The sequence below is a fragment of the Ceratotherium simum genome, chromosome 23 (genome assembly GCF_057802395.1).
Source record: "Ceratotherium simum simum isolate JZ-2026a chromosome 23, ASM5780239v1, whole genome shotgun sequence".
Classification (NCBI taxonomy): domain Eukaryota; kingdom Metazoa; phylum Chordata; class Mammalia; order Perissodactyla; family Rhinocerotidae; genus Ceratotherium; species Ceratotherium simum.
The window spans coordinates 47,995,838-48,067,926 of NC_141922.1; positions in this window are offsets into that span (position 1 = coordinate 47,995,838).

Below are 72,089 nucleotides of genomic sequence, written 5' to 3' on the forward strand. Positions count from 1 at the left end.
TCATAATTAAATGTCATTTATTTAGTATATCAGAGCACAGAACTAAAGGCTACCTTGGTGGCTTCAAATAAATAATGTCACATAGTATAAACTATAATCTAAGATGGTCACTTAGACGCAAAGGAGAGTAGAATGTGTTAAATGTTTTGGGCTGTTTTAGTGGGGGGTCATGAATATTTTGAAATTGTTTTCAATAAAGGGTACCTGTTGTTATAGCCCTGTATAAGTGTGCATAAACAAATAGTATATTTCTGTAGTCTGTATTTGAATGTCTGACTAATTGGAGAAGCCAGACGTGTATAACCAGTTTAGTCTTAACAATCAAGTTCAGAAAATAATATGTAGACTTCCACCCAGTTCCTTTTCTACGTAAGGCATCTCGTGATCTCAGTAATGCTGCAGACTTGAAGCTGGTAGGAGTCCAAAATTCTCTGGATACCTTTGTGAATCACTTTGCCTGATTCATATATGTACCTTCATATAATGGCATTTATTTATTTATTTATTTATTTATTTTAATTTTCCCCCAAAGCCCCAGTAGATAGTTGTACGTCATAGTTGCACATCCTTCTAGTTGCTGTATGTGGGACGCGGCCTCAGCATGGCCGGAGAAGCGGTGCGTTGGTGCACTCCCGGGATCCGAACCCGGGCCGCCAGTAGTGGAGCGTGCGCACTTAAGCACTAAGCCACCGGGCCGGCCATATAATGGCTTTTAATAATGAGGATATTTGGAGGTGAAAAGATTAGAGTAACTGAGCCCATTAAACTGTAGGTTGCTATCTTTTATGAGGATTTACTTTCCTGGTACAACATGTTTTCATCACTGTTTTTCGTATTATTTTTGGCTTAGATTTTGAGCCCTCTATTCCTGAGAAATCAAATGAAGTTCTTTAGCTATGCTGCTTTGTAATTAGGGAGCACAATGTGAATGCTTATTATTATTCTCCAGCCACATCCCTACTAGTGAGTAAACAATAGAATTCAGACCACAATTCAGGGAATCCAGGCTTTATTCAGTCAAGAGACCGAAAGGTTATAGTTTTGAATAATTAGGGAAACGCTCTGCTCTTTTTGAAAGGAGAATTGTTTCCCATGGAAAACACAGACGGTGTTAAAAATGCAGAGTTTGCATCAACCTAAGAAATTTTGTAAAGAAACAGAACTATGATGATCATTATGAGGAAACCTATGAGCCTCCTTACTCACTAATACTTTGATTCTCCATGGTCGCCAGTGGAGTGAGGATCTGTGGGGAAAGGGGTGACTGGACCTGCCACCAAAGGTTTCTGTCCTCCGCCCCTTGAGGATCTCACTAATCACTGTTGCCACCACCACCTTTGCCCCCAGGGAAGATGTCAACATCGCCATCTTTAGCACCCAGGCCTAGCTAAGGGCGCACAACCCTACTTGAGTTTTCCACAGCGCAGCTGAAACCACTCTGTAGCCCCTAATGATGTTTACCAGAGGTTCAGGGATGACAATAGAGAATTACAATATAATGAGACACAAATAACTGCTCACTAGATGTGGCCTGCTCTTCAGAGCATACAGAACCCATCCTCACTTCACAGGGGTACCAGGAAGAAGAGAGCAATTTGGCAAGGTCTCTGTTTTAGTCTTCCCAGGCTACTGGCTCTTCTGTCTGTCTTGGGCTTGTTCCCCTCCTCTCACTTAGTCTCCTAAGTGACTGAACAATCACTTCTTCACAGCCATGAACTTGAGGCTTATCTGATATGAGGGGAGGAGCTTAACAAAGATTATATCATGTGAAATGTTGGAATAAAATGCCCTGGGAGTTTAGAGTCTCCTGTCTCTGCCATTCTTAAAGGGAAAACTTAGTAGGCTACAGATATTTTAAAAAGCAAGCAACCAACCAACCAAACAACAAACATCTAAAAAAAGGAATTCCAGCATAATCTGTAAACCAATGCTTTCACATCCTACAATTTCATAATGAAAGAGATTTCTCAGAACCTGTGTGTTATCTCATGCGGTTAGTGGTGGGGGTGGTGATGGTAGTTGTGGTGTATGCAGCCTTTCTCCTGTTCGTTTTCTCAAACTTTCATTGTCTTTTTGTGCTGTTTCCATTGGAAACTAAAGGCACATATGTTGGATAATATAACTCTAATTCATATGAGTATATTTGGCTATATATTTTTGGAATTAGGTGTCATGCATGCCACCTTCTGGCCATTATTTAGAAAGCACCTAAGATGAAGCTGGGAAACAGGAGGATCAGAGACAGTGACTTCAGCTTGGAGCAGTGCTTTCCGAAGCCCCATTCTCCAAGCACACCATAGGAACTGCCTGTGGTGCTCGTGAAATGCAAATCCCTGGACACAGCCTGCACTCACACGATCAGAATCTCTGCAGGTGGAGAGGGAATCTGGCTTTGTAGCAAGAACTAGTGATTCCTTTGCCCACTAAAGTTGGAGAACCATTACTTAGAGACATGGTATAGACTTTGAAACCAGAATTTTCCTGCCCCTAATTAGTTATATAATGTAGCTGCCTTCTCTTCCCCCCATATGCCATGTCTCCATCACTGCCAGTGCCCTCGACTGTGGGGAAAGCTGACGCAGTCTGTGTGTCCCCTCAGCGGCACCAAGCCTCGTACTGTCCTGAAGCCACAGGCACCATGGTAAACCCAGCTCCCTGACTTACTTTTAGTATCATAATAAAAATGTAAAGAAAGTATATTTTTATATCTTTTTAACTTAATTTCTTTTAAAGTTCACAATGCACTTTCACATATATTTCATTGGTCCTCACAGTTTACTTTATCTATAGATTTCCTTCAGAGACCATGGGGCAGAGTATTCTTCAATTTTAATAGGCATCTCTGCCATCTCATATGTATATGAGAGATGCATATTAAAACTGAAGAAAATTCAATTATATCGTATATATTGAATTACATTGAATTGAATATGTAATTCAATATATATGAATGTATATATTTGACCTCCTCCTCTAAATGATCAAATGTCCTAACACATACTTTTTCTAGAGGTTCCTAGATTGTATAATTCCTGTTTGTACAAGTTTTAAATTTACAGTAAGTTCCTCAAAGATATTCTTCCCTACTAATTAAAAACTCTTAAGATTTTTTTTGAGTGCTCCCCTGGGATTCCTGAACTTCTTCATCAATCTAGATATGGTCTCTGGGATTCAAAGGACAGGTGCAGATTGAAAAGCAGACTTGTGCTCATAGGGTGGCTGGCTCTCCATGTTGAGAGAATTTATTTATAATAGTGGAGCATCTTTGTTTGTGCTAGCTTATTGTTAATTCATTCCATAAATATTTGAGTGCCTATTATGTACAAGATACTATTCCAGGGGATTCAGAAGGGAATAAAATGTACAAAAATTGTCTACCCCCCTGGAGTTCACATTTTAGTGGGAGGGGACAGACAATTAACAAAACAAAGTATAATAAGTGCTATGGAGAAGATGGCTAGGGAGTATTGAAGGGTTTGAAATGATAAATAGGGCACTCTGGGAAGATTCACTAAGAAAGTTACTTTTGAGCAAAGATCTGAAAGGGGCAAGAGACGTCTGGGGAATAATGTTTCAGATAGAGGGCATTGTAAGTGCAAAGACCCCAAGAAAGGAATTTACAGGTTAGCAAGGAAGCCTGTGTTACTGGGACTGAGAGAGTGAGGAGGCAATAGTACAAAGTGAAATCAGAGAGGTGACTGGGTGCTGGATTGATTAAGGTATTCCAGGCCATTGTAGGGACTCTGAGTGAAATGGGTAGCTATTGATGGGTTTTTAGTAGAAGAGGCTCCTGGCATGTTTTAAAAGGATCATTCTGAGTGCTATGTTGAGAACAGACTGAAAATGGCAAGAGAAAGAACAGGAGGACCAATTAGGAGGCTGGGGTAGATTATTATTCAGTAAATATTCACCCTCCTGTCCTCCTCTCCATTAGGCAGAGTAAATTTTCCCCACCACTAACACGAATTGGCCATTTAATTTGCTTTAGCCAATGGAATGTGAGTGAAAAGTAACTGTGTGCCAGTCCAGAGGTAGGACTTTAAAAGATACAACTAGTTTCTTTTCAGGACTCTTGTGTTTTTATCAAAAAAATATCCCAAGTAGCCAGTGCTCCTTTAGCCTGGGTGCCAGAATGAGAGACATGGAGCAGACCTGAACCTGACTGGCAGCCTAGAGCCAAGCCAAGATGACTCAGCTAAACTCGGCTGAGCATAGCAAAGGCACAGCAGACTTGCAGATCTATGAGAAAAAAGTAAATTGTGTTGAAAGCCACAGAGATTTGAGAAGATATTTTTCATGCAGGATTATTGCAATGAATCCTGATTAATACAGGAGCTATTGCAATATCCAGGCAAAAAGTGATGGTGAACTAGAGCGAGATAGGATGGTTATGGTAGGATTAGATTCTGGATATGTTTTTGAAAACATAGGGAAGATTGAAAGAGGGACAAGTTTACTGATGCGGGATGTGCAGAGGAGATCAGAGTTAAACTTTGTAGATGTTAAGTTTGATATACCTATTATACTTGTAAGTAGAGGTGTCCAGTAGGCAGTTTGATATTTAAATAAAGACTTAAGGACAACACTCTGCTTCTGGTCATGATGGAAAACAAGGAATGAATTTACTTTTCCACCTTAAACAACCAGAAAATTGGACAAAACAATGTTTTCAAGGCATTGGATAATAGGCACGGGGAATCCTGACAGAAGGCAAACAAACAAGGTGAACCTTCTTATTGCTCTTTTTGTGTGTGTGTGTGAGAGGAAGATTAGCCCTGAGCTAACATCTGTTGCCAATCTTCCTTTCTTTGCTGAGGAAGATTGGCCCTGTGCTAACATCCATGCCCATCTTCCTCTACTTTACATGTGGGACACCTGCCACAGTATGGTTGGATAAGTGGTGCATAGGTCCACACTCGAGATCCAAACACGCAAACCCTGGGCCACTGAAGTGGAGTGAGCAAACATAACCACTGTGCCACCAGGCCAGCCCCATTATTGCTCTATTTTGTCTTGCCATCTGAAGACAGTTTTCAGGCTTCAGTGATGGAGGGAAAATTTAAACAAAGCCTAATGGTCTAGGTGAGTGGAGGAAATAGAGATAGGAGTTCAGGGAGGCTAAGGTGGCTAGCTAGAGTCTTTGGGGCAGAGTAAGACAGAGAGAGACAGACAGAAAGAGAGAGAGAGACAGAGAGAGAGAGAGAGCAGGCCAGAGATTTGCAGAGGCCCCTTGAGCCTTTCTCTGAGTATTGATGTGTACTCCAAGCAGCGGAAAGAACCACTGGAAAGCAATAAGCCACATACTATCTGAAGCTCACATGAAGCTGGGATGAATTTGTGTTTCCACCCGTCAGAGAGGAGGAAAGACCTTGTATTATACGGGACATTGGATAGAATCCTCAGAAGGGTACCTCAGTAGTGAGGCTAAATTAGCCCAGACTAAAGAATGCTCTAGATTTCCTTAACAAAGTTTAAAAATAAGCCTCAAAAGGCTTAGGCTGATTCTAAGCAACTTATCTGTGTGCCAGAAGAAAGCCCAACACTGTGAAAAGGAACACAAAAAAATCTACCACCCAATTATTTAAAGTCTACATATCCAATATCCAATAAAAAATTATGAGGAATTCAAAAGCAGAAGAAGCATGACCCATAATCAGAAGAAAAATGTCAATCAATAGAAACAAAACCAGAAATGACAGGTGATAGAATAACTGAAATTGGTTTTTATAAATATGCTTCATGTAAATAAGAAGGTTGAGGGAAACATGAATGTGATTGAGAGAAATAGATAGTATAAAAAGACCCAAATCAAACTTCAAGAGATGAAACATACAATATCCAAAATGAAGAATAGACTGGATGGGATCAACAGCTGATTAGACACCACAGAAGAAAAGGACAGAGCAATAGCAACTATCAAAAATGAAGAACAGAGAGATAAAAGACTGAAAGAAATGTGGACAGAACATTCATGACCTGAGGTACAATACCAGGAGGTCTTACATACTTAGGATTGAAATCCTAGAAGCAAGTTGGGAAGAGAGCAGAAAATATTTAAAGGATAATGGCCAAATTTTTGTCCAAATCTGATGAAAACCATGAACTCACAGATCCAAGAAACTCAAGAAATCCCACGAAGGAAATACATAAAGAAAGCCAGACCAAAACACAATATAATCAAATTTTAGAATACAAGTATAAAGAGAAAATTCTTATAGTAGCCAAAGGGAAAAAAGACACATTCTCTCAGAAACTTCTTATCAGAAACTATGCAAAGCAGAAGCCAATCCTCAGTGTTGAGAGAAAAACAAACTGTCAATCTAGAATCCTATACCCAGCTTTTTGATTTTTCAAAAATGAAGGTGAAATAAATAAGTTTTTAGACAAACAAAAGCAGATATAATTCAGTGTCAGCAGACCTACACTATAAGAAATGTTAGAGGAAGTTATTCGGCAGAAGGAAAGTGATACCAGATGGAAATTTGGACATCCATTAAGGAAGGGTAATTGTCGAAATGGTAAATATGTAGTAAATATACGGAAAATTTTCGGAAATGGTAAATATAAAATACTTTATTTTCTTAGTTTTTAAATCTCTATAAAAGATAATTGACTGCTTGAAACAAAATAGAAATAATGTATTGTTTGGTTTATAACATATGCAGAAGTAAAGTGTATGATAAAAATAATGCAAAGGGCAGGAAGGTGAAATAGAAGTGTAGTGTCAAAAGTTCCCTATGCTATATATGAAATGATTTATTATCTGAAGGTAGACTGTTGTATTAGTTATCTATTTCTGGATAAAAACAACAGTAAACATTTATTATTTCACACTTTATGTGCTTCAGGATGGACTTTGCTGGGTGGCTCTAGCTCAGGGTCTCATGAGGTTGCACTCAAGATGTTGAAAGGGGTTGCTGTCATCTGAACACTTTACTGGGGCTGGAGAATTTGCTTCCAAGATGGCTCAGTCATGTCACTGGAAAATTGGTGCTGGACCTTGGCCAGAGACCTCAGTTCCTCTCCATGTTAACTCTTCATAAGGCTATTGAAGTCCTCAGGGCATGGAAGCTGGCTTTCCTCAGACCGAGTGATGCAAAAAAGAACAAGTTGGAAGCTGTGATATATTTCTGACCTAGCCTAAGAAGTCACACACCATCAGTTTTACATGTACTATTGTTTACACAGGTCAATCCTACTCAGTGTGGGAGTAAACTGTATTAGGGCTTGAACACTAGAATGCAGAGATTATTGGGGAACATCTTGGAAGCTGATTAACACAATTGTTAATTGTGTAAGTTAAAGTAACACATTGTAGGGGCTGGCCCGGTGGCACAAGCAGTTAAGTGCACGTGCTCTGCTGCAGTGGCCTGGGGTTCGCCGGTTCGGATCCCGGGCGCGCACTGACGCACCACTTGTCAAGCCATGCTTGACAAGCCATGCTGTGGCGGTGTCTCATATAAAGTAGAGGAAGATGGGCATGGATGTTAGCCCAGGGCCAGTCTTCCTCAGCAAAAAAAAAAGAGGAGGATTGGCAGATGTTAGCTCAGGGCCAATCTTCCTCACACACACACAAAATAATAATAAAGTGATATGTAAACTGAAGAGCACCACCAAAAAATTCCTCAAGCAAAACATCAGCAAATCTAATCCAACCATATATAAAAAAGGATAATACATCTTAACTAATTCGAGTTTATTTCAGGAATTCAAGGTTGGTTTAGCATTCATGAATAAATAAATACAATTCAGCAATTAACAGAGTAAAGAAGACAAAACTTAAAATCATCACAATAGATGTAGAAAAGCATTTCCACAAAATTCAACACCCATTCATAATAAAAACTCTGCAAACTATAAACAGAAGATAACTTCCTCAATCTGATAAAGGGCATCTACAAAAAAACCTTATAGCTAATATCATACCAAATACTTTCCCCTTAAGATTGGGAATAAGGCAAGGATGTTCACTCTCATTGCTTCTTTTCTGTTTCATTGTGGTTCTTAGCTAGTGCGATATGGCAAGAAAAAGAAACAAAAGACATTGAGATTGGAAAGGAAACAGTGTTTATTTTTAGATGACATGATCATCTATATTAAAAAACAGCAACAACTAAGAAATTGACGAAGAAGCTACTGGGAAAAAAAGCTACTAGAACTAATACATAAACTTAGTAATGTTGCAGGATACAAGGTCAATATTCAAAATTAATTGTATTTCTATATATTCACAACCTACAATTGGGATTTGAAATTAATAGTACCTTTTTAATGGCATTTAGAAACTTTTAATAGTATTCAAATGTGAAATATTTAGGATAAATTTCATAAAATATGTGCAGAATTTGTATACTCGAAAATACAAAATTTACTAAAAGAAATTAAAAACCTTAATAAATGGAGACATATACCATGTATACAGATTGAAAGACTAATTATTGTTAAAATTTCAAGTCTCCCCAAATTGATCTATAGATTCAATGCAATCTCTATTAAAAAGTGCAACAGCTTTTTTTTCCTTTGGTAAAAATTGACAAGTCGATTCAAGAATCTATATGCAGGGGCCGGCCCGTGGCTTAGCGGTTAAGTGAGCGCACTCTGCTACTGGTGGCCCAGGTTCGGATCCTGGGCGTGCACGGATTCACTGCTTGTCCCGCCATGCTGAGGCCGCATCCCACACACAGCAACTAGAAGGATGTGCAGCTATGACATGCAACTATCTACTGGGGCTTTGGGGGAACAAATGGAGGAGGATTGGCAATAGATGTTAGCTCAGAGCAGGTCTTCCTCAGCAAAAAGAGGAGGATTAGCATGGATGTTAGCTCAGGGCTGATCTTCCTCACAAAAATAAATAAATAAATAAAATAAAACATTAAAAAAAAAAAAAGAATCTATATGCAAATCAAAAGTCCTAAAGCAGCCAAAACAATTTTTGTAAAAGAACAAAATTGAAGAATTTACACTATCTGATTTCTAGTCTTACTCTGAAGCTGCAGTAACAGATAGCATGGTATTGGTATAAGGATAGACATAGAGAAAAATGGAAATAAATAAACAGTCCCAAAATAGATACATATACATGTAGTCAATTTATTTTTGACAAAGGTTTCAAGGTAATTCAATGGGAAATGATAGTCTTTGCAATAAATTGTGTCAGAACAACTGGATAGCCACATGAATCCTGAACCTTACCACACAACCTATAAAAAATTAGCTTTCAATATATTGTACACCTAAATGTAAGTGATAAAACTATAAAACTTATGGAAGAAAACATAGGCAAATATCTTTGTAATCTTAATTTAGGCAAATACTTCTTAGCTAGGACACAAAATGCATGAACCATATGTAAAAAAAAAAAGATGGTAGGAAAAAATTATTCGAAATTAAAAATGTTGCTCTTTAAAATAAACTGTTAAGAAAAGGAAAAGGCAAGCTACAGATGGGAAGTAATTATTGGCAAAGCTTATATCTAATGAAGAACTTATATCCATAATATAAAAAATACACTTACAACTCAATAATAAGGAGATAAACATCTAATAACAAAAATGGGTGAAAGATTTGAAGACACTTTACCAAATAACTTATATGAATACAAAATAAGCATATGAAAGATGCTCAGGATCATTAGTTAGTAAGGCAATGCAAATTAAAACCACAACGAAATGTCCACCTGTGAATATTTATAGTACCTTTATTTGTAATAGAAAAAAATCAGAAAGAATTCAACTGATCCTCAACTGGAAATCAAGAAACGAATTGTTGTGTATCCATGCATGGAATTCTACTCAGCAATAAAAAGGGAAGAACTACTGATAGATGCAATAATGTGGATGAATCTCAAAAGCATTACACTAAGCGAAAGAAGCCATTCTTAAAATACCACATCACATATGATTCCATTGACATGAAGTTTTAGAGAAGACAAAAGCGTAATGACAGAAAGAAGATTGGTGGTTGCCAGAGGCTGAGGGCAGGGGACAAGGACTGACTGCAAAGGCGCAGGAGAGAACTTTTTGGATGATGGAGATGTTCTATATCTTGACTTTGGTGGTGGTTATGTGACTGTATTCATTTGTCAAAACTCAAATTGTATACTTCAGATTGGTGAAGTTTATTAAATGTAAATTATACTTCACTAAAGCTAATTTAAAAATTCAGAGGAGAAGTCTGGTATAGAGATATAAATTTGTGACTCATGAGCATGAAAATGGTATTTAAAGCTATGAAACTAGATGATATGTATGAAGTCCAAAGATTGAGCACTGAGGAACTCCCAATGTTTAGAAACCAGGAAGATGAGTAGGAAGTAGCAAATATGACTCAGAAGGAGTAGCCAGTGAGTGGCTATGTGCAGTGTCCTGGAAACCAAGTGATAAAAATATTTCAAGAAGGAGTGAATGACAATCTGTGCTACATGCTGTTGATGTGTCAAAAAATATGAGGAATGAATATTTTCTGTTGCATTTAGCAATCAAATATGCAGGGAATTCATATTTCCCCTTGACAAGAGCAGTTTGGCTGGGACTGCTTTGAGTTGATTTAAAAGAGAATGGGTGCAGATAAATTAGAGACGTTGAATAAAGACAATTGCAAATTAGTTTTGTTGTACAAGGAAGGAGTTCAATGAAGTGTAGGCTGGAGAGGTAGTCAGGTAATGAGGAAGTTTATTATTATTGTTTAAAATGGTAGCAATGTTAGCATGTTTTTATGCTTATGGGAAAGATTCAGCAGAGAGAGAAACATTTATGATACAGGAAAAAGAGGGAATATTTGCTGGAGCCATGTCCTTGAGCAAGAAAAAGTTAATGGGATCTAGTAGACAACCTGAAGCATTAACTTTGGATAGGAGTATGGACAGTTCATCTGTATTAACCAGAGAAGAATTTGGAGTGTATGGGCACATAGATAATGAGATGGGTGGATATTGTGGAGGGAGCTTGTAGGAATTCAAGACAAGTCACAGTAGTCCCCTCTCATCCATGGGGGTTACATTCCATGACCCCTAGTAGATGCCTGAAACTGTGGATAGTACCAAACTGTATATATACTATGTTTTTCTATACCTACATACCTATGAGAAAGTTTAATTTATAAATTAGGCACAGTAAGAGATTAATAACAATAAATAATAATAAAGTAGAACAATTGTAACAATATACTGTAATGAAAGTTATTATAGATCTTCACAACCTCAGCGCGTGATTTTTTTTCTTTCCTTGTGAAGTCAAGATCTTTCAGCTTTTCACTTAAAGGAAACACTTTACGGCTTCTCTTTGCCATATCCGAATTGCCAGCATCACTATTCTTGTGCTTTGGGACCATTATTAAGTGAAATAAGGGCAACTTGAATACAAGCACTGTGATATTGGTGACAGTAGATCTGATAAGCAGGAGGGCTACTAAGTGACTGACAGGCAGGTAGCTTATACAGCGTGGATACACTGGACAAAGGGATGATTCACCTCCCGGTTAGGATGGAGCAGGATGGTGTGAGATTTCATCATGGTACTCAAAACGGTGTGCGCTTGAAGCCTTACGAATTGTTTACAGGCACACCTTGGAGATATTGCAGGTTCAGTTCCAGACCACTGCAATAAAGAGAATATCACAATAAAGAGAGTCACATGAATTTTTTGGTTTCCTGGTGCATATAAAAGTTTTATGTTTAGTATAATGTAGTCTATTAAGTGTGCAATAGCATGTGTCTAAAAAGACAATGTACATACTGTAATTAAAAAAGACTTCATTGCTAAAAAATTCTAACCATCATATGAGCCTTCAGAGAGTTGTAATCTTTTTGCTGGTGGAGGGTCTTGCCTCCATGTTGATGGCTGCTGACTGATCAGGGTGGTCATTGCTGAAGGTTGGGGTGACTGTGGCAATTTCTTAAAATAAAACAACAATAGGGCCAGCCCCGTGGCTTAGCGGTTAAGGGCGCGCACTCTGCTCCTGGTGGCCCAGGTTCGGTCCCGGGCGGGCACCGACGCACCGCTTCTCCGGCCACGCTGAGGCCGCGTCCCACATACAGCAACTAGAAGGATGTGCAATTATGACATACAACTATCTACTGGGGCTTTGGGGGAGGTGGGGAAGAGGGAGGATGGGCAATAGCTGTTAGCGCAGAGCCGGTCTTCCTCAGCAAAAAGAGGAGGATTAGCACGGATGTTAGCTCAGGGCTGATCTTCCTCACACACACAAAAAATAATAAGAAAATAAAACAACAATAAAGTTTGACACATTGATTGACTCTTCCTTTCATGAACGATTTCTCTGTAACATGTGATGCTGTTGAATAGCATTTTACCCACAGAAGAATTTTTTTCATAATTGGAGTCAATCTTTTCACTCAAACCCTCCCGCTGCTTTAGCAACTAAATTTATGTAATATTCTAAATACTTTATTGTCATTTCAATAATCTCACAGCGTCTTCACCACGAGTAGATTCCATCTCAAGAAGCCACTTTCTTTGCTCATCCATAAGAAGCAACTACTCATCCATTAAAGTTTAATCATGAGATTGCAGCAATTCAGTCACATCCTCCGGCTCCACTTCTGATTCTAGTTCTCTTGCTATTTCCACCACACCTGCAGTTACTTTCTCCACTGAAGTATTGAACCCTCAAAGTCATCCGTAAGGGTTTGAATCAATTTCTTCCAAACTCCTGTTAATGTTGATATTTTGACCTCTTCCCACGAATCACAAATGTTCTTAATGGCATCTAGAATGGTAAATTCTTTCCAAAATGTTTTCAATTTACTTTGCCCAGGTCCATTAGAGGAATCACTATCTATGGCAGCTATAGCCTTACGAAATGTATTTCTTAAATAATGAGATGTGGAAGTCAAAATTATTCCTTGATTCACGGGCTGAAGAATGGATGTTGTGTTAATAGGCAAGAAAACAACGTTAATCTCATTGTATATCTCCATCAGAGCTCTTGGGTGACCAGATACATTGTCAATGAACAGCAATATTTTGAAAGGAATCTTTTTTTCTGAGCAGTAGGTCTCGACAGTGGGTTTAAAATATTCAGTAAACCATGTTGTAAACAGATGTGCTGTCATCCAGGCTTTGTTGTTCCATTTCTAGAGCACAAGCAGAGTAGATTTAGCATAACTCTTTTTTTTTTTTTTTGTGAGGAAGATCAGCCCTGAGCTAACATCCATGCTAATCCTCCTCTTTTTTTTGCTGAGGAAGACTGGCCCTGGGCTAACATCTGTGCCTATCTTCTTCCACTTCATATGGGACGCCACCACAGCATGGCCTGACAAGCGGTGCCTCTGTACCTGCCCGGTACGCACCCGGGATCCAAACCCTGAGCCGCCAGCAGCAGAGCGCACGAACTTAACCGCTACGTCACGGGGCCGGCCCGATTTAGCATAATTCTTAAGGGCCCTAGGATTTTCAGAATCGTAAATAAGCATTGGCTTCAACTTAAAGTCACCAGCTGCATTAGCCCCTAACAAGAGAGTCAGCCTGTCCTTTGAAGCTTTGAAGCCAGGCATTGACTTCTCTCTAGCTATGGAAGTCCTAGATGGCATCTTCTTCCGATATAGGACTGTTTTACCTACATTGAAAATCTGTTTAGTGTAGCCACTTTTATTGATTATCTTAGCCTGATCTTCTGGAGAACTTGCAGCTTCTACATCAGCACTGGCTGCTTCACCTTGTACTTTTATGTTATGGAGACGGCTTCTTTCCAAAACTCGTGAACCAACCTCTGCTAGCTTCAGACTTTTCTTCTGCAGCTTCCTCACCTCTCTCAGCCTTCATAGAATTGAAGAAAGTCAGGGTCTTTCTCTGGATTACGCTTTGGCTTAAGGAATGTTGTGGCTGGTTTGTTCTTCCATCCAGACCACTAAAACTTTCTCCATATCAGCGATAAGGCTGTTTCGCTTTCTTATCATTTGTGTGCTCACTGGAGTAGCACTTTTAATTTCCTTTAAGAACTTTTCCTTTGCTTTCATAACTTGGCTCACTGTTTAGAGCAAGAGGCCTAACTCTTGGCCTCTTTCAACTTTCGACATGCCTTCCTCACTAAGCTTAATCATTTCTAGCTTTTGATTTAAAGTGAAAGATGTGCGACTCTTCCTTTCACTTGAACACTTAGAGGCCATTGTAGGGTTGTTAATTGGCCTAATTTCAATATTGTTGTGTCTCTGGGAATAGAGAGGCTCAGGGAGAGGGAGAGAGATGGGGGAATGGCAGGTCAGTGGTGCAGTCAGCACACACATAGCATTTATCAATTAAGTTTTCTGTCTTATATGGGGGCCGTTCATGGCTCCCCAAAACAATTACAATAGTAACATCAAAGATCACTGAGCACAGATCACCATAACAAATATAATAATAATGAAAAAGTTTGAAATAGTGCGAGAGTTGCTAACGTGTGACACAGAGACACGAAGTGAGCAAATGCTGTTGGAAAAATGGCACTGATGGATTTGCTTGATGCAGGGTTGCTACAAACCTTCAATTTTAAAAAATGCAATATCTGTGAAGCACAATAAAGCAAAGTGCAATAAAACAAGGTATGTCTGTATTTCTGGAATTTTCCATTTAATATTTTTGGACCGTGGTTGAACACAGGTAACTGAAACCACAGAAAGTGAAGCCGCAGATAAGTGGGGACTACTTTAATTCTGTTTTCACTTCTATTTTCTCAGATATATGGGAAGCAAGATTAGCTGAGAATGAAAGTAAAAGAGAAGTTGGGGGACTGAAGTGAGAATTGAAGCTATGAAACAGTCATATATGGTGGGAGTGTGAACGAACTAGGGAAATATGGTTTGATTGTTGGGAAGAATTAAGAACACATTTGTTTAGAGTGACCATCACTTTGAAGTGAGCCCATCAGCATGGTAGTGTGTTTTTCTCCAAATTCATTCTGCTATAAGGATGCAGGCAGAGAGTAGATGGAGAGATGAACTTATCTAGTATTAGAGTTTTGCTGCAAGACAATGAGAAGGTGAGAGAAAGGCAAGAGAGTGGAGAATATGTGCAGGGGAACGGTTATAGAGATGGACTGTGTATTTAAGCTGTGAAAGGAAGTGAGGACACTAGGGGAGTGGTGGCCAGTGGAGAGGTGGTAGGATTAATGGATTGTAGGATCCAATCAGGTGTAAGAATTGTTTAAGTTAGAGTACTAGAGACAGTAAGTTTGAAAGATGGGAAGAAATGGTTGATGAAGGGATTTCTTAAAATTGCAAGTTGGGAAGGGGTAACGACAAGGCTAGGATTTGACTATCCCTTCAGAAGTGACTATCACTTCAGAGAGTGAATATCTGAAATAGGGAGAGAACAAGATCACTGGGAAACAAGATGTTGCAGCTGGCAGTTTTCATGCCCTGGGTCACATCCCTTTGGTCTACCTCTGATTTCATCAGCTGTGGTGAACAGTTCCTGTACTTGCTTTTGCCCTCCCACATTGAGCACCTACTTAGTCCCTGCTTTTCTGCCTCAGGGCTTTCTCTGAAGCCTTGAGAGTACCCTCAATGCAGGCAAGGCAGTCTAGACGTGTGGAGAAGTTTGCACTTCTGGCCACAAATCTAAACCAGTTGGGAATAGGAGTCGATGGATAAATGCCCCAGCTTCCCTTCCTTTGGAAGGGCAGTTCAGTTCAACATGTTTCCTCAGTGGGTCTTCAGAGGGAGTGAATAGCTACTCTATACACTAGCAATGAATACAATAGCATACACCCCATCTCACTTTTCCTGCTCCCTCACCGAACTTCTGGGGATCATCTTTCAGATAAACTACTTGCAGCCAAGTACTTATTTCAAGATCTGCTTTGGCAAAACCAAATTAAGGAGCTGAGAAGCCAGCTTGCTCAAAAGATCGTTCAAGTGGATATTTAAAAGATAATAGTAATGTGGGAACAAATAAAGTAATCTAGGAATTACAATCTACAAAGAACAGGGGGAGCATTACTTAGCCTAGTGCCTGGCACTTAGTAATGATCTGGTAAATATTGGTTAAATGAATAACACATGGATCACACTGATCCTTCACAATGGCATACTTATGAATGTCAGTTTCCTAACCTAGGAAATCCTGGAAGAATCATTCTGATGCCCATTGTGTGACATCCATACCACAATGACCTGATAAGTAAGAATGGTGAGACAGGTCTAAAGGCAGGTCGAGGCTAGAAACTACCACTAAGTAGGAAAATCAGTCATGTTGCTTTGAATTTTCTTTGGAAGGAAATAATGTTGATATTTACTGAAAATTATCAAACTGGAACTATCAAACCACCATTCTGTGTAACTTGGGAAACTGCAGTGAAATCCCCAAGCCCACTTAAGGTGATCTTCCTTACCTTCCTCTTCAAACTGTGTACTCAGAAAACCTCTTTCTGGGTGCAATTACTTTCACAGGGCACTTTAATAGAACGTAGGGCTCTTTCTATTGCTGCACTTCTTTTGTATGAAAGGTCTTTAAATCAATGAAACGTTACTGTAAATTTATTAAGAAATATATTTACAGCTTTAATACTTGTCTTCCCCTAATACATACCTAAATGGGTTGTGAAAGTGAAACTATGTAGGCAGTTGATTAACTTTAAACATTATCTCTAAATGAAACATAGCATATTTAGAGGGAAAGAGTTGGTTAATGTTGAACAGGAAAATGAGAGGAACTGATGGAAATATTCACTGGGGTGTTATACCTGAGATGCTGAGTTTTTAAACGGAATGCCTTTTCTTATCTCTATAATGAAAATTGTCATTAGGAAGATGGCAGAAGTAGGTTGTTACTGCTGGTAATAAAATAAATGATGAAACACTTGAGAGTATATTCACAAAATGGTGTTTATTGTTGGAAAGGAAAATGATCTCATTTATGCTTTAGAGAAAGACACGAATGTACACGTTAAAGACAGCAGATTTTGCTGTATTATTCCAATACCTTTAAGCATATACACAGCATAAACCATTTGTTTTTAAATATCTGAATACCATGAAAGGATACTTTATAGTTAAAAATTTGGTTTTATAGTTTTATAACTGAAAAAGTTAAGGACCCATAAATACATAATTTGGTATACCTATTTTTGTATCGGTATTTCTTCTATCTGTTTAGAGAAATGCTCCTGAATATCCTGTGTATCTCAACTGGTTTGTTATAGAAAACACTGAAAAACGGATAAATAATAAAAAGGAAATTTAAATCACCTATAATTCCACTTCAGAGATCATTATTATTATCACAATACCATGTACCACATTTTGGGAAGGCAATTTAATAATTTGTATCAAAAGATATCTAGTTCTTAACTCAGAAAGGGATCTACCTTAAGAAAATAGTTATTGGATGGATGTCTAGCGTGCTTATTTCAGTGTTGCAAATAATAGTTTTAAATTTGAAATACCATATATAAAGCTATTTGTTAAATTCATCATGCTCTAGCTATACAATCAAACACTAAATAGCCAATACTCATGATACTGTAGAAGAGTATTCAATGACATTGAAAGATCTTCACTATATATAGTTAACTGAAAACCGCAGTATCTAAAATAATAAATATTTTATATACACACACATGTCCCTTTGTGCATGTGTCTGTGTGGAGAAAAGAGTACAAGTATACTGCTCACTTGAGCAGAGACATTTCATGTCTCTGAGTGATGGGTTTTCAGTTTTCTTTTTTTTATTTGTATTTTTAAAATGATCTAAAATAAGCAAGGTCCTTTTACAAAATGTAAATAATTATGAGTAAGAAAAAGCACACACATAAACCTCTAAATGGAACTCTTAAGGTATGGAATCTTGAGAGAAGGCACATTTGTTGAAGATTTGATAACTTTATTGTATAAAAATGTAAATATGAAAGGTACAATATCTAAATATCCCTACAACAGCTTTACTCATAAACTAGAGGAATATACCTGGAGGTAGGAGAAAGCCTCAGAAAAGGAGGTATGGAGATAAATGAACCAAATTTAATTTAAAATACCACTTAAGGCCGGACCTAGTCTCATCTTTTTCAGAGAATTGATAGAAAGTGACTCCCTTTCAGAAATGAGTCCCAGAAATTTGGGTGGTTCTGGCTGGCTGTCTACTCTATTATTATTCTCTGGAGAGTTTGTAATGGAAGCTGAGAAGACAGGAATATAGCTGGTGGTTCTTCAGATGTTATTCCAATAAGAATTCTTTAACAAGTGACAAGCTCCTCTTTTAAAAGTAGGAGGACTGAATCTAATAGACACTCAAAACTTACTATAAATACTTTTATAGTCTATTTTCTCAATTTTTAGTTAAAGTAGATGAAAATGAACGTTTTATGGGTAAAAAGGAGGTCAGAGAAACAATGGAGGGGGTTGGTTGTCGCTGGGAGCAGCAGGAGCTTTGATCAGCCAGAGGGATATGTTGATAGGTAAGGCCAAAGAGAGAAGGTGCCAGAAATTGAGAGAGAGTACAGAATGGGTTGGCAAACTTTTTCTGTAAAGGGCCAGAGAGTAAATATTTTAGGCTTTGCGGACAATGCAGTCTCTGTCCCAGCTGCCTGACTCAGCCAGGGACAATCCTTGAATAATGAGCATGGCTTTGTTCCAATAAAACTCTGCTCACATCACCTGCAGGCTGTAATTTGATGACCCCTGGTCTAGACTTAAGAAAATGATGGAGAAAATGTTAATAATGCAGATTAAACTGAAGAGTGTATTATGTCTATATATAGTATTATGTCTATGTATATATATATGTCTATATATAGTATTACGTCTCAATTTGCATTGAGTAGCACACAAAATTGAGAAAATATTCTTTTAGTGTTTGAAAACTATTATCTTAGCAAAAGAGTTGCTCACTTCATTGACAAATGAGTGAAGTTCCACCATTCATCTCCATTGTTTCAGTTTTGTCTTACTCATTAATAGAAATGACAAGTTCAACCAACGTTTATGTGCAAACCCAGAGATCTGGTTGCTAAACTTTACCAGCACACCACTGATTCCTTCCCAAGCGCCCCTTGTCTCTTATGCTTTCTTTTTTTTTTTTTTTTTTTTTTGTGAGGAAGATCAGCCCTGAGCTAACATCCATGCTAATCCTCCTCTTTTTGCTGAGGAAGACCGGCTCTGAGCTAACATCCATAGCCAATCCTCCTCCCCCACCCCCACCCCCCACCCCCGCAAAGCCCCAGTAGATAGTTGTATGTCATAGCTGCACATCCTTTTAGTTGCTGTATGTGGGACGCAGCCTCAGCATGGCTGGAGAAGCTGTGCGTCGGTGCGCGCCTGGGATCCAAACCCGGGCCTCCAGTAGCGGAGCGTGCGCACTTAACCGCTAAGCCACGGGGCTGGCCCTGGAGATTCTTATTTGGGTTGTTTTTAGTATATCATTATTCATCCATCTTCCTAAGTATTTAGGTTACAAAACTTAAATACTGTCTTTTTTGATTTGTATTATATGTATTTTTAAGACCTTCTCAGTATATTTTTTTCCTACTCTTCTGTCTCTGTGCCTCTATAGGTTTGCTAAACCTGCTAAAGATCACCCAGGAATTGATTTTTTCCACCTGTTGGTATATTTTATGAGTCTTGTATTTTTCAAAAATCACCTCCTCAATAAGTTGATCTAACTAAAAGACTGGTCGAGTCCTCTGGGAGCAAGATAACAGTCATTTATCTTTTTCAGCCACCTGCAGGCTAGAGACTGGGCAATCATAAACCGTTAGTGGGAGATTTCTTTGCCAGTTTATGTGGCCGAAGGAAGAATGTGGCGCTTTCACTGTCTCAGCTGACACCTTCCTGCTCATCCTCAGTAGCTCTTTAAATAGCACTGGTTCCCCCTCATGACAGGTATCTCGTGCACCCTCCTGAGGCATGGTGGTGGCCTGTGACTCCTTATTCCTCTAAACTGTGCATTCAGAGACATCTCAAGCAGTATCCTATGGTCTTTAAGAGCTTGGTCTTGGGGGTAAGACAGTTCTGCATTCTTATCTTGGATTTGCTACTTGATGTGACCTTGGCGTTTTACTTAATCTCTCTGACCTTTGGTTTCCCCATTTGTGAAGTGGGTATAATCATTCACATTTGGAAGATTTTTTGTGAAGATAAATAAGATAAAATGTATAAAGTGCTTAGCGCTGGATCTGGTATCTTTTAATTTTTACTGTAAAGAGAATACTGTTAACATCACTTGAAACATGCAAAGACTGCAGTTGTTTCAGCAGTCTTGAGGCGGAATTAAAGAGTGAGCATGGAACAGCTTCTTTCCCCCTCTGTGCTCAGAGAATATACATAGCAGGTGTATCAGGAATAACTGTAGACAGGTTTTTTGGTAAATAAATATTTTTTAAAATTCCTATAATTTTTATCAAGAAACTTGCTTTTTTTACATCTGTGCTGGATTTGATGTTCAGAGGGTAAACATACATACAATTCATGACTTGTGGGTCTATATGATCCACTGTAGACAAAGCATTTTGACAAATATAAAAGAAATACATTCAGTTGACAATTCTACAAACAAATTTACCTAAAGTATTGTATCTCCTAGCAGCACCTGAAACATGCTGGGCACTCAATAACTATTAGTAGGTGCAATTAAAGCAATAAATTTAGAAGTAAAGAAATATCATATATAAATAATTCATCAGATGCTTATTGTATCTATCCATATATCTTTAGGGTAAACTGCTTATGTTGTTTCAGTGGAATCTGTTGTGATGTTGTGTGGGGAGTTGTGAAGAGGTACAGAATTGGGTAGTGTAGGTAACCTCTGTTTTCTCATATTGGAAGACCATGCTATTTTGAGTACATGATTTTGATTGGCAGATATGTGCATAGCTTATCAACAAAATGCTGGTGTTAATCAGATTTCATATTGAACATAAAGTGAAAATATTATCCTGCTCTTGTTCAAATGATGTGTATTTGCAAATATAGAATCCTAAATGCAATTCTTGTCAATGCGCCTAAAGGAAGAAATATGTAACTTGTTCATCAATCATTTGGGTAAAATATGAAATTGTTTTCTTTTTCTTGAGCCACTTCTCTCAACTGTGTTCTTTCCAATCTCCTTTCCTATCCATTAGTAACATCTCAGGCAGATCCCATAACTTTCAGATCACTTATAGTTATTAAAACTCATTTCAATACAGATTAAAATTTCTGTACACAGCCAAGCTCTACACTGGTGGTTCTCAAACTTGAGCATGTATCAGAATCACCCTGGATGCTTGTTAAATACACAAATCGCTAGGCCCTAGCCTCAGAGTTTCTGATTCATTAGGTCTGTGGAAGGACTTGAGAATATGTGTTTCTAATAAGTTCCTGGGTGATGCTGCTGCTACTCTCTGGGGATCAACCTTTGAGAACCACGGCTGTGCACCTTCTCTTCTGCCATTCCTAGGCTCTGGTCCTCTAGCACTCAGCGTGTTCAAGTGGAGAGGAAGAAAAGGGAAAAAGAAGTGTTCTCCTTACTTAGCTGGCTGTGGCTGCAGTCCTCTCTTGGATTGTTGGTCCTCTCTATTTCCACTCTAGTTGTTCATATCTTCCAACTGCATGGCAAATATCCAAATGCTGGCTCTCTTGGGGTGTCCTGCATATGGGTGAGTTCTCTGAGGGGTTCCGAGGAGTGTGTCTCCCCACTGCACAATTTCCTGATGTGTTAGGTTCTGCTCTGGTTTGACCCCTTCTACCTTCACCTTTGTCCCCACCATTGGTGGTCTACCCCATTGTCTTGTTGCTGTGTGCTCCTCTAAGCCAGTTTTTGAAAGGCTGCCAGAGTGGTAATTTAAGACCCCAAGTTGGATTTTACTCTTCCTAGCCTCTCTTATTCCTCCTCCTCAGCCCCCGCTTAACACTTTCAATGGCTTCATAAAATCTTAACTCCTTACCATGGCATCCAAGGCCCCGAATGATCTGACCCTTGCCTGCCTCTCCAACCACAGTTAACTGTTCAAGCCTCTCCCTCGTGATGCCTCCATCCCAAAGCTCTTCATCGCTCCAGGCCTTCCTGTGCTGCCCCTCCGCTGGAACTGCTCTTTCCCAAACCTTCACGTGACAGGCTCATTTTCTTCCTTTAATCTCATCTTAAACATCACCTCCTCAGCAGGCCTTTCACCAGCCATTCTTAAAATTGCTTCTTCTTTTTATACTGTTTCATGGCACTCTGTTTTTTTCCTTCATGGGGCTTTTTGCAATTTTTAGTGATATGTTTGAGTTTCTTTGTTTAATGTCTGTGTCCCCCCTCTAGATTATAAGCCACATTCGAGCAGAAACATTGTCTGCACGGCAAACACAGGGCCTAGGACAGTAATTTCCACGTAGTAGATACTCAATAAATTTTGACTGACTGAATGAAGGAATGAAGGGAGGGAGATCTGGGCTGGTCTTCTTGATGTTCTGGGCAAATCTTCACTCAGGGTTGGAAGGTCAAGTGTCAGTATTCAGACAAGTCATCAGAGAGGAGGTAATAGCCTAGTTTGTGGGCAGATAGAGGAAGGACTTGTTGTCTTGGGAGATGTATCTTTTTTAAAAAGTAGGGAGGTGTTCTATAAAATTACATATTTTACTTGGCAGGTAGTACAATGTACTTACTAAGAGTTCAGGCTTTTGACTCAGATAGTATATTAATTTTGGGTCCTCTAAGAAGCAGATGCCAAGAAGAGATTAGAAGTGCAAGAGATTTATTGGGGAAAAACATCTGTGATGGAAATAGGGGAAAGAGCCAGTGGAGGTGGGATAGCTCTCAGATCACAATGTGGATCTGATCCCTATAAAGGAGAGATGGAAGGCAGGAAGTTTGGGTAAGAAGAATCTTAGACTGCAGTGCAGTTCTAAGAAAGTTATGGCAAAGTTTATGGTCAGTCTTCAAGCCCAAGTGGGCCATGCAATACCACAGCTCAGAGAAATGGGCCTGCTTTAGTAACCTGGCAGCAGTGAATCTTTAACTGGCAGCAGTCCTTGGGAGGTGAGGTGTCGGTGCACATGTGGTGGCGGATTCAGAGCACAGCTGTTGGTGCCATGGGTCAAAAATGGACAACAATAGGAGATCTGAGAGACCAGACCTTTGAAGGCCAGCAGAGCTTGATATGCATTTGTTAAAAAATTTGTATTAGCAGTAGGGTTTGCTTTAGAGTTTGTCCTGTTTATTTTATTATGGCAAAACACTAATCTTCTACATTTCTCATTGGTCTGCAATTATATTTTAGCTTCTAGTCATGTGAATTTCTTTATTCTTCTTTTAAAATTATTAAATTAATATGTGAATGCATGCTCGTTGTAAATCATTTAAACAGTAAAGAAGTACATTGAATAAAAGGTAAACTCTCTTTTTGTTCCCTTTCCCAACACCACCAACCTACTTCCTTTCTTAGGTAGTAACCACTATTAACATTTGTGTATTGCTTTCCAGACTTTTCCATATCATTTATTTATATTCATAAATATACTTAACAAACATACACATATTAATATACAGAAACATACACACACTTATATACATAAATACACACAAACATACATAATTTATACAGTTTTATTTGTATAAACACAGGCTTGTGTTATACATATTTTTCCATATCTTGGTTTTTCTTCTAACAATTTTACTTAGAAGAGCATTCCCTGTTGGAACATATAATAGCTATTTTCAAACTTTTATGGGTGAGAATCAGCTGAGATTCTAATTAAAAATGTAATTCCCATGAACTCAGTAGGTCTGGGATGAGGCTCAGGAATCTGTTTAATAAAAAGCTCAGTGATTCTGATGTAGGTGATTATTGGATCAGATTAGTTTGAGAAACACTAGTAGAAATTTATCTCATTCTTTCTATGACTTTTATTACATTCTATAGTATGCATGTTTCATGATTTATCCATTTCTTTATTGAACAATTAGGTTGTTCTTAGTTTTTCACTTTTACAAATGAAGACTACAGTGAATATTCACTTTCTAGTAGCCTTAAGTATACAATTTAATTATACATTAAAAAGTCCTACGTAATAGTAGATATATTTTTTTTTCTTGCAATTGACACTTAGGATTGGTTTGGTCAATTGTTTAATGTTCTATTTAGCACATACTTATCCATGATTGTCAAGATGTTAATTTTGAGTCATATTATAAATGTGTAAGCTGGCATTTTGAAATCTTCTGATTATCCAAAAGGTACACATCAAATGAATTCTGTTGTTACAGCCTTGTCCCACATCTCTGGGGACTCTGATTTTACCATAGTTATTGTAATAATTAACAAGAAAATTTTCCCTAAAACTGGGCCTAAGGAGAAAGAAAACATTTTGGGAAATGTTTATTATAATTCTAATGTGGATTCAGGGCAATCTGCTTTTAGAAATGACTGCTGAAAAAGACTGATACTACAAATAGAGGTTAAATCAGATCCATAGGTCCGTGCTAGTAGGCTTCATAAATGTATAGAAATCATCATTTTTTTTCAGTTGGTTGTTTTCTTTTCTGCTTTAAGCCAAAAAATTCAAGTTTTGCAGCAGTAGGCAAATACTAAGATGTTTTCTTTACCAAAAAGAAATTCTCATACTCTGGAGTTTAGCTCCAAGGGAGTTCTATGCTAGAGAAATATAGCTCTTCCCTGAGATCTCTGATGCTCCCACAGTCTTCTTAACTGGTGGCTATCTTCTCTCCCTCCCCACCTTGTATCACTGGGCCTGGAGATGGGGGAGGTAATTTCCTTGATCATCATTTCTGCTTCTAGGCCATTCTCCAATTCTCCCTCCCTTGTCCCTAAACTTCTCCAGCTTTGAATTTCATGGGCCAGACTGTAATGCCCATTATCTCTTTTTTATAATGCCCACAATCCCATTATCTCTCTTGTAGTCTTTTCTACAGACTGCTGGATTATATCTCCTCATTCCTTAAAGATATTAGCTCCTGGCCAACTGCCATTCTCCCTGTACTACCACTGTCATCATTCTTGGTTATTTCAATATCTTCAGAGATGAGCCTTCAAATACCCTGATATACTCCAATGACTGCTTTCATTCTGCCTTAGCCATCCACCCCTTGGTTATACCCTAGGCTTTGTCAGTAACATTTTCTCAGCCTCACCATTATCTCAGTGTTAATCTCTCATTCTTACAGCCAATTCTTATCTTTCCAGTTTACACTCTACAGTAATGTTAGTTTAACAGACCCCATGTGAGTCAGGGGTCCATGAGTGGCTTAGCTGAGTTCTCTGCAATAAAAGTTGTCCTCTGAGGTAAAAATGTCAGCTGAGGATGTGGTCTCATCTGAGGCTTGACTGGGGAAGGATTCACTTCCCTGTTCATGTGGTTGTGGGCAGCGCTCAGTTCCTTCTGGGCTGTTGGACTGAGCTAGTTTCCTGCTGGCTGTCAACTTGAGGCTTTCCTCAGCCCTTGCCACTTGGCCTTTTCATAGGCAGCTCATAATATGACAGTTGCTTCTTCACAAGGGAGAGCATCCTGAAGACAGATATTATGATCTTATATAATGTAATCATGTACATCCTGTCACCTTTGCCTACTCTGTTGGCAAGGAGGAAGTCACAAGTTCTGTCCACATTTAAGAGGAAGGTTTTACACAAGAGCATGAGTACCAGGAGGCAGGGATTATGAGGGCCAATTTATAATCCGTCTGTCACAGACCTTTTATGCATCTATCTTTGTCATTCTCACCCACATTAACATGTAATGACACTGTTCAGTGCATTACCATCAAATGAAAGGGACAACATTCTGAAGTTTATAGACTATTTGGATTATAAGAGTCTGGGATCAATCACAGTGCTACCAAATTCCTTTTTAAAATGAAATATTGTCCTCTTTAGGATTAGGTCAGTACTTTTAATATTTTTTCTATTTATTGATTCATTTCGTTTTCTTTTTTTCAGCTTTACTGAGATATTCTTGACATATAACATGTAAGTTTAAGTTGTACAACATGAGATTTAATATGTATATATTACAAAATGATTACCATGATAAAGTAAGTTAACATCTCCATCCCCTCACATAATTACCATTATTTTTTGGTCATGATAACATTTAAGATCCACTCTCTTAACCACTTTCAAGTATATAATACAGAATGGTTAATTATAGTCACCATGCTGTACATTAGATCTCTAGAACTTATTCATCTTATAGCTGGAAGTGTATACTTATTGACCAATATGTCCTCATTTCTCCTACCCCTCAGCCCCTGACAACTGCCATTCTACTCTCTATTTCTATAAGTTAAGCTTTTTTATATTCCACATATAAGTGAGAGCATGCATTATTTGTCTTTCTCTGTATGACTTATTTTACCTGGTATAATGCCCTCAAGGAAGGTCCGTCTCTGTAGTCACAAAAGGCAGGATTTCCTTCTTTTGGCTGTTGAATAATATTCCATAGTATGTGTGTATGGATGTGTATATATGTATTTATATATACACATATATATTTGTGTGTATATATATGTATAGAGATTTATCTTGTTTGTTAAGGTGGTCCTGTATTGCTATGAATTTCCCTCTTATAATCGCTTTTGCTGCATCCTGTAGGAGTTGGTATGTTGTATTTTCATTTTCATTTGTCTCCAGGTATTTTTAAATTTCTTTTTTGATTTCTTCATGGATCCAATGGTTGTTCAGTAGCATGTTGTTTAGTCTCCACATATTTGTGATTTTCCCAGCTTTTTTCTTGTAGTTGATTTCTAGTTTCACAGCATTGTGGTTGGAAAAGATGCTTGATATAATTTCAATCATTAAATTTATTGAGGCTTGCCTTGTTTCCAGCATATAGTCTATCTTTGAGAATGTTCCATGTACAGTTAAAAAGAATGTGTATTCTGCTGTTATTGGATAGAATGTTCTGTATATATCTATTAAGGTCTATAAGATCTATTATCTGATCTAGTTTTTCATTTAAAGCTGCTATTTTCTTGTTGACTTTCTGTCTGTGTGTTCTATCCATTGATGTAAGCAGGGTGTTGAGGTCTCCTACTATTATTGTGTTGCTGTTAATTTCTCCTTTTAGGTTAGTAGTTGCTTTATATACTTTGTTGCTCCTGTTTGGGGTGCATATATATTCATAAGTGTTATGTCCTTTTGGTTGAATGTCCATTTTATGATTATATACTGCCTCTCTTTGTCTCTCATTGTCTTTTTTGTCTTGCTGTCTGCTTTGTCTGATATAAGTATGGTAACACCTGCTTTCTTTTTTTGCCATTTGCTTGGAGTATCATCTTGCATGCCTTCACTATGAGCCTTTGTTTGTCTTTAGAGCTGAGATGTTTCCTGGAGTCAGCATATCATTGGGTCTTGTTTTTTAGTCCATCCAGCTACTCTATGTCTTTTGATTGGAGAATTCAATCCATTTACATTTAGAGTGATTATTGACATATGAGGGCTTAATACTGCCGTTTTATCTCCTGTTTTTTGGTTGTTCTATATTTCCATTGTTTCTTTTCCTTTGTATTTCTGACTGCCCTTTCATTTTGGTATTTTTCTGTGGTGGTTTTCTCTCTTTTGCTTATGAATTCTGGCTCTTCTCTGAGTTTTTCTTTAGTGGATAGTGTGAAGTGTGTATAAAAGATCTCATAGATGAGATAGTCCATTTTCTAATAGCCTCTTATCTGCATTAGCCTAAGCAGGTTCCATCCCTTTCCTCTTCCCCTTCTGAGTTTTTGTTGTCACAAATTATTCTGTTTTGTGTTGTGAATTTGTGACTAAGTTGAAGTGTTTATAGTAACTCTTGATGCTTTCCTTCCCTTTATCTTTTAAGTTATAATTAAGTATTTGCTACCCTATTCTGAAAGGGAGCTACAGTTTTCTGATTTTGTCCGTCTGTTTATCTCCTTGCTCAACCTTTGTAGACATTTGCCTTTTTGTGTCAGGTTGGAGGGCATTCTTGATCATTTCTTGTAGGGGAGGTTTAGTGGCAATGAACTCCCTCAACTTTTGTTTGTCTGGGCAAGCTTTTATTTTTCTATCATATCTGAAGGATAGTTTTGCTGGATAGAGTATTCTTGGCTGAAAGGTTTTGTCTTTCAGTATTTTTAATATATCATTCCATTCTCTCCTAGCCTGTAAGTTTTCTGCCAAGAAATCTGCTGAAAGCCTGATAGGGCTTCCTTTGTAGGTTATTTTCTTCTGCCTTGCTGCCCTTAATATTTTTTCTTTGTCATTGACTTTTGCCAGTTTTACTATTACATGCCTTGGAGAAGGTCTTTTCCTATTGATGTAATTAGGAGTTCTATTGGCTTCATGTATTTGTAAGTCTGGTTCCTTCCCCAGGTTTGGGAAGTTCTCAGCTATTATTTCTCTGAATAAGCTCTCTGTTCCTTTCTCCTTCTCTTCTCCCTCTGGAATACCTATAATCCTTATGTTGCTTTTCCTAATTGAGTTGGATATTTCTTGAAGAATTCCTTCATTTTTTTTTTTAAATCTTAGTTCTCCTCCACCTGAAGCATTTCTATATTTCTATCCTCTAAATCACTAATTCTGTCTTCCATAATGTCAACTCTATTTTTTAATGATTCTAGATTATTTTTTATCTCATTAATTATGTCCTTCATATCCAGAATTTGTTTTTTTTTAATAGTTTCAATCTCTTTGGTGAAGTAGTCCCTCTGCTCATTAATTTCATTCCTTAGATCATTGAACAGTCTTTCTGAGTTTTCTTATAACTCATTGAGTTTCTTTATGACAGCTATTTTGAATTCTCTGTCATTTAGATTGTAAATTTCTGTGACTTCAGGGTTGGTTTCTGGAGACTTGTCATTTTCCTTCTGCTCTGAAGTGTTACTATAGTTTTCCATGGTGTTCAATGAACTGGTCCTTTGCTGGTGCATCTGTGGTAGGATCAGGTCACAGATTCCACGTGCTACTGCTGGGGGGTAGCAGGAGCTGTGTTTCTGATCACACCTGGTCTGCTGGAAGTTGTGTGGGTAAGGTGGGCACTTCTGCAGGCTGGGATAGTGTTTGCGCATGCACTGGGCTGCTGCTGCCTCCACTTACAATCATGCCGGCTGCTGTGCTTGGTGGGTGGGGCTTCTTTATGGAGTCTGAGCTGGGGCCACTTGTTCTGTCCGCAGTGGTATGGTGGGCACTCTGGCAGACCATGATAGCTTTCAGGCACATGTGCAGGGCTTCAGTCACCTCCTCTTACAATCACACCAGGGTGTGTGGTACCACTGGCAGGGCTGTGGCAGCACGGTGGACACTCCCACAGGCCAGGACAGCATTTGCACGCATGTACAGTGCTGCCACTGCCTCCTCTTTCAGTTGTGGCTGGGCACATTCCCACTGGCACTGCCACTACAGCATGGCAGGTGTTCCCATAGGCCAGGATAGGGTTCACACTCAGACTGGGCTGTCCCTGCCTCCTCTTAGAATAGTACAGGTTTCTGTGTGAGGACCTGTGACCTGGCTCACTGCTGCTGGGGAGGGGTAGAGGAGCACTCACCTATCTCCACTGCTTGCTGGGGACCCAGCCCCTCCACCTTCAGATGTATAGCTGCATGGGTCCCTCAGGCATCCTGTTGTGCTGTGTGGGTATTCTCCATTGGTCAATGAATGTTTGTTTAGTTGTAATTCAGAGAGGGAGAGACAATGGGAACAGCTCACTACACCATGTTGCTGATGTCACCCTGTAATGTCTCCTCTTTCATTTCTGATTTACTTGACTCTTCTCTCTCTTTTTATTAGTCTAGCTGTAAGTTCATTAATTTGTTTGTCTTTTCCAAAAAACAGCTCTCAGTTTTGTTGATCTTTTCTACTACTTTTCTGGTCTCTCTTTCATTTATTTCTGCTCTAATCTTTGTTATTTCTCTTCCTTCTGCTAACTTTGGGCTTAGTTTGTTCTTCTTTTAGTTCCTTGAAGTGTAAAGTTCCTTGTTTACTTCTTCTTTTTTTCTTTTTCCCCCAAAGCCCCAGTAGATAGTTGTATGTCATAGCTGCACATCCTTCTAGTTGCTGTATGTGGGATGCGGCCTCAGCATGGCTGGGATCCGAACCCCGGGCCGCCAGCAGCGGAGCGCATGCACTTAACCGCTAAGCCACGGGGCCAGCCCTCCTTGTTTACTTCTGATCTTCCTTTTCCTTAATGTAAACATTTATCACTATAAACTTCCCTCTTAGAACTGCTTTTGCTGTATCCCATAAGTACTGGTATGACATTTGCCATTTTCATTTGTCTCAAGCTATTTTTTAACTTCCCTTTAGATTTCTTCTTTGACCCATTGGTTGTTTGGGTGCATGTTGTTTAGTTTCCACACATCTGTGAACTTGCCAGTTTTCCTCCTGTTATTGATTTCTAATTTCATGCCATTGTGATCAGAAAAGATACTTGGTATGATTTCTATCTTTTTACATTGCTAAGGTTTGTTTTGTGACCTAAAGTATGTCACATCCTGAAGAATGTTCCATGTGCACTTGCAAAGAATGTGTATTGTGCTGCAATTGGTTGGAATATTCTATATGTCTGTTACGTCCATTTTGTCTCCTTAAAGCTTTTCTGTCTGGATGATCTATCCACTGTTGAAAAAGGGGTATTGAAGTGCCTTACTATCACTGTAGTGTTGTCTTTTTCTCTCTTTAGATCTGTTAGTATTTGCTTAATATATTTAGGTGCTTCAGTATTGAGTGCATATATATTTACAATTATATCTTTTTGATGAATTGACTCCTTTATCATTATATAATGACCTACTTTGTCTCTTGTTACAGTTTTTGTCCTAAAATCTAATTTGTCTAATATAATTATGGCTACCGCTGCTCTCTTTCAGTTTCCATTTGCATGGAATACCCTTTTTTATCCCTTAACTTTGAGCCTATGTGTATCCTTAAAGCTGAAGTGAGTCTCTTGTAGACAGTATATAATTGGGTCCTGTTTTTTAATCCATTAAGCCACTATGTGCCTTTTGATTGGAGAATTTAATCTATTTTCATTTAAAGCAGTTATTGATAGGTAAGAACTTACTAATGCCATCTTATTAACTAATTAAAAAGAATACATCTAATTAAAAAAGAATACATTCTTCTTTTTTTTTTTTTTGTAGTTCTCTTGTTCCTTTCTTCCTCTTTTGCTATCTTTCTTTGTGAATTGGTGATTTTCTGTTATGCTTTGATTCCCTTTTCCTTATCTTTTGTGTGTACTATAGATTTTTGCTTTGTGGTTAACATGCTGCTTACCTAAAACATCTTACAGATTTAATAGTCTATTTTAAGCTGATATCAACTTAACTTTGTTCACATGCAAAAACTACCCTTTTACTTCCCCCCATAATTTTGTATTTTGATGTCACAATTTACCTCTTCTTATACTGTGTATCCATTAACAAATTATGTACCTATAGTTATTTTAATACTTTTGTATACTAGAGTTAAATGATTAACACACCATGATATTAAAGTATTAGTGTATTCTGAATTTCACTATATATTTACCTGTACCAGTGTGTTTTATATTTTCATGTTACTAATTAGTGTCTTTTCATTTCAGCTTTAAGAACTCTTCTCAGTATTTCTTGTAAGGCAGGTCTAGTGGGGATAAACTCTCTCGGCTTTGTTTTTTGGGAGAGTCTTGATCTCTTCTTCATTTCTGAAAGACAGCTTTGCTGGATAAAATATTCTTGGTTGACAGTATTTCTCTTTCAGCACTTTGAAAATATATCATCCCACTATCCTGGTGTGCAAGGTTTCTGCTTAGGAATCTGCTTATAGCCTTATGGGGGTTATATGTGAGGAATTTTTTTTCTCTTGCTGCTTTTAAAATTCTCTCTTTGAGTAGGCCAGCCCTGGTGGCCTAGTGAGTAAGTTTGGTGCACTCCACTTCAGCAGCCCAGGTTTGGTTCCTGGGCGTGGACCTACACCACTTGTCTGTCAGTGGTCACGCTGTGGCAGCGGCTCAGATACAAAAAGAGGAAGATTGGCAGTGGATCTTAGCTCAAGGCAAATCTTCCTCAGCAAAAAAAAAAAAAATATCTCTTTGTCTTTGACTTTAGACAGTTTTATTATAATGTGTCTTGGAGAAGATTTTTTTGGTTAATATTTTGGGATGGCCTATTAGCTTAATGAACTTGGATGTCCAATCTCTTCCCAGATTTGGGAAGTTTTTAGCTATTATTTCTTTAAAGAATCTTTCTGGCCCTTTCTCCTTATTAGACTCCAATAACGCATAGGTTACTTCTCTTAATGGTATCCCATAAGTCACATACGCGTTCTTCACTCTTTTTCATTCTTTTTTCTTTTTGCTTCTCTGACTGGATGATTTCAAATGACCCATCTTCTAGTTCACTCTTTCTTTCTTCTGCTTGGTTGTATCTGTAATTGAAGCTCTCTATTGAATATGTCAGTCCCATCATTGTGTTCTTCAACTCTAGATTTTCTGTTTCTTTGTCTTTTTTAATGTTTTCTATTTTTTTGTTAAAATTCTCATTTTATTTGTGCATTGTTTTCCTAATTTCAATTAGTTGTCTATCTATGTCTTCTTGTAATTCACTGAATTTCCTTAAGAGGATTATTCTGAATTCTTTGTCAGACAATTCCTAGATCTCCATTTCTTTAGCAACAGTCATTGGAGTTTTATTAGTTTCCTTTGGTGGTGTCATGTTTTATTGGTTATTCATGATCCCTTGTGGCCTTGCATTGGTGTCTGTGCATTTGAGGAAATAGGTACCTCTTCCAGTTTTTACAGACTGGCTTCACTAGGCAAAGCTCTTCACCATTCAGCCTGTCCAGAGAGTCTGGATGGACCATCAGGTGGTGTCCATGGGTGGGCTTACTGCTGGAGTCCTTGGGCAGGCAGGTCTGGTGCCTGGGTCAGCAGGTGGGCAGGCCTCATACTTGGATGCATGGGGACCAGCCTGGTGATTGGGTCCGCAGGAGTGGGTCTGGAACCTTTGTTTTTTTTGGGGTGGGTCTGGTGCTTGAGTTTGGGGAAATGGTTGTGGAACCTGGGTCTGCATGGGTGGACCTGGATCCTGATTCACAGGGGCAAACAAGATGCAAGAAACTGCTGGCTTGAGCTTGGCATCTGGGTCCATGGAGGCTGGTTCAGCACTGGGGCAGGCTGAGAGGCTGATTTTACAGGAGCTGGCCTGGAGACTGAGGCCACCAGAGTTGGGCTGGTACTAGGGAAAGATGGAGCCTGGGGTCATGGGAGTTGGCTTGTAATCTGGGGTCTCAGGGCGTGGCATGAAGGTTGGGTCTCTGGGGGCTAGTCTGGTACTTGGGTAGGTTGAGAGCCTGGGTCAGTGGGAGTTAGACTCAAGACTGGGGCTGTGGAGGCTGGCTTGGTGCTGGGGTGGGTTGAAAGCCTGGGCCCATTATAGTTGGCCTGGTGCTGGGCCTGGTTGGGACTGCAGGTGCCTGCCTGGAGCCTGGGTTTGTAAGGGCTGATTGGCAGCGTGGAGCCATAGGAGCCATTTGGTCCATGGGAGCTGGCCAGTGCTGGGATGTTCCAGGAGCTTTGGTTTGTGGGAGCCTACCAGGAGCCTGGTATCAAGGGAGCCACCTGGGGCTGCAGGAGCTTGACAGTGCTAGAGTGAGCCAGGAGCCTGTATTCATTGGCACCTCTGGGAGGCTGGGTTTGTGGGATTTGCCTGGGGCTTAGAATCCAGCAGGTTTTGGGGTGGGCTGGGTGTCTGGGCTCACAGGAGCCTACTAGGGACCATCTAGGATCATAGGAGTTGGCCTGGTGCTCGGGTGGGCCAGCACTTGGGTCCACAGTGAAGTCAGTTGCTCACTTCACTTTCCTTCTCCCACAGAGATGCTGTTTTTCTCAGCACTGGGCTGCCTAGCGTTGAGGGAGGGGTGATGGGGGTAATATGAATCTATCTTTCCTAACCTCCTCAATGCATCTTTTCTTATTTCTGTCCTTCACCCAAGTGCTTAATCCCTCATCTGGAATCCTTAGCTCTTATAAAGGAATTTTCCTGCATGGATAGTTGTTCAAATTGATGTTTCTGGGAGAGGATAAGAGATAGAAATTCCTATACTACCATTTTTCTGACAATGCTTTTTATTTTAATTAAAAATTTTATTCTGGAATATACATGCAAAGATATGTGAACACACACATGCACACAGTTTGATAATGATGATGAAGTAAATATCCACATATCCACCACCAGGTTCAGACACAATACTTGCCTAGTGCCTTATAAGTCCATGAGTGCCCCTTTGTGATAACTTTCCTTTCCTCCTCTCTCAGAGCTTATCTCTGTCCTGAATTTTCTGTTAATCATTACTTTGTGGTTCTTTACTCTTTTACCAGATAGCTATGTATCTTTAAAATAAATATTGTTTATTTTGCCTCTTTTTGAATTTCATAAATGATATGATTCTCTTCTTTCACTCAATATTACAATTTTAATATTCTTAGATATTGATACATGGTTGTAGTTATTTTCACTGATATATATATCATATCATATATAACATACCATATATATATAATATTCACTATTTGAATGTATTGCAATCTATGTATCTATTCTTTGTGGATGGATTTTTGAGTTTTTCCTTTTTTTGTTACCATAAACAACGATGCTGGGAGCTTTCTTGTCAATATCTCCAGTTGTACATGCATAAGTGTTTTTCTACACCATTTAGGAGTGGAATTACCAAATTATAGGGTATGTGCATATTCAATTTTCCCCAACAGTGCTGAATTGTTATATGAATAGTTGCACCAATTTATACTCACACTTGTAGTGGAAGAGTCCATTTCTTTTTATAGCAGAAGTGTCCCAAGAGTCAGTTTTAAAAGACTTCACCTCATCAGAGGGATGGTGATTAGAATCAGTCACTTCAAAATGAAATGAGTTAGAGTAGAAAACTGACAGCTTGAGTAAATCTTTCTGGCAAGTGGGTAAATTTAAAATAAATGTATTTTAAGATTATGAACATTGAGAAAATTTAATTAAAGTTTAGAGGAGATTACAGAACAAATGTTTAGGAACTAAAATGCCCCTTTCATGTCCAATACCAATTAATTCTTCTCTTCCATTTTTAATTTATCAGCCTACTTCTGTTTGTATTGATAGTGTTGCTACAATTTTCTACTTTGTGGTTATTTTCAACTGAAGAAAATAAATTTTCCAAACAGTAAACTTACAAATGTGAAGCCCAGTTCACTCTTTATATTAATCAATGGGATTTCTAAGCCCATGATGAGTACTGAATTGAGAGATAAGGGAGATTTTGAGTATCTAGACAAGAATAATCTAGAATTTAAAAATTATTTTACATTTATTAAGAAGATCATGATCTATTTTCTTATCTTCTTCACAAGAACACATTATGTCTTAAAATTAAATGTCAAAATTTAGGGTAGATGTCATGCATATTTAGAACAATTTGGGAAAATTTTCTTAAAGTTTTGCTCTCCACACTTTTGAGGCTAATGGACATATTGACATGAATTGCATTGGAAATCGCCTGGAATTTAAACTTTTTATTTTCCTTATTAGATGTCTGTGAAAATATATTTATTTCATCTTATCTATTTAGCTCTTCACTCTAATTATTCGTATGCATTGGCTAAATTAAAAAATAGTTTCTTCTTGTCACCTCTTATCTGACTGTATTAAGATCTTTTCTTGGGTTGGTAGAAAAAGAGAGGACATGAGAGAGGACATGAGAGGGAGAGAGAGAACATGAGAGAGAAAAAGAAAGGCAGAGAGATGGAACCAAGGAGGGAGGAAAAGAAAGAGAAGGGGAGGGGGAAAGATAGAGGGGTAGGCATATTAGATGATGAAGAAGGGCAGAGTGGTCATTGGTAATAAAGAATTGCAATTTCTACCAGAGAGGTTTCTAATCACAAGCCAAAAAGTAGTAATATCCTTTCAGCCTATGTATATAACTCTGCTCTTCCCTGGAGGAGAGTCAGGAGTCAGGGTTATTTATTGGTATATGTCTTAGACCAAGTCCCCTAGAAAAAAGAATATGGGGCAAAATTTACATACTCATGCTTTATTTGGTCCTGCAATCTCAGGGCAGTAAGAGTGAAGGAAAGTGAGGCAGGGAAGGAAGGAGAGAAAATCAAGGTAGTATGCTGATTACATCCTTATGGGTAACGTAGTGAGTTGCTTAGTCACAAGGCATTTCCAGAGAGGTCATCTGGAATCACTTTGTCCTAGAAAAATCTACTGGAATTGGAAGAAAGGAAGAGGAAGGAATTTATCTGACATTTCCTTGTCATCTCCTGGTTCTCATTGGTTAATGTATTTTCTCCAGGGCATTTAACTACTCTGCCCTTATAGATCGTGTTAGCCTACCCCTGTGAGCAGCCATTGGAGAAGTCAGATTTCATGCCCCATGGTGAGTGCTTTATCTGAACCAGGAAGTGGTGGGAAAAGCCAGAGTCTCTGTGGGTCGGGTGAGGTTAGGCATGGACACAGGTTGAACTGGCCTCTGAGTTCACACCAGGACGTGGTTGGGAGCAACCAACAGTTTTAAGAGAGAGATTGATTGTGCAGCCTAAGGCCACCTGTATGAATAAATTTCCTCAGTGGGATGAGCCAGCCCAGTTACTATACCTTTAGACAACTTATGTGGGGGAGGCTGGAGTGGCTCCTTGAGTGGCCTTGTGGTTCCCCCGGTTAACTCACTGTCCAAACTCTCTCAAGAAAATTTGAATCAAGATCCCGTCTGCTTCTCTTCTTCTGCGCAACCATCACATAAACATGTACTTGTGCAAATTTTTATGAACCTACTCCCTCTTCTTCAGAGGGGAGAATTGGAATAATAGATTCAGAATAAAGAAAGGTAGCAGGGGGGAAATGGGCCATTGAGAGCATAAATTTAATTTTTTTTTTTTTTTTGGTGAGGAAGATCAGCCCAGAGCTAACATCCATGCTAATCCTCCTCTTTTTGCTGAGGAAGACTGGCTCTGAGCTAACATCTATTGCCAGTCCTCCTCCTTTTTTTTTTCCCCAAAGCCCCAGTCGATAGTTGTATGTCATAGTTGCACATCCTTCTAGTAGCTGTATGTGGGATGTGGCCTCAGCATGGCCAGAGAAGCAGTGCATCGGTGCGCGTCCAGGATCCGAACCCGGGCCGCCAGTAGCAGAGCGCAAGCACTTATCTGCTAGGCTGCAGGGCTGGCCCCAAATTTAATTTTTAATTAAAGTGCATGTCTCTCATATTGGGGATATTCTTGGATAGGAGGAAACATTCAGTAGCCAAGAGGGGGTAGAGCTAAAATTGGAAAAGTCTCAAAAACTGACTTGGTAAGAGCACAAAACAACATGGTACAGGCCAATGTGGCTCAAACTGCCAGTGCAGCCAGGGAGCTCATTGTGTGGGAGGGCTTGCTCAGCAGGATTTGGTAGGTTGAGGTTCTGGGTGCTGGTGTGAAGTCTGCAGGAGGGACCATTCATGATTTATTCATGGTAGATACCCTGGACACAGGAATAGGATCCAGCCCTCAGGATTCTAGGCAGGTGGGAGAGAATGCCAGGCAAGATTCCTATCTCTAGTTGAGGACTAGGGTGTGCCAGCAGAGAAACAATAGAATGAGGGTTTCTGTAAACTAAGCCAAATATTAGGCTAATGATTGAAGATAAGAGAGAGAGCAAGATGGTTCTCCAGAGGCCCTATGGACATCCTTGCTCATTTAGGCGTAGTCCACATTAGGCGTGCTTAGAAAATGAAGTTTTCTAACTAAGCAAGATTAGAAAAAAGAGGGAAATGATATAGTGATTGAAAATAAGCATATTATCTTCTGTTGCTTGAAACATTCTCTCACATATGTTATAGGAAGTTGATACTTCTTTTGTGTAAGGTGGCCTCTGAAGACCTTAAAAAACTGGGATTGCATGTTTCAAAAACAGATGGAATACCTGTTTGGAATATGTTTTACAGAGATTTGTTTTTTGAAGGTAACTACCCTCTTCTTTTACAATTTTGCTTTTAATATCCAAAGATTATTTTTCTCATCTGCTCTGAAAATATTTAATATGAATAACTTCATCATAACCTCAATCAGCTATTTTTATTTTATTCTAGATATTATGTGTTTAAAGGGTAAGAATTTTGCTTGCATAAAGACCCCATAGAGCACCTAACTATATAAGCAAATATTAACAGACCTAAAGGGAGAAAAACACAGCAATATAATAATAGTAGAGAACTTTAATACCTGCTTACATCAATGGATACATTATCCAGACAGAAAAATCAATGAGGAAACATCAACCTTAAATGACACATTAGACCAGATGGACTTAATAGATATATACAGAACATTCCATCCAAAAGCTGCAGAATACACATTCTTCTCAAGTGCACATATGACATTCTCTAGGATAGACCATATGTTAGGCCACAAAGCAATAAATTTAAGATGATTGAAATTATATCAAGCATCTTTTCTGACTACAATGGTATGAACCAGAAATCAATAACAAGAAAACCGGAAAATTTACAAACATGGAGATTAAACCATGCCACAGAACAACCAATGAGTCAATGAAGAAATCAAAAGAGAAATAATAAAAAACCTTGAGACTAATGAAAATGGTAATACAACATACCATGGTACCATATGGTAAAACTGCAGCAAAGGCAGTTTTAAGAAGGAAGTTCATAGAGATAAATGCCTACCTCAGGAAATAAGAATAATCTGAAACAACCTCACTTTACATCTCAAGGAACTAGAAAAAGAAAAACAAACAAACACCAAAGTTAGTAGAAGAAAGGAAATAACAGATCAGAGTGGAAATAAATGAAATGTAGAGTAAAATGACAACAGAAAAGATCAGTGAAACTAAGAGCTGGTTCTTTGAAAAGATAAATCAAATTGACAAAACTTTAGTTAGACTCACCAAGAAAAAAAGAGAGAGATAAATAAATAAAATCAGAAATGAAAGAGTAGACATTACAACTGATACCACAGAAATGCAAAGTATCATGGGAGACTACTATGAACAATTATATGCTAACAAATTGCACAACATAGATGAAATGGGTAAATTCCTAGAAACATACAACTTTCCAAGACTAGGTCATGAAGAAATATAAAATGTGAACAGAATGATTACTAGTAAGAAGATTGAATCATCAATCAAAACCCTCCCAACAAACAAAAATCTAGGACAGTTTCACTGGTGAATTCCACAAAAAATTCAAAGAAGAATTAATACCAATCCTTCTCAAACTCTTCAAAAATAGAAAGGAACAATTCCAAACTCATTTTATGAGGTCAGCAGTATTCTGACACTGAAACCAGACAAGGACACCAAAAGAAAAGAAAAGTACAGGCCAATATTCCTAGTGAACATAAACGCAAAAATCCTCAACAAAACATTAGCAAACCAATTTCGGCAATACACTATAAGGATCATATACCATGATCAAGTAGGATTTATTCCAGTGATGGAAGGATGGTTCAACATCTTTCAACACAATCAATGTAATGTGCCACATTAACAAACTGAAGGATAAAAATCACACAATCATCTCAATAGATGCAGGTAAGCATTTGAGAAAATTCAATATACTTTTATGATTAAAAGAACTCTCAACAAATTGGGTATAGAAGGAATGTTTCTCAACACCTAACATCAGAGGAAAGCTTTTCCTCTAAGATCAGGAACAAGATAAGGATGTTCACTCTTGCCACTTTTATTCAACATTGTATTGGAAGTCATAGCCAGAGCAATTAAGCAAGAAAAAGAAATAAAAGGCATCCAAATTGGAAAAGAAGAAATGAAACTGTCACTATTTGCAGATGACATGATATTATATATAGAAAACCCTAAATACTCCACCAAAAATTGTTAGAACTAATAAAAGAATTCAGTAAAGTTGCAGGATACAAAATCAATATACAAAAATCAGTTGTGTTTCTCTACACTAACAACAGACTATCACAAAGAGAAATTAAGAAAACAATCCCATATACAATTGCATCTAAAAGAATAAAATACCTAGGAAAAAATTTAACCAAAGAGGTTAAATACCTGTACAATGGAAACTATAAGACATTGATGAAGTAAATTGAAGAAACAAACAAATGGAAAAATCATGACTTGAAAGGATTAATATTGTTAAAATATCCATACTACCAAAAGCAATCTGCAGATTCATTGTAATCACTATCAAAATTCCATGGCATTTTTCACACAATAAATAGAACACACAATACTAAAATTTGTATGGAACCACAAGAGACCCCAAATAGCCAAAGCAATCTTGAGACAGAAGAACAAAGCCAGAGGCATCACACCCCTGATTTCAAACTACATTACAAAGCTATAGTAATCAAAACAGTATGCTATGACATAAAAACAGATATATAAGTCCATGGAACAAAATAGGGAGCCCAGAAATAAACCAATGCATATATGGTCAATTAATTTACAATAAAGGAGGCAAGAATATGGAATGTGGAAATGACAGTCTCTTCAATAAATGATGTTGGGAAAACTGGACAGCCACATGCAAAAGAATGAAACTAGATTACCAGCTTACACCATAGACAAAAATTAACTCAAAATGGATTAAAGACTTGAATGTAAGACCTAAAACCATAAAACTCCTAGAAGAAATCATAGGCAGTAACCTCCTTGACATCAGTCTGGTGATAATTTTTTTGGATCTGAATCCAAAAGCAAAGGCAACAAAACCAAAAATAAACAAGTGGGAGTACATCAAACTAAAAAGCTTTTGCACAGCAAAGGAAATCATCAACTAATTGAAAAAGCAACCTACTGATTGGGAGAAAATAATATTTGCAAATCACATATCTGATAAGGGGTTAATATCCAAAATATATAAAGAACTTATACAGCTCAATAGCGTAAAAGCAAACAATCCTATTAAAAAATGGGCAGAGGATCTGAATAGACATTTTTCCAAAGATGATGCATAGATGGTAAACAGGCACATGAAAAGATGCTCAACATCACCAATTATCAGGGAAATGCAAATCAAAACCACAATGAGCTATCACCTCATATCTGTTAAAAATGACTATTATCAAAAAGACAAGAAATAACAAGTATAGGCAAGGATGTGGAGAAAAGGAAACCATTGTGCACTGTTGGTGGGAATGTAAATTGTTGCAGCCACTAAGGAAAACAGTATGGAGGTTCCTCAAAAAATTAAAAATAGAGCTACCATTTGATCCAGCAATTCTATGTCTGGATTTATCTGAAGAAAATGAAAACACTAATTTGAAAAGATATATGCACCACCCCCCCCATGTTGTTTGCAGTGTTATTTTCAATAGCCAAGATATGGAAACAACCTAAGTGTCCATTGATGGGTAAATGGATAAAGAAGATGTGGTTTATATATACAATGGAATACTATTCAGCCATAAAAAATGAAATCATGCCATTTGCAACAACCTGATGGGACCATGAGGGTGTTCTGCTAATGAAATGTCAGAGAGAGAAAGACAAATACCATATGATCTCACTTATATGTAGAATCTAACAACCAAAACAAATAAACAAAAAAAACCAAGCTGTTAGATACAGAGAACAGATTGGTGGTTTCCAGGGATGGGGGAAGGAGTGGGCAAAATGGGCGAAGTCCTGGTGCAAGTTCCACCTGTGGAAGGGTCGCCTTGCCCAGGACGTGTGATTCCCGCCCAGCTGTGTCGATTGACAGGACTCTCCCGGCAGTGCGGCGTGGATGTTGTGAGTAATTGATTTATTGCGAAGTAATTGATCTGATGTGTTCTCTTTTTGGTCAACATGGTGTTTCTCTTTCCAGTTGATTTGTGTCATTTGCCTTCAGTTGATCTGGTGTTTCCCTTTCCAATCGATCTGATGTTTTTCCCTCTTATTATATGACCTATTCGAATCTGTTGCTATCTCAGCCGATGTGGATGTTTTCCCTTTCCAATCGAGCTGGTGTTTTTTCCCTCTTATTATTTGACCTATTCAGATCTGTTTGCGGACTATCACCTTTACTATCCTCTATATAATAAAATATACCTTCAGTCCATTTGTTTGGAGTGGAAAGTTTCTTTTACATCTCTGATTGAATCCCCGAACCTCTCATAACAAGGTGTGCCATTTTTTATCTTTTATACCATATTTTTACTGTACCTTTTCTATGTTTAGATATGTTTAGATACACAAATACTTACCATTGTGTTATAATTGTCTACACTATTCAGTACAGTGACATGCTGTACAGGTTTGTAGCCTAGGACCAATAGGCTCTACCGTATAGCCCAGGTATGTAGTAGGCTACACCATCTAGGTCTGTGTAAGTACACTCTATGATGGTTGCACAATGACGAAATCACCTATTGACACATTTCTCAGAACATATCCTCATCATTAAGCAACTCGTGACCTTACACAATGGAATATTATTCAGCCTCAATAAAGAAAAATCCTCTCATTTATGACAACGTGGATGGAACTTGAGGGCATTATGCTAGATGAAATAAGCTAGTCAGAGAAAGACAAATACTGTGTAATATAATTTATATGTGGAATTTTAAAAAAAAGTCAAACTCATAGAAACAGAGAGTAGAATGGTGGTTGCCAGGGGCTGGGGGGGGGATGGAGGAAATAGGGAGAGTTTCTTAAAAGAGTGAAAATTTTCAGTTTTAAGATGAATGAGTTCTGAGAAGCTAATGTATTACATGGTGACTGTAGTTGGTAATAATATATTGTATAATTGAAATTTGCTAAGAAAGTAGAAAACATGTTCTCACCAAAAAAATAAAAGGTAAATACGTGAGGTGATGGATGTGTTAGTCAACTCAGTAGTGGGAATTCTTTCATAATGTGTAAGTATATCAAATCATTACGTTTTACACTTTAAATATATTACAATTTTGTCAATTTTATCTCTATAAAGCTGGGGGAACAAAGTATCCTTTAAAACATAGAAAACTGTTCCTTGAAAAAGCGTGGTTGACTCTCTGATGCTTTTATGTAATCATTCCCTTCTGACTAAATTGGAATGGAATTACCTTTTTAAAAGGATGATCAGAACACAGAATTTGTGAAAATGCACTCGCAGATTTGTACCCAATTCCCCTGTTTGTCCATCTCCCACACATTCCCAACTTGCACTCTCAAAGAAGTCCCTTTCAAAAGTTTTCTGTCTCTAGTGTCTGCTCTTATGCACTTTGCTGTGACACATCTTTCCTCTGGCAGCTGTTTTGCTCTGCTCTAGCGCTCGCTTCATCTTTTATCTGTTCTCCCTCTCCCCAGATCAGTCACAGCCAGTCACACACAGAGCAGCTTAGAAACCAACAGAGTAGCAAAACAGAGCAGATGTCGGGGGACTGAAACCGGCAAGCAGTTAGCCATTGATGATTAAGTAGTTAGTTTTTTTTTCCTTTTTGCGATTACTGATTGTAACTTCTAGTGTTCACCCGCCCATAGTTAACTGGGCTCTTTAGGCAATACGCTTTCTGACTCCCACTAGATTCCTATAGATGACATCTCCCTGGAGCCTGGGTCACCATGGTAATGGATGTTTGAGCTGTTTTTCAGGAATTAGAGCCCCTTGTCCACTTCAGGCCCGTTCAGGCCACCAGCTCATCTACTGGGCCCACGCAGATGTCCAGTAAGCGACCTTTTGATGTCGAGAGGCTAAAAACTCCACCCTCGGGTCGTGCCAACGCAGCCACTTTGTGAGCATTCGTCCTATGAAGAGGCACGAAGTCTGACTACACTTGCGCAGATCATCAATTACCTCACCTCTCCTCACCGCCAATCATCTATCTCATATTTCACACCAGCTTGCCCCTACCTCATAAATATCCCTGAGTCCCTATTTTTGGGGAAGCGGGTTTGAGACTCATTCTCCCGTTTCCTAACTTGGCTGCCTTGTGTTTAAACCCTCTCTCTCTGCTGCAATCTTGTCGTCTCAGTGTTTGGCTTTCTGGGTGGCAGGCAAAACCAACCTGGTTAGGTTACAGGAACAGGGCATGACATTTGGGGGGCGAACTGGGGGAACTCAAACAAACAAAGCGCTTTATCTCTGCAGGTTAGAACATTTGACCTAGAAATATTAAGATGTGCAACTAATTCCTGAGATTGGCAAGTCTATCCAGCCTGTTAGGTTGGACTTGACCTCTGACAGTGTTCTCTCTCCTTCACTCACCTTCATAGACATCAGTGAAGAAAACAAACCTAGGCTCTGGCTAAAAAAAAAAGGTATATTACTTTAAGCGAGACTTGCGTACTATACATAATCAGAAAATCCAGTAATTATCCGTTTTCTTAAATTGATAGGGGTTGTGATGTTGGTAGAGAGGTTATAATATAAGTTGGCCCTTTTAAACCCCAGCTTCTAAGTCATTAAATGCTTTGCCCTTCTGTGTCATTTGATTGAGTCCTGTGAGACTCACATTCCTTAAGATGCTTTAAAGCTTCAACAACCTCATTTTGTCTCTTTTCTATTGTGCACACTTAGAAAAATTGCATTTATTTGTTGGCGTTTCAGCCAGAATCCCTTGGCATAATTCACGTTACCTTACTTGCTTCTGTGTAGTCATGTTTGCTTTAGTAAAGGATATCCCTTTGTGAGTTCCTCTTGTCTGTAGCGTTTGTATTCATTTTTATGCATTGGTGGCATTTCTATGGAGTATTATAGTGTTCTTGATTATCAGAGTGGAAGGGGGCAGGGTCCATTCTGCTCAGTTTACAGATGATGAATCTGAGTCTCAGAGGAAATGTCATGTCTGGGTGCTTCCAGCTTGCTAGGGCAGAGGAGGAGTTAAGTGAGGCCAGCATGTATTTCACTGTATGACTGGCCTTTATCATTTTGAAAGACACTTTTGGTCTTTCATCTGCAATTTATTCTTTTATGGCACATTATACAAAAAAAAATACTTTTATTTATTACTTCAGTTGATAAAATAAGTCTTTTTAAAAACGTTAAATTGTTAAATTCTGTTGTGCCATTAAGTTTAGGTAGTAATTGACAGAAATTTCAAGATAAAGAATCAACAGACCCAATGTTTATGCTTTCTCTTTTTTGCTTCTGAGTTAGGAATAAGAGAGATAGAATGTATACTTTCTTGTACTCTTCTATTTACAGGTTTCTTCTGCTATCCAAAAGGAGAGCATTCCTATGAAACCTTTCGTAAGCCGAAATGGTGTAAAGTGAAGAAGCAATTACCATTAATTTATACATGAAAATTTTTTGAGTGTTCCCAGACCTAAAAAATAACCTACTGAAATAAACTGAGATAAAGCACAGACGCTCACAGACACAGTTCAAAGCTGTGGCGGCTTGATGCTGAGATGCTGAGTGTTGTTCCCCAGGGAAGCAGCTTGACGGCGCCACTCTCGCTGATCGGGCTACACGCTGCCTCTGTAATGGTTCACTGCTAAACCAACACTGAATGCTATTTTCACTTTTCACCTTATTTTGTAAAAGTGGAAATCCTCTTTGGATTCTTTCAGTTAGCAAAAACAGGTACTATCGTAGGTCTTTCATATGAGAGAAGTGGCATAAAGTGAACTTTTGGATAGCAGGAGAAACTTGTATTTATTCAACATCATTCACAAGTATTGATGGTCTATTGTGTAACAAACAGTGTGCTAGACTCCGCTCAGATACAATTAGTCTCCTCTGGAAGATGTCACTGTCAAATGGGCTAAGACAGACATGTATATATCCACAATTACCGTACAGCATGACCAATGCTATGATAGAGGCAGGTCCAGAGTCCCATGAACACATGGAAGAAGAAAGATTCACTACCAGGAAACCTTCATTGAGGAGATGACATTTGAGTCATCTTAAAGATAGAGCAATATTTATCAGGTGGTAAAAAGAGGTGGGTATAAATGAAAATCCCAGACAAAGGGAACAGCATGTCTAAAGGCAAAATGTTTTGAGAAAGAATAAAATGCTTAAGTGAGTATGTGAGCAGCATAGGTTGTGAACAGAAGAATGGAGGGAGATAAGGCTAAAAAATAGATTAACATCTCATGCAGGGCCCGGTATATGATTCTAAAGAGCTTAGTCCTTATTTCAGCTACATGGAAGCAGGGACTTGGGCTGTCTTATTCACTATTATATTCACGATGCTAGAATGATACTTGACATACTTAAACAGGAATGTGTCACTATGATGAAAAGGGACTACAAGATTGTTTGACTAGAGTTAAGGAAAATTATCTAAAAAGCTTTCAGAATAGCCTATGCAAGAGATTGATGGTCTGAACTAAAGAATTAATGGTTGAGATGAAGTAAATTTGAAAGATTTAAAAGATAAAATTGACACAATTTGGTGCCTGGCTGGATCAGGATGGTGCCAGATGGAGAGGGATATAGGAAGATTCCAAGGTCTCCTAACATGAAAGCACAGATGAATGGCGATGTTGTGAACTAAAGTAGGAGAAGGAGAAGAACTTGAGGGGAAGGTAATGAGTGGTTTTAGAATAAGAATCAAGTGACAATGTTCAGTACAGTTGAAAATGCCCACTTGGAGTTCAGATGAAAAATATTACTATTTTTCATAGTAATTTCCATAGATTCATCTATTTTCATGTATTTTCCATAGATTTGGAAGTCATACACGTTAAGAGTCATAAATGTGACAATTGAAACTATGGGAATGGTGGATGCTTATGGAGAGAATGAAAAGAGAAGAGACTCTGAGATGAAATGCTGGGAGGTCACCATGATGCTTATTTAGAGGAGGATGAACCTCAGGACAAAAAAATGTCCTAAACTACACCTGCCTTAGTAGTCCTTATTCATTCATTCAACAAATATTTAAGCACCTACTAAATTCCAGACACTCTATTAGGCACTAGAAATACAAATATGAAAAGATATGGCCTCTTCTCTCAAAGAGTTTATAGTCTGGTGCAGGAAAGGGGTAAGAGAAATGAAGAGAATTTAGTACGGTAGGCGCTGCTGAGTGCTATGTCAGAGGTGGGCTAAGGGAGAACCGGAAAAGGACATCTAACCTAGAGTTTAAGGACAGAGCTGTGAGGAGGATTGGAGGTGGGGTAAGAATGGAAAGGAGTCAGGACAGATAGTTTCCTAGAGAGGGATAAGAGAGCTGAGCTGAGTCCTGAAGGATAACTAAGTGACACCCAGGGGAAGTGTGTGTGTGTGAGTGTATGTGTGTGTGTGTGTAGATCGTAAAGAGCCTGATTCTGGGACACTCCCTCCCCTTCTTTTGTCAAGTCCTAAATCCTCTGGTGTTGGAGTTGGGAAGAGGAAAAGGACAAATGTCCCTCTCCTAATTGCCTATGGTTTTGGTCCGTTCCTGTTCATGCCTTTGCTTCCATAGCTAACACCTATTGGCCATTAATATTTGCTGTGTGGCAGGCATCTGAATGCTGACTCTTCCATGGGGTGTATGGTTTGCATTTTTTTTTATGTGTGTGAGGAAGATCAGCCCTGAGCTAACATCCATGCCAATCCTCCTCTTTTTGCTGGGGAAGACTGGCTCTGAGCTAACATCTGTGGCCAATCCTCCTCCTTTTTTTCCCCAAAGCCCCAGTAGATAGTTGTATGTCATAGCTGCACATCCTTCTAGTTGCTGTATGTGGGACGCGGCCTCAGCATGGCCAGAGAAGCGGTGCGTTGGTGCACGCCCGGGGTCCAAACCTGGGCCGCCAGTAGTGGAGCACGTGCACTTAACCACTAAGCCACAGGCTGGCCCTCGTTTGCATTTTTGAAGAGTGCCACTGGACGTCTTCACTACAGGGAACTCCTCTTTCTGGGGGGGTTTCCTCACCTGATTGCTGAGGGCATTCATGGCAGTGTGTAAGGCAAGCAAAAGGGTCATAAGACATGACTTTTGTGCCTGAACAATTAAGATTCATGCATTCTGTATATGACTCATCGTATTATACCTTTATTATGTGAAGCTGCTAATTCTATTTCATAATGTAAATTTGGCATGATGTAAAAGTTTAACTTAGTATTTGCAACTGTTAAAGAGATGGAAAATCTTGAGTTGGTTAAAATTACCCGTTAGACAGTTTCAGACATTCATAGGCCAGCAAATATTGCTGCAGTAGAAACATGTATTCTCTTAAATGAAATCTCTGAAAAGAGATTCATCAAAGAACAATCTATTTTGAAAAGAACAAATAAAGAACCAAACAATTATTCAGTTTTAGTACTTGTGGCAGCATGTTTATATCAATTCATATAGAAGTGAAAGCTGCAGTTGTAGACAAAGTGCCACCAACTCATGTCATGAAATGTTTGTGGTTTAAACATTTTCTTATAGAAAAATATGCAGTGAAAGTCATAAAAATTCATATTTTCATAAGCTCTCCAACCACTGGAGGTAAACTCATTGCAAAACTGATAAAACTCTTTTGGTGAAAGTTCTAAACTTGGACTCTCCTAATTAGTAGGAAGTGCTAATGATAATCAGACAGCCTGTGGAGTCACAGTGCCTCGGTTTCAGCCCTAGATCTGTGTTATACTAATGGGGTGCTCTTAATCAAGTTCCGTAATTCTTCTTGAGCCTCAATTTTCTAGTCTTTAAAATGAGGAGAGCAATAGCACCTACCTCATAGAGTTGTATGGGGATTAATGGAGAAAATTCATCTAGAATGTTTACCATAGAACCAGGCACAGAGTAAGCACTCAATCTAAGTTAACTGTTACTAATGCAGCCTAAAGCATTGTCACCACAAAGTATTACCCTTGTGGGCCAGATTTTGACCTTATGTAGTTTTATGATAAGGAGTGAGCTCCCTTGAGAAATTTTTTTTAAATCTACAAAGATCATCAAATTGGTTCAAATAGGAGTGACCAATTGAACTACTAAATGAATGAATAATTTATTTTTTAAAGCATGGAAACAGTGGTCCTAGAGCTTTCTCAGTGTTTGGGGAGGTGGACAGTGAACAAAAGAGAAATGCTTAGTTGAAGAGTAAGATGAGAATACCGGTTAGCGCTGGCTTGGGGATAATGTGTGATAAAAGGAGGGGTTAAAGTGTAGGAATGGATGTTCAGCCTTCACAGTTTTGCCGCAGGGCTCACCCATTATCACTCGTCAAAGAAAAGAGTTACTTAGATTGCTTTTAAGTAGCACCTACGCATAGGTGTACACAAATTTACAGTTTCTTATTTTTCATAGCACTGTTACTAAAATCATCTTAAGTTGAGAAGTGTATATTATCTCCATTGAACAGAGGAGGAAAAAAGCCTAGAGAGATTATGAGTCAACACATTTAAGGTCATATGTCCAGCATTATCCTATCAGCACCTGCTAATCTTCAACAGTGTGGACTTGATGGGGTTTACAATTTAAAGGGTGAAGTCAGAGGTTTAAATAGCTAATTACAAGAAAGAGTGATAATATTATCAAAGGGGAAGTAGAGGGAGATATTGGAATGTATGGGACAGAGGCCTTTAGTCTTGTCTAAAGGGTCAGGAAGACCTTCTGGAGGAAATGTGCTTAAGCTGAGAGCTGAAGTATAAGTAGATGTTGGCCATGTAATGTGAAGGAAGACAAGGGGAATAAAAGGAAAGGACAAGTATTCTAGGCAGAGGAAAAAACATGTGCAATGACCTGACAACAAAAGAAAGAGCATGATGTAAAGGTTTGAAAATAGTTTACTATCACTAGGCTGGAGTCACAGAATGAATGTGTGATAAAGCTACATGACTTGAAAGAGAGACTAAAAACTAATGTATGTCAAGCCGCCAGTGAATAGAATATCTCATATCCTGAGAGCAACCTACATGATCTACTACCCTGAAACTTTGTTTCACCAGGCCACCAAGTCAATGAAGACATCCTTTATTGACAAGACATGCTATTACTCAGTGCCCCAAATACATGTTAGTAGTATTCACATTCTAAAGAACGATCAGATGTAGAGTCACTGTAGAGATGTGAGCGAGATTTGGTCCTCATTTTAGAATGTTACTGAATGGCTAATACAACTTGATTCCATTGAAAGGAAACAAATTTTCAGAAAATATAGTTCCTAGGAAATCACAGAGGCTTGGCTCTCATTTCTCAATCATATACATCTTTTCTTGAAAAAATTTAAACACAGACCGCAAAAGGAAAGGAAAAGTTAATGTCTAAACTTAATAGATCTGCTTCCTTGCACAAATTCACTAGGTTAAACGTAGTCTACATTTGTCTCTGGAGCAGGATGCAAATGTTACTGATGTTAGTCAAACACCACCAGAACTCAAGTATTGTGTGTGTTTTGTATAGGGTAGAGAAGAGATTGTAGAGAGAAGGGGTAGGTAAATGTACCTTTGAATTATTGGTATATGTTTGCACACAGTAGGTGTGCACTAAATGTTTGAGAAAGGACCAATAAATTAAAGGAAAATGCCTTTGAAGTCCTTGAACTGGGTGGCAGGTTTCAAACCCTGGGCATACTTGAAACACACTATTCACTCATACTTTCTTAAAAGTGATGAAATCCGTTGCTTTTTGGTGCTTTTCTATAGTGGACCAGAATATACACTGCAACAATAGCATAGGGTTGTATAATTGAAAGGACTCTGCAAAGTGTACTTTCATAAGCCTTTAATGAAGACAAAGGACACAAAACAGCAAAAGGAGAAAGCACAGGCAAACATCAGGGAGATTTGAGACATCCAGGTGCAGCTTTCAGGGTACTCTTTCAGTTGCACAAGATACACTTAGTCTCTGGATCACAGTCCACAAGATCTGTGAAGCCAAGGCATAAGTTTACCAAGGGATCTTTTATTTTTTTATTTTTATTTTTTTTTAATTTTTTGTTTATTGCAGTAACATTGGTTTATAACATTGTAAAAATTTCAGGTGTACATCATTGTACTTCTATTTCTGCATGGACTACATCATGTTCACCACCAAAATACTAATTACAACCCATCACCACACACATGTACCGAATTATCCCTTTCACCCTCCTCCCTCCCCCCTTCCCCTCTGGTAACCACCAATCCAATCTCTGTCCCTATGTGTTTGTTTATTGTTGTTATTATCTACTACTTAATGAAGGAAATCATACGGTATTTGACCTTCTCCCTCTGACTTATTTCACTTTGCATAATACCCTCAATGTCCATCCATGTTGTCACAAATGGCTGGATTTCAGTTTCTTATGGCTGAGTAGTATTCCATTGTGTATATATACCACAGCTTCTTTATCCATTCGTCCCTTGATGGGCACTTAGGTTGCTTCCAAGTCTTGGCTATCGTGAATAAGGCTGCAATGAACACAGGGGTGCATGTACCTTTGCAAATTGGTGTTTTCAAGTTCTTTGGGTAAATACCCAACAGTGGAATAGCTGGATCATATGGTAGTTCTATCGTTGATTTTTTGAGGAATCTCCATACTGTTTTCCACAGTGGCTGCACCAGTTTGCACTCCCACCAGCAGTGTATGAGAGTTCCCTTCTCTCCACAACCTCTCCAACACATGTTGTTTCCTGTCTTGTTTTTTTTTTTTTTTTTTTTTTAATTTTTTGTTTATTGCAGTAACATTGGTTTATAACATTGTAAAAATTTCAGGTGTACATCATTGTACTTCTATTTCTGCATAGATTACATCATGTTCACCACCAAAATACTAATTACAACCCATCACCACACACATGTACCCAATTATCCCTTTCACCCTCCTCCCTCCCCCCTTCCCCTCTGGTAACCACCAATCCAATCTCTGTCCCTATGTGTTTGTTTATTGTTGTTATTATCTACTACTTAATGAAGGAAATCATACGGTATTTGACCTTCTCCCTCTGACTTATTTCACTTTGCATCATGCCCTCAATGTCCATCCATGTTGTCACAAATGGCTGGATTTCATCGTTTCTTATGGCTGAGTAGTATTCCATTGTGTATATATACCACAGCTTTTTTATCCATTCGTCCCTTGATGGGCACTTAGGTTGCTTCCAAGTCTTGGCTATTGTGAATAAGGCTGCAATGAACACAGGGGTGCATGTACCTTTACAAATTGGTGTTTTCAAGTTCTTTGGATAAATACCCAACAGTGGAATAGCCGGATCATATGGTAGTTCTATCGTTGATTTTTTGAGGAATCTCCATACTGTTTTCCATAGTGGCTGCACCAGTTTGCACTCCCACCAGCAGTGTATGAGAGTTCCCTTCTCTCCACAACCTCTCCAACACATGTTGTTTCCTGTCTTGTTAATTATAGCCATTCTGACGGGCGTGAGGTGATATCTCATTGTAGTTTTGATTTGCATTTCCCTGATAGTTAGTGATTTTGACCATCTTTTCATGTGTCTGTTGGCCATCTGTATATCTTCTTTGGAGAAATGTCTGTTCAGGTCTTTTGCCCATTTTTTAATTGGGTTGGTAGTTTTTTTGTTGTTGAGATGCATGAGTTCTTTATATATTTTGGAGATTAAGCCCTTATCAGATGTATGGTTTGCAAATATCTTCTCCCAATTGTTAGGTTGTCTTTTCGTTTTGTTGATGGTTTCCTTTGCTGTACAGAAGCTTTTTAGTTTGATGTAGTCCCATTTGTTTATTTTTTCTATTGTTTCTCCTGCCCGGTCAGACATGGTGTTTGAAACGATGTTGCTAAGACCGATGTCGAAGAGCGTACTGCCTATGTTTTCTTCTAGAACTTTCACAGTTTCAGGTGTTACATTCAAGTCTTTAATCCATTTGGAGTTAATTTTTGTGTATGGTGTAAGGTGAGGGTCTACTTTCATTTTTTTGCATATGGCTATCCAGTTTTCCCAACACCATTTGTTGAAGAGACTTTCTTTTCCCCATTGTATGTTCTTGGCTCCTTTGTCAAAGATTAGCTGTCCATAGATGTGTGGGTTTATTTCTGGGCTTTCAATTCTATTCCATTGATCTGTGTGTCTGTTTTTGTGCCAGTACCATGCTGTTTTGGTTACTACAGCTTTGTAGTATATTTTGAAATCAGGGAGTGTGATACCTCCAGCTTTGTTCTTTTTTCTCAGGATTCCTTTAGCTATTCGGGGTCTTTTGTTGTTCCATATAAATTTTAGGATTCTTTGTTCTATTTCTGTGAAAAATGTTATTGGAACTTTGATAGGGATTGCATTGAATCTATAGATGGCTTTAGGAAGTATGGACATCTTAACTATGTTAATTCTTCCAATCCAAGAGCACGGAATATCTTTCCATTTCTTTGTGTCTTCTTCAATTTCTTTCAGAAATGTTTTATAGTTTTCGGTGTACAGATCTTTCACCTCTTTGGTTAAGTTTATTCCTAGGTATTTTATTCTTTTTGTTGCAATTGTAAATGGGATGGTATTCTTAATTTCTCTTTCTGCTACTTCGCTGTTAGTGTACAGAAATGCAACTGATTTTTGTATGTTGATTTTGTATCCTGCAACTTTACCATATTCATTTATTACTTCTAAAAGTTTTCTGGTGGATTCTTTAGGGTTTTCTATATATAAAATCATGTCATCTGCAAATAGTGACAGTTTCACTTCTTCCTTTCCAATTTGGATCCTTTTATTTCTTTCTCTTGCCTGATTGCTCTGGCTAGGACTTCCAGTACTATGTTAAATAGGAGTGGTGACAGTGGGCATCCTTGTCTGGTTCCTGTTCTTAGAAGGATAGCTTTCAGTTTTTCACCATTGAGGATGATATTAGCTGTGGGTTTCTCATATATGATCTTTATTATGTTGAGGTACTTTCCTTCTATCCCCATTTTATTCAGAGTTTTTATCATAAATGGATGCTGAATCTTGTCAAATGCTTTCTCTGCATCTATTGAGATGATCATGTGATTTTTGTTCTTCATTTTATTAATGTGGTGTATTACGTTGATTGATTTGCGAATGTTAAACCATCCCTGCATACCTGGAATAAATCCCACTTGATCATGGTGTATAATCTTTTTAATGTATTGTTGTATGCGATTTGCTAGTATTTTGTTGAGGATTTTTGCATCGATGTTCATCAGTGATATTGGCCTGTAATTTTCTTTTTTTGTGTTGTCCTTGTCTGGTTTTGGTATCAGGGTAATGTCAGCTTCGTAGAATGAGTTAGGGAGCTTCCCCCCCTCCTCAATTTTTTGGAAGAGTTTGAGAAGGATAGGTATTAAGTCTTCTTTGAATGTTTGGTAGAATTCACCAGGGAAGCCATCTGATCCTGGACTTTTATTTTTGGGGAAGTTTTTGATTACTGTTTCGATCTCCTTACTGGTGATTGGTCTATTCAAATTCTCTACTTCTTCTTGATCCAGTTTTGGAAGGTTGTATGATTCTAAGAATTTATCCATTTCTTCCAGATTGTCGAATTGGTTGGCATATAGTTTTTCATAGTATTCTCTTATAATCTTTTGTATTTCTGAGGTGTCTGTTGTAACCTCTCCTCTTTCATTTCTGATTTTACTTATTTGTGCCTTCTCTCTTTTTTTCTTGGTGAGTCTAGCTAAAGGTTTGTCTATTTTGTTGATCTTTTCAAAGAACCAGCTCTTGGGTTTATTAATTTTTCTATTTTTTGGTCTCTATTTCATTTATTTCTGCTCTGATTTTTATTATTTCCCTTCTTCTACTGATTTTGGGCTTTGTTTGTTCTTCTTTTTCCAGTTCCTTTAGGTGCATTGTTAGATTGTTTATTTGAGATTTTTGTTGTTTGTTGAGATAGGCCTGTATTGCTATAAACTTCCCTCTTAGAACCGCTTTTGCTGTATCCCATAACTTCTGGCATGTCGTATTTTCATTTTCGTTTGTCTCCAGGTATTTTTTGATTTCTTCTTTGATTTCTTCGTTAACCCAATCGTTGTTCAGTAGCATTTTGTTTAATCTCCATGTATTTGTGGCTTTTCTGATTTTCTTCCTATAGTTGATTTCTAGTTTCATACCGTTGTGGTCAGAAAAGATGCTTGGTATTATTTCAATCTTCTTAAATTTATGGCGACTTGTTTTGTGGCCTAATATGTGATCAATCCTGGAGAACGTTCCATGTGCATTTGAAAAGAACGTGTATTCTTCGGTTTTTGGATGGAATGCTCTGTATATATCTACTAGGTCCATCTGTTCTAGTGTGTCGTTTAAGGCCAATGTTTCCTTATTGATCTTCTGTTTGGATGATCTATCCATTGGTGTAAGTGGAGTGTTAAAGTCCCCTACTATTATTGTGTTACTGTCTATTTCTGTTTTTATGTCTGTTAATAATTGCTTTATATATTTAGGTGCACCTACATTGGGTGCATAGATATTTACAAGTGTTATATCCTCTTGTTGGATTGTTCCCTTGATCATTATGTAATGCCCTTCTTTGTCTCATTTTACAGTTTTTGTTTTAAAGTCTATTTTGTCTGATATGAGTACTGCTACCCCAGCTTTCTTTTCATTGCCATTTGCGTGGAGTATCTTTTTCCATCCCTTCACTTTCAGTTTGTGAGTGTCTTTAGGTCTGAAGTGTGTCTCTTGTATGCAGCATATATATGGGTCTTGTTTTTTTATCCAGTCAGCCACCCTATGCCTTTTAATTGGAGCATTTAGTCCATTGACGTTTAAAGTAGCTATTGATAAGTATGTACTTACTGCCATTTTTTAACTTTTTTTTTTTTTTTCCTCAGTGTTTTAGTAGTCCTTCTCTGTTCCTTACTTCTTCTATACAGAATTGATGGTCACTTTAGTTTGACCTCTGTCTGAAAGCTGTACTCTTTAACTACCCTCCTCCCTCCTTTTATGTTTTTGATATCATATCCAACCTCTGTTTTGTGCATTTGTATCCATTACGTTCTAATCGTGGAAATAGATAATTTTTCCTATTTGTGGTCTTCTCTTTTCCCCTTAAATCAGTCCCTTTAACATTTCTTGTAACACTGGTTTCTTGGTGACAAACTCCTTTAATTTTTGCTTATCTGGGAAAATTTTGATCTCTCCTTCCATTTTGAACGATAACCTTGCTGGGTAGAGTATTCTTGGCTGTAAGTTTTTTCCTTTTAGCACTTTAAATATATCGTGCCATTCTCTTCTAGCCTGTAAGGTTTCTGCTGAGAAGTCAGCTGATAGCCTTATGGGGTTTCCTTTGTATGTAACTTGACATTCTCTTGCGGCTTGTAGGATTCTCTCTTTATCTTTAATTCTGGACATTTTGATTATGATGTGTCTTGGTGTGGGCCTCTTTGGGTTTATCTTGTTTGGGGCTCTCTGTGCTTCCTGTACCTGGATGTCTGTTTCCTTCCTTAGGTTAGGGAAGTTTTCATCTATTATTTCTTGAAATAGATTCTCTGCCCCCTTGTCTCGCTCTTCTCCTTCCGGGACACCTATAACACGGATGTTAGTGCGCTTGATGTTGTCCCAGAGGTCCCTTAGACTGTCCTCACTCTTTTTAATTCTTTTCTCTTTTACCTGTTCACCTTGGGTAATTTCTTCTAGTCTTTCTTCCAGCTCACAGATCCGTTCTTCTGTATCCTCTACTCTGCTTTTGAGTCCCTCTAATGAATTTTTCATTTCCAGTATTGTATTCTTCATTTCTGATTGGTTCTTTTTTATATCTTCCATTTCTTTGTTGACATTCTCACTGAGTTCATCTATTCTTCTCCCCAGATCAGTGAGCATCCTTAACACTCTTCGTTTGAACTCTCTGTCGGGTAGGTTGCTCATTTCTGTTTCACTTAGTTCCTTTTCTGGGGTTTTGTCCTGTTCCCTTACTTGGAATGTATTCTTTTGCCTCCTCATTTTGCCTCTTTCCCTGTGCTTGTGTCTGTGTATTAGGTAGGTCAGCTACGTCTCCTGCTCTTGGATAGGTGACCTTATGTAAGTGATGCCTTAGGAGGCTTCCAGTGTGCTTCCCTCAGTTCTCAATGTTCCAGGGGTGGCCCCTATGTGGGCTACGTGTGTCCTTCTATTGTGGCCTGTTAGCTCTCCCTATAGGCACCCAGGGAGGCCGAGTTATGCTCCTGGCCAGCTGTTGTAATGCTCAGCTGCTTGTAGTTGTTGTGGGCCCTTCAGTCTCTTTATCAGGTGTGGGGAGCCCCAGCACAGTTGGCTGCAAGTTCTAATACCACATTTGTGTTGCAGTATTTCTTTTAAGTGAGTAGGCCCCCAGTGTGGCAGGTTGTTAGGCTCAGGGCCTTACAATTGCTGTAAACCTCTAGCCTATTAGGTCTCTTGTCAGCTCTCTGAGGATTGCAGCTGGGTGGGGCTGCCCTTAGGCACAGGAGCACCCAATTGTTTCAGGCTTTGGAAGGTGGGGCAAACCTCCTATGTGGGTCTTTGAGAAGCACAAGTCTTCTGCAGCTGACAAGCCCTGTTGCCCACAGGTCCACACACACAGTCAACACAGTCCTGCCCCCTGTGGCGCCCGACCTCCCCAAGCGGACCCAGTCTCTCCACGGCGGGAGCCCCACACACTCCGCCACCACCCCACACTCTCCACCCGCTCCTTGTGCACACCCTGCCCCGCTCAAGTCAGCTCAGTTGCCAGGCTGCAGAGAATCCAGTCACCAATCTATGCAGGCCCACACGTTGCCTGAGGGCTTGTTGTTAGGTGGGGCCAGTCTCTAGGGTGGGCTGCCTGCCCTGGCTGAGCTGGATTAAATCGGTGCTCTAGTGGGTGGAGCAGACCCTGGGCTAGCAGGTCTCAGGGAGAACTCCAATGGCGTCTGTGTCAGCATGCCCACACCAGGCCACAACAATGGCCGCCGCCAATGTCCCAGTCCCCGGAGAGGTCTCACCCCTCACCGAGATGCACTCAGGGCCTATTAGGTGAGTCTCTTGTCACCGAAGCACTGTGCACCTTTCTTTCTGGTGATTTTAGGATGCTTTCTGGAACGGGTGAGTTTGTGCGCGGGCCCTTTAAGAGCCAGTTTTAGTTTCTTTGTGAACTGGGTTTTCTGGGGGTGCTCCCCAGTGCTTTAGTAGCAGGCACAGTCAGATATTATGCCGCTGGTCTCGATTGTGCTGGGTCCACAAAATGCCCACAGCGGGGGCGCTCCCCGGCTCAGGGCCCCGCGCCTCCAGGGAGGCTGCGTACCTGTGAGCTGCTCCCGGCGGCCGTGAAGCTGGTGGCTTGTGAAGGCGGCGTTTCTCCTCTCCAGAAGGGAGTCTCTGCCTCTTCTACCCCAGTTAGGATTGTCCGTTGTTGCAGGAGTTCCTCTTATCCAGTTTTCAGTTCTGTCTCAGGGGTAATTTTTCCACAAATAGTTGTAAATTGGCTGTGTCCACGGGAGGAGGTGAGTTCAGAGTCTGCCTACGCCGCCATCTTCTGGACCAAACTTCTTCCAAGGGATCTTTTATATCCCAGTGGTCACAAAGCCAAAACGAGGCTATGTAACCAGGTGAACCAACTGCATAACTCCGTCTGTAAATTTTCAGTAAACAACGTAAAGCTGGTACAGGGTGCTTCCAAGAGACTTTCATACTTTAAAGAGCACATTACAAATCACCAACTAGTATATTTCTTTTTTTTTTTTTAGACAGTTTTATTTATTTATTTTGTGAGGAAGATCAGCCCTGAGCTAACATCCATGCTAATCCTCCTCTTTTTGCTGAGGAAGACCGGCTCTGAGCTAACATCTATTGCCAATCCTCCTCCTTTTTTTGTCCCCAAAGCCCCAGTAGATAGTTGTATGTCATAGTTGCACATCCTTCTAGTTGCTATATGTGGGACACAGCCTCAGCATGGCCAGAGAAGCAGTGCGTCGGTGTGCGCCGGCCCGGGATCCGAACCCGGGCAGCCAGTAGCGGAGCGCGCGCACTTAACAGCTAAGCCACGGGGCCGGCCCCCAACTAGTATATTTCAACCCTATCTTGGCCACCATTGTCAGATCCATGGTTCCAGGAGTCCCTGGAGATAAGCATAGAACTGTCACAAGTCAATTGCAAGTTAACCCTATCTTTACTCATATACGAAAAAGAGGAAAGACCAAGAAAAGGGTGAAATATATCAAGGTTTGTCCAAGCCAGCCAGTGTCTTGCAAAGTCCAAAAAGCATGAATCAATTTGCTGGTAAAATTTTATTCCTGTTTTACAGCTTAACTATGGAACAGAATGAAGGCTTCCTATCTAATTAAAGGTCTGGCAAGTTAATGTCAATAGAGAAATCTGTAATCTTTGGCACTTTGGAGTGAGACTCTGTAACTCTAGGCAGAAGTCCAATTTCATTTTGTTCTACATAGGTACTGTAGAGATACAGTACATGAGAAGTCCCCAGGCAACCAATAATATAGCAGGAAGCAAGACATAGCAATTTTTTCTTATTGCTCTCAGCTTGATCTGCAGAAGCCTTCATGATTCCAAAGCCAAATTGTCACCGAAAAACCTGGTCTCCAGCCATGGCTCTACCACTTATACATGTGTTTCACCTTGGGCAAGTCACTCGATCCCTCTGAACTACAGTTTTCTTATACATAACATGGGGACAGGAATATCAACCACACAGGGATTTAGCAAGAATTAAATGAGCCAATATAGAAAAAACACGTACTACAACATATGAAAGCCTAAATTATAATTCCAAAATGTCTTTGTCAGAGAGATGGGGGTTAACATTTGTCCTTGCAGTAATCTTCTAACAACATCAAAGGCCTAAGCAGTCAATCCTGTTAAAATTGTGTTGTTTCATTCAGTGGTTGGTGCACTGCCCCTTTGAACATAGGGATCCCTTCACACTGTTCTGTCAGACATGAAACCCTAAGACGTTATTTTTGTGTACTGATTCACAGCTAAAACCAGCTTGACATACTGTATTAGTTTCTTGTTGCTCTTATAAAAAATTATCAGAAACTTAGTGACTTAAAACAACACAAATATATTGTCTTCCAGTTCTGAAGATCAGAAATCTGAAGTCAATTTTGCTAGGCCAAAGTCAAGGGGTCCCAAGGCTGGTTCCTTCTGGAGGCTCTGAAGGGAGAATCCCCTTCCTTGCCTTTTTTCAGCTTCTACTGGCTGCCTCTGTTCCTTGGCTTGTGATTCCTTCAAAGTGCATGTCTCCAGGCTCTGCTTCTGTCCTCACGTGGCCCTCTCTGCTGACCGAGTCTTCCTGCGTCCCCTTAGAAGGACCTTTGTGATTACATTGAACCCCCCTCGGGTAATTAGGATAATTTCCCTATTTCAACATACTTAACTTGATCACATCTGCAAAGTGCCTTTTGTCATATAAGGTAAAATTCACAGATTCCAGTGATTAGGACATTGAGGGCTATTATCCAGTCTACCACACAGACATTATTTTATTTCATTCTCGCGTCAGGATGAAGTAGGCTGTCTCCATTTTAGGATGTCCAGCTGTGGCTTAAAGAGGTTAAGTGACTCGACAATACTAGTTATAGTGCAGAGCTAGCAAGACTTCATTTTACTTTTTGTAAATTTGGGAAGACTTGATTGAAACATTTGTCTGGTTAATAATGATATTACTTTTTGCAGTACTTTATAAAACAGCTGGCAACATGTATCTCATTTAGTTCTTAAAACAGTTTTATAAGTTAGATTTTATTTATAAGGTTTAAGTTACTTATTCAGTATTTTTTTTTTTCTTTTATAGTATCTATAAAAGGCCAGGCCCTGTGCTAGTTGATTGGGGATGTGGTAGAGACTCAAGACAGGCATGATCCTTACATTTGCAGTTTATATTCTATTGAGGGAGATGGGCAAAAGCACAAATAAATTAAATAATTGCAAATTGTGATGAAATGCTGCAGGATATCAGATGAGGAAATGGAAGCTCAGAGTGGTGAAGTGATTCTCACAATATTATACGATAGTAAATGAAAGAACTAGCTCTTGAGTTTATCCTTTTTAAAACTTTTATTTCATGATCTTAGATTTTTGCATATATAAGGTATACCCCGCATAGGCAGCATTTTTTTTTTTTTGCCTAATTTGTGCTAAGACATAATAGAGTGTGTTCAATGTTCTCATGGCTCCTGATTCAGACAGTCTGTATTCGTAGGCATCATTGTAGTTGGTTTTCTTGTGATAACTGGGCTGCTCATGCATCTCACTGCTCTGTTAAATCCTGGGCAGACTGGGTTAGTATCCGAGTAAGTCTTTATTTTTTTTCTTAAAATCAGGCACGCAACAGTGTCTACCTCTCATGTAGGAGATCCATAGCTAAATTACTGGCACAATGCTCATGTAAGCAAATTTTTATGAATTGTGCTTTCTAAATGATTTATCACAACTTTACAGCTTTTGCTGTGACATATTTTATCCACATTTAAAATTTTGTTTAAAATAACAGCAAGCTGGAATGCAGCTGTGGTTAGAGCTGTGGATGATTTGGCTTAGAAGCCAATGTTTAGTAAGTTCTGCAATGTGCACTCACCTTTATTTTAAACAGATCTTAGAATGAGCAAGAGGTGAGTTCTGCGTGCTTGGGAATGATGTTCTTTGTCATGATTAGCTGCTTCTGTTCAGGCGAAGCTGAAAAGAGTTAAATACAGCTAGTGATTCTCCCTGTATTGTGTGCACAGCTCTGGGGGTCTTGAGTCTGTGGCCAGTACTCACTGTTTGCAGAAGTTTGCTTTGTCTGTTACTTTGTCTTTTTCACATTTTTGTTTGCAAGAGTTACTACTTTTCTGGAGGAACCCTCAGCTACTTTTCTGAAGGTTGCTCTCCATGTTGGTATTTTAAAAACCTGGGCTCACTAAATATATGCTGAGAACAGGCAGATAAGGTAGTGAGATAAATGACCTCAGAGAACTCATAAAACAACTACGTACGTACTATTGCTGTAGGGCCCCAGGGAAAGTCTCCAGCCCTCCAAAATACTCTTCCTGATGCTCACTGAAACCTGAAATTATTTAACAAGCTGTGAGATTTTATTTCACATGGAGAAGAGCTGTATCAGTTAGAAATGCTTTAGGCTTTAAGAAATCGCTTTACTAATCATGTGTTAAATAAAAGACTTTCCATTTTCTTACATATCAAGAAGTACGACCATTTCTGGCACTGGTTTAGTGGCTTGACAATGTCTGGCTCTGAATTGGTGTCTCTGTGATTTACCTTGTTTTCTCCTCCTGATGGCAAGATAGGTACAGCAGTTCCAGGCATCACATCAAAGGCAAGAAACTCCTCCATGCCTGCCTCATATTCCACAGAGGGCTTCCTTCCCCTATCAGACTTCCTCTTTTATCTCATTGTCCAGAACTTGTCATCTACCTGCTTTAGACTAAAGGCCAGGTCCAGCTTTTCTGAGATAAAGGAATACCTTGATACCTGAACAGAATCTCAATTCTGATAGCAAGCAGGGAGCGGGAGGAGGTGCCTTTTGGGGAGGCAACAAACTCTCTGCCTTAGAAGTATTGTATACACACATTTATGAAAATATACACACACACATATATATACACACATATATATGTAGTACTCAAGAAATAAATTTTAGTTAAATGAATGAATGAACAAAAATTCAATCATCTTAGAGAGATAATCTGATGACTAAAATTTATTGAAAAATGTAAAAAATTGATCCATAATGAAATCGAAGGGCAGGTGTAATGAAAAGGCATGCTTCCTGAGAGTATAAAATAAAAGTGTATTTGTGAGTGTGTGTGTGTGTGTGTGCATGTGTGCAGTGGTCACAGAGAACAGAGACAGACAACAGACAACAGAAAAAGAAAGGAACAAGGGAAATTTAAAACAAGATTTTTTTAAACTTTGTGATTTTTTTCTAGATAGCAGGAGATTAGGAACAGTAGATGTGGGGAGCATGAATTCTGGTATGATGTTGGAGTCAGGAATGCCCGTTGCCTGATCCCTGACAGCACCTTTTGCATCATGTTCTATATAAGTGCTACACTCTGGATCTGATCAGTGCACAATCTGTGGGCTGTCTTCTGAGTCTCTGGAGAAAGGACACATCTTGAAAGTCCAGTTTAGGGCTAAATTTGCCTTTCTGAGGTGGTTTCAAAATGGAACCTACTAATTCTATAGTATATTCTTTGAAAAGTGAATATAAAAATTAAAATTTCTACTTAGATTTGCTTTATCTTAAAATGTGATACTGTTCTGTGACAAAACTGCATGGATTATGATCTCAGAACTTTTTCCTCATATTGTCTCTAATTCCTAAGTCATCTAAGTATTCCCTTTTCAGGTAGATGGTAACCTTGTGGGGGGCAGGTGATATTTTCTACTTCATTTGTATCTTTCATGTTACTGAGCACAGTGTTACTTGCCTAGTTAGTCATTTTCTTTTCAATTTATTAGCTCTTTATCCTAAGACACCAAGAAAGAATGATTAACTTTTTTATTCTAGGATTATTAAGATAATTAATATAATTGATTTTGTCTGAATAAATTTTCTGACAAAAAAAAACAAAAATGAGCAACCGCCCCTTGAAAAAACTTTATAAGTTGAGCCATTGTAGACATACAGAAAAGATTTAACACATAAATAAAATAGATTTGTCTAGATGTTAACATTCTTCTTAGGAGGAAGTCATGCTTGAAAGATGAACTAAACATTTCAGACTAATGGGGTGCCATTTTTCACATTATTAAATGCTACTTCTTCCTTAAATCTTTCAATTCCTTTCAAAGAGTGGTTTGTACATTGGACAATTTGCCTCAATGTAACCCTGACCAAAAAAAAAAAAGAGAGAAAGTGATTGGACTACAGCATGAAAGTGTTTAAAAGAGTCAACAAATATAGTGGGATAAGTCTATTTAGATTCCAAAAGGGAAATAGAAATTATTTACTGCATTCTGATTTCACTAAAGAAGAAGTTTAAAATTAATATTAAGGCATTTATTTTCCATGAAAATAATTAGAAGACAGAATAGACTATCAGAAGGCATCATTGAAGTAAGCAATTTGTATCAATTAAAAAGAGTACACACAGTATACTAAATACCCTGGGTAGACATGCTGAATTGTCAGCGTTCCCTGCCAGCTGTCAGGAGGATGAGCAAAGCAAACGGGAAGTAATTTTCATCTTATGTTTCTTTGCATTCAGGAAAAATTAAGGAGCACTATTTCTCTAACAGATGAAAAGTGAATATGGACCAACACGTACTAAAGCTTAATGTTCATCATTACTTGGGAAACAATTCTTAGTAGATATACAATTTTTTTTTTTTTTGGTGAGGAAGATTAGCCCTGAGCCAATATCTGATGCCAATCCTCCTCTTCTTGCTGAGAAAGACTGGCCCTGGGCTAACACCCGTGCTCATCTTCCTCTACTTTATATGGGACGCTGCCACAGCATGGCTTGCCAAGCGGTGCATCGGTGTGTGCCCAGGATCCGAACCTGTGAACCTGGGGCCGCCAAAGCGGAGCAAACGCGCTTTTAACCACTATGCCACCAGGCCAGCCCCATATACAATTTTTTCAGTGCTTCCATAATACACCTCACAGCATCTCAGACCTGCCAAAATGAAATGATATTTACAACAAATTTACTTAAAAATAATGTCAATAGCCGTGTGAATTATAAAACAAGTCCCAATGAGTTACCTGGCAACATTTTCAAGAAGATAGAGACAGAACTTCTTAGAAGCCTGCAAAGCTATTAGTCAGCATCTGGAACGTCAAGAAAAATGCCAAAATATTTCAAATATGACAGCATCTACAGCATCCCTAAGAAGTAATATGAAAACACAACTTTCGGGGTATTTCACTGCTCTCTGTTGCTCACAAGGTCTTTGCCAGAGGCCGCTGGGTTACAGAGCTGCGGCAGCAAGCTCTTACAGAGGCAATTAGTCTCTGGGGTAAAATGGAGGAAACTGCATGAGCCACATGTCTACTTTAGAAAAACTAGTCAGATTCTCTATCGTAGAATTTCCCCAAAGTGTCCCATAAGTTGTTCCTCAAAAACAATATTGTGTGTGGCCATTCAGGTTTAGGCTATGTGGCATAGTGTATCACAAGGCACATTAAAGACACTGAGAAGCAAGTCTGACTTCCCGTAACAAGAGGTCGCCCACACCTTCCAAACCCCAGTGAGGGTCCCCTCACCCATAAAACTAGTGTTTCTAGTCTGGAACAGTCTTTGAGAGATGCTGCTCTACTCTGTATTCATCTTTATTGTTATACTGTTAGCGGAACTGACTCCTAGAACCTTCTAAACAAGTTTGGAAGTCTTAAGAAAGTCTTAAGGTCTTGAGAAAGTACGTAAAAGCTTCCAAAAAAAGGTCCAAAGCTTTGCTGTAATGGATGTTGTTATTGGTTTGAGCTTGATATTCTTAATCATGATTAATCGGTTCCCTTCTACTGCTAGTTGCAAAGACGTTTTCAATGAAAATAGTTTTAACAAGTTTGTTTCTTATTGAACCAATTGACTTGATTAATATTGATGGATTTTCCTATTATTAAAGCATGTTTGCATTTCTGGGATAATAAATACTAATTTGATTGGTTCTTTTTATTCATTAGCTTACCAGTATTTTACTTAGTTTTTTTTTTTTTTTGCTGAGGAAGATTGACCCTGAGCTAACATCTATTGCCAGTCTTCCTCTTTGTTTGCTTGAGGAAGATTAGCCCTGAGCTAACATCTGTGCCAGTCTTCCTCTGTTTTGTATGTGGGTCACCGCCACGGCATGGCTGACAAGTGGTGTATGTCCACACGAGGGACCCAAACCCACAAACCCAGGCCACCGAAGGGGAGTGTGCTGAACTTAACCACTACTCCACGGGCCTGGCCCCCTTTACTTGGTATCTTGATGCCCATATTCCTATGTGAGTTTGGACCAGAGCAGTGACTACTATGAGGCCACTATGTTACGGTTGAGAAGTCACTCTGCAGAGAGCATCTCTGCTTTTATCTGCCTTAGGGACGGGCCTATCACATAAGATTTCACATGAACAAGTTTCTGTAGCTATATAAATGGTCAAACAACCACAGGTTTATAGGGTTTTTTTTTTCTTCTTGTGCTTTTTCAGGTTTTGCTTTCAGGATTATACTAGCTTCCGAATGAATTGGAAAGTTTTCCATATTTTGTAATGCTCAGAAATGGTTGCCCTGACATGGGGATCATGTTTCTTGGTTTTAGAGAGCTCAACAGGCCAACTCTCTAGCTTAGGAATAGTTTACAAAAGTAATTCCTCAGTAACTTTTTGATTTTTCAGGTTTTTTATTCTTGAGTCATTTAGTTATTCATATTTTCCCAGTAATAGCTTCACTTTACCTAAATCAGTGGTTCTCAAAGTATAGTTTCCAGACCAGCAGCATCATTGTCACTTGGGCACTTGTTAGAAATGGGATTTTTTTGTATACCACCCCAGACCTACTGAGTCGTAAACTCTTGTTTTAATAAGTTCTGTAGATGATTCTGATACTTGTTAAAGTTCTAGATTTTCAAAATTATTAGATTAAATTTTACATCCATACCTTATGGTTTAGAAATGATATCACTCTTCTACATTTTCCGTTGTATCCTCTTTCTAATTCTTATTTTTTGGTCTTTTTTGTGATTAGCTTTGTAAAAGTTTAATCTATTTGTTTATCAAATAATCAGCTCTTGGATTTGTTTATCAACTGGCTTTATTACCTGATGCTACGTGCAAGAATCACTAAAACCAATACTTATTTATTTAGTTTATTTTATTTTATTTATTTATTTATTTTTGTGAGGAAGATCAGCCCTGAGCTAACATCCATGCCAATCCTCCTCCTTTTGCTGAGGAAGACTAGCCCTGGTCTAACATCTGTGCCCATCTTCCTCCACTTTATATGGGATGCCGCCACAGCATGGCCTAACAAGCGATGCGGTGCGTCGGTGCACGCCCGGGGTCAAACCCAGGCCACCAGCAGCAGAGCGAGCGCACTTAACCCCTATGCCACCGGGACGGCCCCGATATAAAGTTTATTTTAAAAAAACATGAATGTTACAATAATTTCCTATGATTATAATAATTAATTTAGATCTCTAAAATTTCTAGCTTTGAAACAAAGGTTTTTATATGCCATATTTTTAGTTCTAATGTCTGGGGCACAGGTGAATAAATCCTGATACTCAGGAGCATGCTGCATAGAACTGCCCACAGGAGAAGCAACTTAATTGCAAATTACTACCTATTGTTTGGAGAGTCTGCCCTCATTGTTTTCAATTTGCGTTTAGATATTTTGGAACCATTGTTGTTTTTTAGTGCCCATATGTCCTAATTGAAATGGTAGTCCACAGACGTGTCACAGTATCTCATTTCTGTGGCTGTTAAGAATATCTGCCTGTGTTCTTGTAACATTTCCCTGACCCCACTCATACACCAAATGAAACTACGCTCTGTGACACAGCCTGTCTTTTAAATCAGACCATCCCAAGTGTACCACTACCCAAATCTGGCGAAAATGGTTTTAGGTTTTTTTGTATAATATTATGAGAGGAAATAATCAATAATCAGAAGCTTAATTTTATTTACAGACTCTTTTATCTGTTTTATAACTAATTGATTTGCAGCTTTTTATTATTTCCACTCTAGTTTTCCTTTAGGGTTCCTTAGTGGTTCATTTTCTAGCTTTCTGAGATGAACACCAGTTTATCAATTTTCTTTCTCTCCTTATATCTTTTGGCATCTTTTACTTATCTTTCTATTATCATTGCATTTCAGTCTTTTTACTCTTTAAGGTTTTCTTTGGTTTTTAGATGCCAAGTCTATTTGCATGCCAAGATTTCTTCTTCTTTTTTTTTTTTTTGTGAGGAAGATTAGCCCTGAGATAACATCTGATGCCAATCCTCCTCTTTTTTTGCTGAGGAAGATTGGCCCTGAGCTAACACCCGTGCCCATCTTCCTCTACTTTATATGGGACGCCGCCACAGCATGGCTTGACAAGCAGTGCGTCTGTGGGCGCCCGGCATCCGAACCTGCGAACCCCGGGCCGCTGCAGTGGAGTGCACACACTTAACCGCTGAGCCACTGGGCCGGCCCCAAGATTTCTTTTTTTAAAATAGCTTTATTGAGATATAATTTACATACCCTACAATTTACCAACTTAAAGTGTACAATTCAATGATTTTTTATATATTCACAGTGTGGTTGCATCCTGAGATTTCTGAATCCTCGGTGTAATGTTACTTTTTCCATGTTTTGCAGCATTTCTACTAAGCTTTTTTTCTTGTGGTCTCTGATTACTAATTCTGGAAATCATGAGGGATTTATCTAGATACGGTGTTTCTAATAAATAAGGCAGCTGAATTGCCCTTGAACCCTCTGTCCTTTTGTGTCCTGGCCAAATATCCGTCTCAGAAAAACATTGGAATGGCCGGTTTACAAAGCTGTCAGCCCTGTTTCATTGTCTAGAAAACATTCATTTAACAAGACTCCTCTCAGCTGTGGTGAGATCTTCAACTTATCCTGCCTAGTTCTTAGACACTTGAGCCCATGGAATATATGAAAATCCATGTCCCCAGCCGGTATACACTGCTATTGGATATTTCCTCTGTGACCCCATTTAAGATGGGTTTGGTATCCTATCCTGTGAATTGGGACAGATCACAAAAGAAATCCTTTTCCCAGATTTGTTTACTTTTCCTTGAGCCCCATCCTAATTTGGGAAGAGGGAAGCAAATGTAGGTGTCTCTTGCCATAATGACTTTATACGATTTAGGGTGACTAACCATCTTGGGTTGCCCAGGACTTTCAGTGCTAAAACTGGGAAAGTCCCAGACAAACCAGGATGATTTGGTCACCCTAAGAGTAGCCACCTCAAGGAAATACTCCAAGAAGAGGGGTAGATCCTCCATAAGAGCATTTCATGCAGAAGTGAGAACATCTGCCATTGTCACTCTGCTCACAGAGATAGCCACCTCTTGGCACCACAGCTCACAAGGGTAGCCTTTACAGATATCACTGTACCTGGGAATGGGGGGAGGGGGGTGGGAAAATTTTGAACTACCTATGCAGACTATCTCCTCTCATAGAAGCTGTCAAAACACTTCCGTCTTCTGGCAAAGCAGTAATATGCAGAGGTGGTGCTCCAGTTCCCAGGTCTTTTCTAAGGCCCTCTTCTTCAGATTGTGGAGCCAGGCAGCCTGGGCTGGAATCTTCGCTCTGCCTGGTGGCAGTCTAATGGAGGACAAATTGCTAAACCTCTTCGTGCATCAGTTTCCTCACCTGCAAATGGGAATAAAAGCTCCTACCTATAAAGCAATTAGAATTGTGCCTGGCATATAGTAAGTACTCAATATACATTAGCTATTAATAGTTATTAGTTTTTTATGCTTAAATCATATGTGTAGAGCTACTTGATTTATCTTTCCATTCGTCCTTTGGTCCCAGGTTCATGGTACCTTGATTCTGAGCTCAATGGAGACTCATTAAAGTTTATAGCTTTTGTTTGGATGAGTACAGCACCTCACTGTTATAACTGGTCTTGAATTTTGTCTGTATTTTTAAAGTTCTTTAAGGATCTCAAAGCTTCCTTATTGCTTTGCTGTGGATGTTAGTCAGGGGTTCACATAAATCCTTTCTGCCAGGGAGTCTCCTCTGAAATTTGGCCTTTCCAAAGCTTCTGTTTTCCATCAGTCTTTGGTAATCTATGCTACTTTGATGTCAGTATCTTTTCCTAACATCTTTGTCTAAGATTTCTTTTTCTCTAAAATTCATATGCTAGTCTCTCGGCTTTGGCTGCAGCAGAGAACAAATAGGAAAGAAAAAAGAAGGCTAGGGTAAAAAATCTCTACTTCTGAGAAATGCCTGAAATGAACCAAACCAAAAGCCTTTACACTCAAACTGTTCTTACAGCAAGGCCAGCCTGCCCTGGCTCCAGAACTGAATTATCACCCAGACCAATTTCTGTTTGCTGCATATGAGATGTTTGCAACAAGATCTGGAGCTGCATTCTTAGCTTCAGAGTCCTGAAGCTCTGGCTCTCAGAATGGATTCCTTTTCCTTTTAATTCCAAATGACTACTATCGACAGAGATCAAAATCTTCTCCAATCCAGGGGCTTTACCCTCCATGTGAGATTTTGCTCACAAGAAGAGCGATTTCTGTTTGAAGACCCCCTTGTGAGCCTGCCATTTCCCACACACATTCTCACTATGGTCTATTAATTAGAACAGATTTTAGTCCTCTCCAAAGAGGGAGAGAACAGTTGGGATCCTGAATCTCTGAGTCACATATCCTATCTTCCACCTTCTGTGGCGCTGGAATCTGAGTAAGAGGTTAGTTGTTAGCTGTTTCTCCACAGACAGGTAGCTAGGGCTCTACTCTCCTGACTTGGCAACCTACTGTGGCTGAAGCCATCCCCACTGAGTTTCTGAAGATTATTTGAATAGAGGAAAGATTAGGCAAAATTACCTTTTTTTTATTTGCAAAATCTTTGGCCTCAAATCCTTATCTGTTATTTCCACTGGACAATTCTCCTTTTGCCAGGTTAGAGGTGGGTCATGGCCTCTACTACTTTACACTGAGGCAAGAACTTTTGAACCTCATCATTCCTTCTATTGACAATTCCCTTCCCTAACAATAGGGCTCAATGTTCTTAGTATTGACTCAGATCAGTAACTGAATTCACCCTAGAGTGTGTTTTCCAAAATGTGTTCTGAGGAACATTAATCCTGAGAGATCCCTAAAAAAGTGTTTCATGATGGCATGTTTAGGAGATGCAGCACACTAGAGTCCTCTTAATATACTTAAACTATATCTTGTGGAACTAGTGTTTCACATTAGATACTTTGGAAAATGTTGAAATAATTAAAGTAATGTATATTCATAAATTGACATACTTTACAGCCTTTTAAAAGAATTGATACAGAACCTCTTAAGCTCAAGGTCATGTGCCTGATGCCCAGCAAGCCAAACGCTGAGACATCCGTGCTTGGAGATGAGAATGGTTTATTCGAATTGGCCAAAATGAGTAGGTGGGAGCCTGGGTTCGCTCAAATCCACCTCCCCTAGAACAGAAAACAGGGGGGTTTTATAAGCTAAGGGACTTGGCAGGAGGGGCTTCAGGGAAACCAAGGAGTCACTTCAGATAAGCCTCTGGGCAATCTGACTTCTGGGCTTCAACAGCTGCTGAGGACCAGCCTTCCGTCCAGTGATCGGCCATCCGGCCATCTGGTGATTGCAACCTCCCTGAAGGCATTCTCTTTCTCCTGCAAAACAGGCTCACAAATCCTCGAGACCCCTGAGTCACCGCTCAAGTTAAACAGGAAAAAATAGCAAATCGGTTTAATATCTACAGGACCCCTCAGATACCCGGCTTCAGAATGAGTTACCTGTATATTTCTTGGTATGAAAAGTGTTCAATGTGGAGGAAAAATAGTATGTATGGTGTGACCCCATTTTACAAAAAAAAAAAAAAAGAAAGAAAGAAGAAAAGATTTATAGATGTATAAAAATGCCTGTAATACAATGTATCAATGTGTTGCTAGTACTTATCTCTGGGTGGTGAGTTCATTAGTCATTTTTTCTTTTGGTAAGCTATATTTTCTAATAGTTGAATGCACATTACCTGGATGTAATGAAATAATATTAAATTTTTCAAAAGAATGATTTGGTTAGCTGCAATAGCTTTGTTTCCATTCCATTTTTAGATCTTAGCTAAATTATTATCTCTCCTCCAAATTCTGCTCCACACTGAGAAATTTAAGTTTCTAGACATAGGGAGTAGCCTTTTCAGTCCACCCTGTTCTTTGTAGCCTCTAGGCATCAACTCTAGTAGATCTCTCTACTTTTCCCTATTTTTAGCAGAGTATTGGGAATTATATGTGAGGGCCTTTGCTATACTCTAAGAAGAGTTCCTAAGAGAAATTAGAGCCTCCTAGCCTGGTACTTTCTGCTCTAATTGTATTCCATTTAGATCATAGCTCCCAAAGGAGATGGAAATTGCCAAGAGTCGCATGAAGACACTCTTCACTGGTACTTTTTGCTCTAATTTTATTCCATTTATCTCATAGCCCCCAAAGGAGATGGGACTTGCCAGGAGTCACATGAAGACACTCTTCACTTGAATCCACAATGGAGGACAGATATCTTTTCTTACCCACAGCTAAACTTGGTAGAAAGCTCTCTTCTGCAGATTTATGCAAGCGTAATAGTTCAAACATTGAGCTTTTGTGCCATATTCTCTTATTTGCATAAGGAATATTGAGTAGCAAGCAGAGATTCATCCTCACAACTCTCATGTGTGTTAATAAAGCTTGTGGGATGGAGGATCACTTCTTTCATCATCCAGTGAATAAACCAACATTTGATTTTCTGCTCCCCACATCACACTCCGGAAAAGGGAAGAGGGCACGTGAGTATCAAGCTCATATAGGGGGGATCACTGACAGCAGAGTTGCCAAGTCTTTCTTAAGAATATCCTTGCTCTCCTTCCTACCCTTTCATCGTTTGTGGTGGGTACCCTACTACCC